The sequence below is a fragment of the Camelus bactrianus genome, chromosome 7 (genome assembly GCF_048773025.1).
Source record: "Camelus bactrianus isolate YW-2024 breed Bactrian camel chromosome 7, ASM4877302v1, whole genome shotgun sequence".
Classification (NCBI taxonomy): Eukaryota; Metazoa; Chordata; class Mammalia; order Artiodactyla; family Camelidae; genus Camelus; species Camelus bactrianus.
The window spans coordinates 23,156,785-23,228,873 of NC_133545.1; positions in this window are offsets into that span (position 1 = coordinate 23,156,785).

The window sequence follows — 72,089 nt, forward strand, 5'->3', positions numbered from 1 at the left end:
TTAAAGAAAAATATGTTCAATAAGAAAATATATTATTTGAAGAGCAATAAAAATTAGATACTTTCTAAAACCCTGATGCTTGATTATCCCCTTATTCTTAATATTTAATTTCTTTTGTTATTATACCTTAAGCTTTAAGCTATTCAGACAGCTAACAAATTCTTCTGTATAACTATGAACATTATCATTATTTAAGAAACAATTTCAGCAATGCTAAAAATCAGTATTGTATTTAATCAACAGGCAATTGTAAAAGATGATTAGGGCTCTCAATCTAGGAGAAAAATCTGTAATTAGTAAAGATACTTCCTTAGATATTGTGCCATTTGGACATCTTCATTTGGGAAGTGTTCATTCAGATTATTTATGAAAAACACAAACTACAGTGTTTTTTGTTTTTTACAGTGGTCTCAGGGCTAAAGCCAGAGGTAACCATTATGGTGACCTTTATTTGGAAGACAGCATGACCTTTATTTGGTAAGAGCCTGTGCAATTGTTATTTATTTTATATTAACTAGTTCTGAGGAGACACAATCTGTTAAGATCACACCACCAGACCTTGATTGATAAGATTTTTTATTTCAATAAATGGACACTTGAGAATTTCATGTTTTTATAGTGCATCTTGGTATCTTTATAAAGAAAGAAATGGGGGGAAAAAAGGAAACTGTCCTGATTTTCTTCATTTCCTGTCATAATTTTTCAGGAATATCTATTCATATTTTCTCTGAACTACATTTAAAGAACAGAAGAAAGATTTTAGAAAAAAAAACTAGCTTTAGTTCTGTGAAACAGAAGTGTCAGTAATGTAACATAGATACATAAAACAGCCACTAGGCTAGGGCCACAATATTCATACTACCTGTGAATCTAAAATGACTCTACCTTACATAGAAATTATATTACTGTAATTGAAGTTGCCTTCATCATTAATGATATTTATGAAACACAGATTTTTTTTTTGGTGCTTACTGCAGTCTGAGGTTCACTGCAAAATAGTCCAAATATTTTAGCAGATTATAACCTACATTTTTATCACACTATCTCATAGTGTTTTTGTGATGAAAATAGTTTTCCTAGATAAAATGAAGAAACCTGAGGAGAAGATCAGAAGTAGCTATACATGTTAAAAAGCGAATAACTTATACTGTATAAGATCAATATGCCCTGTAATTGTCTCAGCAAGTAAACAAGATGTCTTTCAGAATATAACTACAGGCAGAGACTGTTTCACCCACTTTATTCAAACTGAGTGGTACTTTTAGTTGCACACCAAATTAGCTCAAATTAAACAACTAACTGGTTAAATAGCAGTTGCCTAAATCGACTGTGACTTTGAATACTGAAATAGAAAAATTAACTCATGTGACTTATATGTATTTGATTCTGATCATTTATTTTGCTTATCTTGAAATGAATTTTAAGTTTCAGTTCCTATAAAATAATGCCAAAGTCAGTTTAGGCTGCAAATACTACCATGTGGGTGGCTTAAAAAACGGAAAATTTTCACAATCCTGGAGTCTAAGAAGTCTGAGATCGGCGGTGGGGGAGAGGGGGTGTGCTAGCATGGTCAGGTTCTGGTGAGAGCCTTCTTCCTGGTTTGTAGGGGGCTATCTCACTTGGCAGGCAGAGCTATCATATCTCTCACATCTCTTCTTATAAAGGCACTAATCCCATTCATGAGGGCTCTGCCCGCATAACCTAATTACCTCTCAAAGGTCCCACCTCCAAATACCATCACACTGGGGGTTAGGGCTTCAACATATGAATTTGAGGAAGACACATTCAGTCCACAGCAAATAACTTTTCTTTCAACTGACAGACACTAACCTAATATTGCCAAGGCAACTACATACTGGTACCTATGAAATCCAATTTAATATACTTCACATAGCATTAAGGATGCTTCAATAAATACTTAGAACTTTATCTTGATATACATTGTGTTAATTTGGTTTTTTATTTTTGTTTACTCCATTAACCATATTTAATAAAACACGTTACCAGAAGCTAAGAAATAAAAATACAAGCAACTACAGGAAATGTCATGGCAGGTTAATTTTCAGTTTTGGAAAAAACAGAAAATAAGAGATGAAAATTTTACAAAAAGTATGGAATTTCAGAAAAAAATGGTTTTGGAATGAGGGTAATATGAAATAACTGCTGATTGTCACTGTATGGTATCTGACACATTTAGAATGCAAAATTTATTTGAAAAAATTAAGTCAATTAATTTCTAAAACTCCAAAATATATTATTATAAAGTAAATAATAAAATCAATTAAGTTAAATACAGCAATCTTTGGGAATAAAAGTAATAAGTAAATAATGCTACAACAAGTTCTAACATTCTGGTAAGAACTTTTCCCTTTTTTCCCATATAGTTTTTAATGGCTATTGTAAGGCCATGATATAATTTTTTAGAGATCTGTTAGACTGTAGTATTTTCTCACAACATAACTCTCCCTCCCCTGCCATAATTCACTGTAGGCAGGACCATTTCCCGGCCCACTGATGTTATGTGTGACCAAGTCTCTGCTTGTACACAGAGATAGCAGCATGTCGGTTCTGAGCCAAGGCCTTAAGAGGCGTTGTGTGTTCCTGTCCTGCTCTCTTGAGCTTCTGATTCCAAGCAGGAAAAAGGCAAGCTCTAGGAGCCATTTTTCCTTCAGCCCAGGACCCAGAATGAAGACAAACAGAGTATGCTTAACCTAAAACCTGAGGTTAGGCCAAGTTCAGCTGAGCTCAGCACCAAAACACCTGCTGAAGCTGAAGCTGATGTGCAGATCCATGCATAAAAAATACATATGTCTTAAGCTACCAATATTTTAGAGTTATTTACTGTGCAGCATTATCAAAGCACAGTTATGGAGTCTGGGAGACTAGGGCATGCTTCAAGCAATGCAAGTACCCAAGTCAAACTTACTGATACCCCGGATGCGAGCTGGCTGTGATGAGATGAAGCAGGAGAAATCAGCTTAGACATCAGGCTCAGCACTTTGTAATTTATCCTAAAATCAAAGTGATCCACTGAAATATTTTACTCACCTAGGTAAAATAATCACATTTAAAATTTAGAAAGATTCCTTGCTTAAATTTGTAGCAAATGTTGACAGAATTCTCAGAGGAAACCACCCCAATCCAATACACTAAATATTTTTCCATGAAATATGTTACAGCTTTTATTATTATTATTATTATTCTGTGGTTGTAATGGCAGGAAAATCAATTACACAAATATTAAGGAAGCTTTATTCCAGAATAAGAGGAGAGCTCTGCCACCGGCATTTTCCCTGGAGGTGTCCGATAAGATAAAGCCTGGGTTTTAACAGGTGTCTGGCTTAGAACACAGGAGACAGAGCTTGAATACTGCCAATACTTTAAGGCCATATTAGAGAGACACTCCACTTCAGCTCCTTGCAAAATCTGGGGCCCCAAAAGACAACACTTTGCAGAGAAAAATCACCTAAAAAGAGAGGAAATATATGCCTTTCTCAAAGTCCACTTACAGCAAAACAGACAAAGTGAAATAAGTACCCCTGAAGAACACCTAACCATATGCCCACAAGAACCTCAATTTGGTCTGCAAATTCATACTACTGTGTAGTTCAAAGCATACTAATTAATATTTTATTTTCATGCTGTCCCAGATCAGTAGTTCTCTGAGGTGTCTGATAGAAACAAACAAAATGAAAAATATGAACTTCAAATGACAACCTCAAGAAACTCCTACTAAGAAAAAAGAATCAAACAATATGAGACATAGTATTTTTAAACAATCATTAAACATGTTAATAAATGAGCCAGAATACTGAAATAAAAGAAATTATAATTATTAGTTACAGTATATTAGTTTATTTACAATGCTTAAAACATAAAGGATGTATTGAAATCATAAGGAGTAATAATCCATAAAAATCGGGCATGATTTTTTTAAAGGCAATATATAAGATTTTAATATATAATAACTAAAATTAAAAACAAAGTGGGAAAAGAAGTAACAGATTTGACATTGCTGAATAGTGAACTAGTGAATAAAAGGATATATCTGAAAAAATTACTAGGAAAATATCATTATGGTACAGTGAAAATACATACAATATTTATCACATATAACAATCTGTTCTCTCTGCCTGACTGATTCAGCTGGCTCACTGGACTTCTCTTGTCCTCAGACTGGGACTTACACCATCAGTATCTCCTGGGTCTCAGGCCGTTAGAATTAGACTAGAATTTACACCATTGGTTCTCCTGGTTCTCAGGCCTTCAAACTCAGCTTGGAATGTACACCACTGTCTTTCCTAATCTGCATGCAGACAGCAGATTGTGGGGCTTCTCAAATTCCATAATAGCATGAGACAGTTCCTTATAATAAATCTCTGTGTATGCATACATATCTACATATATGTGTATATCTACATATGTGTTTACACACGTATGTGTGTGTATATATCTACATGTATATGTGTATACTTATATGGACATATATATATGTTTTTGTAATGTATACATATGTGTATACATATATAGATAGATATATGTGTGTGCATATAATGTATGTACATACATAGACTATCGGTTCTGTTTACCTAAAAAGCCCTGACTCATAATGTAGATTTGACAGATGATAGATATACACAGATATAAATTAGGTCAAACTGGGCCAAACTGTAAATCATGCTATTCATTACATTTTTATTTCAGTAACAAATTTGTCTTCTTATTGGATCAACATGTGAGAGGCTGGAGTTGTTAATGTCCCACAATGACTATTGCTCGTTTTTGATCTATCAATTCTTTTCTCTTTTTCAGGGAGGGAGGAGGAATCTTTAATTGAATCATAATATCTAAAATGAAATGAGACCAAATCATACATATGTAATCCAATGAACCCTCCTAAAGTGAACATACCTGTGAACCAAGCACTCTGATCAATAAGCAGCATTGCCAGCTCTCCAGAATCTCTTCCCACACCCATTTCAAACCATTTAACTCCTACCTCTTCAAGGTGCCCACTACCTGACTTCTGTCACAAAAGACTGGCTTTGGTCTGTTTTTGAACTTTCTATAAATGAAATAATAAAGTATATATCATTTATGCTTGGCATCTTTTGTTCAACACCATGTGCATGTGGTTCATACAGTTTGCTATATGTAGTTTTAGTTTGTTCACTTTCATTGCTGTGTAGTATTCCACTTTGTGGAATTTCTACCACAATTCATGTGACATTTCTATTGTACATGGTCATTTGGGTAATTTCCAGTTTTAGGCCATTTTTAATAGTGCTGTTACAAGCATACTTGTTTATTATCTTTTGACTAACATATGCACATTTCTGTTACCTATATTCCTAGAATTGGAATGGCTGTGTCATAGTATGGGCAAATGTTCAGCTATAATCAATACCAAAAAGCCCATACTATTCATGGCAGATACTTCTGGGCAACCTTTTCCTTCAAGGGTACACTAGCCACTCTAACTGACAAAAAAAAAAAGATACTTTTTTTTGAAATATTGACATTTGTTTATTTCACAGAAAAGCTTAAGAAGCTTTAGTGTAGCATTTTTATCTCATTACAAATATCAGTTAAATAGAAGAAGAGAAAATAAGTTAGTGGAAAAGGGATGCATTAATTAAGACGTCAAGGAAGTATCTCTATAACATCAGATCTTAGTGTTATCACATAAGCCAAATGAGTAAGTTTATGAATAAGACAGTAGAAGCAAAAGTTTCACACACAGTAAGAAAAACAATACAAATAAGAGAATGTATAAGAAAATGTTATGTGAACACAAGGCAGAGAAACAAGCCTTTTATCTCCTCCCTTGGACTCCCAATTTCATGTACACTTTCTTTTTTTTTCAGGGAGAATAACATTCTGTACTTTTGAAGACACAGATTAACATAAGAATTAACCAAAATGCTTACTTAAGAAAGTGCTGACAAGATCAAAGAAGAACTTAAGGAATAAGTAAAGATATATCAATACTTTTATGTAGAACATGGAGTTAACTTGGATAGCGGCAGCCATTTGCCTTGAAAGTAAATTATTTATCCCTTTAGAAATCCATGCGACCTGAAGTATTTATGTAAGGGACAGAGCAACAGTTAATAATACACAGTATTATTACACAGTATAATAATACACAATAATAATAATGTATCAATCTAAGCCACTGAACATGTTTCTAATTAGGGTACAATAATTTCAGGTCACTCTATTCAAATGCAATCAGGCAGGCAGGGAGTTCAAAATATTTCAGAATCTAAAATGATGATCTTGGTAAAAATCTCAGGTAATAGTAATGGCAGTATCACTAGAGGGTTAATCCTCTCAATCTACAATCAGATCTCTTGAGCTTTAAATGCTCTACCACAAATATTTACACTTTCACAAACAAGGCAAAGCAAGATAAAGTTAGGCTGAAAATCTATTAAATGTTCTGGTATGGGATGTGAAACTGGAATGAACATTTATAATATCACTAGGCACATGTACTATTTTCTTCTGAAACAATGTTTTGATCTATAATGTCTCTTCTTGACTAGTTTCAAATTATGTTTAAAAAAAGAAAATAAGCAAAAACATTAATAGGATAAGGCATCAAAATATTAAAATTCTATGTGGGATAATTCAACCATGACAAAGCTGGTAAATAAGTCTAATCTTCCCTTGTTGACAAAATAAAATTTGCCACCAAGAAATCACAACAGCACTAAAGGAATACAGGGAAACAGGCGCACTATATAGCTGAAGAACTGGGAGCAGTGAGAGAGTTTTCATTTAGTTAAGTTTCCCAGGACAGGCGTAGACAGTCCAAGGACTGCTACTGCAAAGGGTGTGGCTGAAGGGACAGGGGACAAAGAGAATTTTACTGTGAGGACTAGGCGCTGAAGAGGCAGCTTTTTCTTCCATGTCATATCTCAGTCTAAAATAACCAAGTCCAGGGGAGAAGCACTAAATTTCACTGATTTCTGGCAACCATACTTTGATAATTGGCTGGCTGTTTGTGACAGCTGAGGGTTGGGGGAGTTGCTCAATCCATAGAAGTCATTCAGGGGCATCACAAGAGTAATGCAGAAGAGTGCACATAGTGAAAGTAAGAATCAGGCTTGCTTACTAACTGGATACAGTGAGGTAAGAGACGTCATAAGTCTAGGTACAGCCGTAAAAATTGGACCTTAGTATATGAATATGGCACAGCTTAGCTGCATGGCTGAGGTTCCCAAGCATTAGAGTTTTAATGACTGTTCCTGAGACACTTCTCCGAGACAACACACTGAGATTATGCCATGCAAAAGTGTTGGTAAAATATCAAAAGGCCTGGTAATATCCAGGTCTTTGAGATATAATGTTGCCTTAGCACATACTGATTTATTTTCAATGTTAACATTATCAAAAGCCAATTCCTTGTTCATGTGCTCAGCCTTTAGATTCAGTCACAGTGAACTCTGGTGGTAGTTACTAGCTGTATAACTATGAGTGAGTACTCAATTTTACTCTCAGTTTTTGAGTAAATATGTGTCATATATATATTATATTGATTATTCCACACAAATCTATAAAATGAGATAAAAATATAATGTATAGAGTTTTTGAGATGATTAAATGAGATGCTTTGTGTAAAGCCTATGCCACAAATAATGATGTATGTTACTCATTTAATACTCATCAAGCATCTATTTTAAAAACCAAATGCTTACAATCACAATGTTCTTTCCTACTGAAAATTATTTTGCTCTCTCAATAGCACATCTTGCTGCAGATCTTTCCCAGATAAGCATATTGTACAAATATTTTTAAAATAATTACGATGTGCTAACTAGTTGGCCATAAGTATTTGCTTTATTATTTTCACACTTCTTAAATTCCTAAAACCTGATACATTAAATTAACAATGTAACGCACTGGCTAAACACACACAGTTTTCTGATAATATTAATGCCATTAAAAAGTGGTATATTTTATATTCACAGTGGTTTACTTGATAACTTGATAATACAGTGGCAAGACATACATTGATGAGGTCAGGTTCCCCTCATATCTAGAACATAAGCCCCACGCTTCTCTGTAGCACCCAACTCGGCTGATTCGTGTGATTAATGTTGGTTGATTCCTGCCTCCTTGTCTAAAATATACACTTCATGACTGAAAGGTCTGTGTCTTTCTTTTGTGCCCTACCATCCCAACTGCTTAACAGGGCTTCTTCACACTGAGAAGACATAATAATAGTCATCTGTTAAATTTTTAACTGGTTTGAAATTATCCCTGCCCCTGAGAGGTGAATGTGCGTATTTCTGATATTCTGTGATAAGGTCTATAGAAAGGGACTGGATTCTATCAGGAAAGATTTGGGGTTTGGAAACCACTTTTGTATGTGGTGATCTTGGTCACATGCCAGGACCGCCCAATACAAATTTAACTAGGGCCATAGGCATGTGTGCATTGTAAACTTCCTATCACCATATTATAGAAGTAAAAGGAACTAGGGAACTTAATTTTAATGATGTATCTTACTTAAATCAATATATCCAAAATATAATTTTACCATATAAGTAATATAAAATGTTAATAAGACATTTTATATCTTTAATGCTAAATCATTGAAATGGGGTATGCACTTTACAATTACAGCATATCTCAATTCAAACCAGTTACATTTAAAGTGCTTAAAAGTGACTTGTGGCTAGTGGCTACCAAATTGGACAGCACAGCTCTAGAATAAAAGAGAAGATACTAAAGTAATTTTGTTTACTTTAGAGGAAAGATCACTAAAATGTTTATTAAGTAGATAAATTTATAAAATGTTTTCAAAAGTTGACATATATTATTGGAAGTCTATCTTAACTCTTATTTTACTAAGATTGATGACTTGAGATGGAGTTATATCCACGGCAGCTTTGATTATATTTTCCCACTCTCTAGAGGAAAACTACTACTTTTCATGCCTTTCTCTTCTTTTTGTTTTTGCTTTTTCAAATTATTTGCCTTTTTTTTCCCTCCTCTAAAACAACCAAATGAAAGGAGAATAAGGGAGCACTGAATTTGGGGATTCAACTGTTGCATTTCTGATTTTCACATCTAATGCCAGTGGAAAAATCATTCTTCACTGAAAGAAATACTTGTTCATGTATAACTTCTATGAAAAGTTTATTGACACTCTAGATACGATTTTGCAGATTGCATCCAGAAACATTCTTTACAACTCTCTTATTCAAGAATTTTCACAGAAATTGCCCAAACCTGTACCTTCAAATAGAAGGAATGAGTTTGTGGTGCTGCCTACTCTGATGCTTTCTGATTCAACTTAAAATTTTTATGTTCAACATGCTGGATTGTTTGCAGTACTCTAATCATGATTCTTCCCAAGAAATATTGGTGTGCAACAATTCCCACTCTTATTTATCTATGTCCTATAACAACATTTCAGGATTTTTACGTCTATGCTGTATGGTCATAAATCAACAGGGGCTGTTGCCTCGGGGTGCTGAGCGATGGGTTTCCCACACCCAGTTTGTTCCAGGGGCATCACACAGAGTTTTAGAGAATTTTGGCTGATGTGGTCTTTCGCTGTCTCTACCCCTCTTCTTTCTCTTGCCATTAAATTAGGTTTAACAAGCTGCACAAAGTACAGCTAATGGATTATGCATCTCTTTCCAAAACAGCCCAGTTTTCAAAAATTTTATGAAAAAACAAAACCCCAGGCACGGTTAAATGCCCTGTACTTTAAAGGGCTGGTAACCATCATTTCAGTTGGCTTACTTAACGTAAACTGTAGCAACTGTCTGTTGTTGTAGCCCTATAAATAGTAAACAGAATATTTTAAGTGGTATATAGTTTGAAAAATCAAAGCTTTGAAAAGAAAACATAAATTCTGGGAGGGACATAAAATCTACATGTTACTGATTGTAGGCTAACGCTATGTGATTTTCATTCGGGATTTGGCCCCCCAAAATTCCCATTTTATTGCTGACTTTTGGAAAATCACAATTTTCGTGTAAATGAAACATATTTTATTTAGGCAACAGAAAAGTGAGATTCAAAGAAATTGGCTTCCAAGATAGTAATAGAAATGCTTTCTTTGGTCCATGCACAACAAATTCAAAATTACCTCTCACAAAATTTTCCAATTGGCAATTACGTTTTGCTAAGAAATATACCAAGAAACACATGATAAAAATTCAAAATAGACTCTATTAAATATTTAAATAGGCCCACCTATTCATAAGCACTTTTACTCCTCACTTCCAGTCTGTCTGTATTTTTCTTGCACACAAATACTGAAATTCTAATGAATTACTTCTGAATCAACAGCAAATACAATATTAAAAATTAGAGAGTCCTAATTATTTTTAAAAATTAGGGAATGGAGTTTTCAACTTGGTAGTTTAAAAATTATACCTGATCCATATTAATGCTGAGCAGAAAGCAAGCACATTTTCAATATTTTCATAAAATTTTCCATTTCAATAGTCTGTTCTAGCAACATTTTCCTAATTCTCATAATCTCCTTGATTATTTTATAGTAATGATTTAATGATACAAGATTATTCTAGGAGTCTAAAGGAAAATAATATTCATTTTTTATGTAAAAAATCGGAGGAAATATCCCCAAGCAACAGAATTACAGCCACAGAAGGTAGCTACACTTGGCCAGCTGTTCTCTGACACAGTGCAAGTAAGGATACAAAATAAGCAAATGCGTGTTTGGGGCAAGATTCTTGTGCTGCATCACTGACTTGGGAGTGGAGTAGAGACATATGGGACTGAGAGAAAAAGGGAATGGAATTTTACCTTAATGAATACAATGAATATGTTTATATAAGCCAAAGAGTTTTCAATGTCACAGTATGACTAATGCTGAAGGAAGGCTTGTTCGTGTCTATAAATGACATTGGTGGAATTCCTCAAGGCCATTTTATTATATAAGATACTACTCCTAAGGAAAAACTGGACTTTTTCTAATAGGAAAGTAGAATATACTAAAAACTGTTACTCTTACCCAGGAATTATTGTATTTTAGTTTTACCATAAACTTATGATGCAAACTTACCATTTACTAGCAAGCTGGTTGTAGGTTTTTGTTTTATTTTGTTTTTTGAGGTACAATGTGCATGACATGTAAGCAGTCACAACTTTATTTCCATTCTGTTTGGCATTCATTTTGGCAATTCACATATAGTGGCTTTAATGAGAGTTTCATGGTTATGACCCTGCCGGATAAATAAGGCAAACTGAAAGGTAGCACAGCCTTGGGTTATTTAAGGAATGGGCAGAATATCATCAACTGTCCACAAGTAAAAATCATATTATTTGGCATTCAGAAGAAGACAGTGGTGACTTCTGCTTTAAAATATAAATGACTTCTAAGGGTTTTATGTGAATGGGAGGAATTGGTTTCATCATTGCATTATGGCAGAGTTTGCAAAAATACTTCACTCAAAGTCTCACAAATCTTAGAACTAGTTATGCTTTTGTATACAAATTTCTGTTGTAAATCTATAGAAATAAACTATTTCCCTCAAATAGGGTTTTATTGACATTATAGGTATTTGTGAAGTTGAGAACTGAAAAATAAATAAATGGTTGGTTATAGGTCATGAACTAGTACATATATTTTATCCACAGAGTCTAATCTCCAGTTGATTATCCAAGATAATTTACCTACATAGGTTACAAGTAGTAAAATGACATATTTTGTCACATAGTGATTTTAACTTGGTTTAAACTGCAAAGGAGAATGGAGATGGAAATGCACCTGCCATCAATTGCCTCAAAATTCATTTTTAGATGAATGAAAGCCCACTCTCCTTCCTAAAGAGGTTGATTCCAAGGCAGTGGCAACTTGACCAGTCAAAAAAAAAAAAAAGATCTTTTAATGAGCTCTTGGTCAAATCTGGTCAAAATAAGCAGAATCTTGCTATCGCCAAACTCATCACCCTAAGAAAACAGTGTGGATGTTTAAAGCCTTATTATTCAAAGTGTGGTCCATGGACCAGCAGCAGAGGCTCCACCTGGGAGCTCATTAGAAGTGCAGAATCCTAGATTCTACCAGGTCTACCAGGTAACTAAAGAAGCACTAGTCAAAAGGAAAATGGTGGCAGAGTAACAATGAACTGTTCCAATTCCCACTGATGGTGGTGTGACTGCCGAAAGAAACTCCATCAATCACAGGTCAAAGATAGGGGGAAAAGATGTATTTTGAACATGGTAAGAGCACAAAATCAAACTGAAAAACTAGAGAAACAAATGAGACTAAAACAGAAAAGGGGTCAGAACACACATGTTTGGAGAGGTGGCATGGGCGATGGTGTTTCATACCAGTTACAGATTTACTGAGACCCAGAACTAAGCCATGTACGATAAAGCACCTGAGTGAGGCTTCAGAATGAAAGGGTGCTTGGGCTATCATAAGTGGAGTCCAAAGAAAACATTAGTAAAATCAAATGCATATGTTAATATATATAAATCAACATTTCCCACAAAAAAATAAATTATTTTACTTTGAAATAAAATTATTTTATATTTATTTGAAAAGTTATTTTATATTTAACTAATACCAGAAAGAAACCATACGTAATAACAAGGAATATGGGAGTATTATTTCATTGAGTAGTTTAAGTGTGCCAAGGTCATTGTTTATTTGCATGGAAGATAGATATCCTTAAGAACTTTAACTATTTTATGACTGATACATACTGTTAGAATGTTAGGTTAACCATTACAAGGAAAAGCAGTCTGCCAAAAGAAAAATGCATTGTGGGGGGATGGGCCAAACAGATGAAAAGCATTAAGAGGTACAAACTACTAGGTATAAAACAAGTCACAAGAATATAATGTGTGGCACAGGAAATGCAATCAATATCCTATAATAACTTTGTATGGAGAATAGTCTATAAAAATACCAAAAAACTAATACAACATTGTAATTCAAACATATTTCAATAAAATCAGTAAATTAATTAATTAAAAAAAAACTACATTGTGACAGGAATGGAAGGTAAGAAATGAGAAAGTATAAAGACACTTCATGACAAACAGAAAAACACAACAGGCATGTTGCAAACCAATTTAAATATATCGATTTTCCCTATATGGATTAAATTCCCCTAAAATGAACAAAATCAAATAGGATGAAAAAGTACAAGGACATACTAAAATTAAATGACTCAAAAAGCCAAGAAAAAAAGAGGGTAAATATATAACAGATAAATAAATACTAACCAAAAGAAAATTTATAAAAGAAATATTGCTATTAGAAAAAATGGATATTCAGCTGAAAAATACTAATGGGAGTATTGTACTAATGGGTATAAGCAGTCTTGGGGGTAATATTATGACACACTATATAATGAAAAAGAAAAATTTTTCAAAATGAAAGATAAAAACTAAGATGTTGCATTAACTTAGTAGTAAAGTTTGAAATCTACAAAGAAAAGTTAAGAACACAATACCAAGGACAAACAAACTCACCCAGAATCTGATAAGGACATTGTAATACACCAACTCTCTAATCATTAGATTTTTTAAAAATTAAAAGTTATAAAAATGTAGAGGATTTCAGCAAACCAGTTAACAAACTTTATCTAATGCATATTCAGAGAGCTCCCCTAAACATCACCGCTAGTAACCAGTTTTGTCAGTCTCACACGAAACTTTGACAAAAACTGGACATGTTTAAGGCCAAAAATTTAGAAAGTACAAAAAGAAATATGATACCGATAAAGTTTTCTGATAATAACAAATCTGAAACAATAAAATCAATAGATGGTTTTTAATAATATATTTAAAAACTAAGGGAGGCTTACATTTCCAGGAAGATAGAGGAGACATAACTTTAAACTATTCTATTTTTAACACTTAATTTATTATTAAAAACTAAAAGTTCTTGAGATTATACACAAAGCAAAAAAAAAAATCTGAATTATGAAAAGAACACAATAGATTTTAGGGCAGATACGCAGGCACTAGATTTTCTTAGTTTCTGTTTATCAGTTAATGTCAATTAGTCTTTCATTTTTGAATGACAGTTTTAGCGTAACAGACTACTTGATTAATAGTCTTTTAAAAATATTTCAAATATGCCCTCTCTGTCCTCCCCTGCCTAAATAAAAAAAAAAAAGGTACCTCTGAGGGGATGCAAATTCTGAATCAACTGATCCTGCAGCATATACCAGTTATAAAACTTTGGGGGAAACCTTAAGTGAGAGCTAAAGAGAGTGAACAAAAGCAGGAAGATTTTAAGAAAGGGAAAGCAACAAAAAAGCATTCATATAAAAATTACAAATTACATAAATGTAAAAGATAATGGGGATGATCACTTACCTCTTATCAGATATCAGGGAGGTCAAAAGAAAAGCATCTTTGCAGTGCTGAAATAAAAACAAAATGATTGTGTGTCAATTCAGCACTCTATATTCAGTGATAATATTTTTCAAGAATGAATATAAAGACATTTTCAGATAATGGAACAAGAATGATCTGAAAGGATTAAAGGGGAAAAAAAAAAAAAAACCTCTCAGCTCACAATCAACCAGAAATATGTCTGTTCACAACAACCAGATTAGAAAACCTCATATTTCAGGGGAAATTGGCTACAGTACTCAGAAGAGTTGTGTCTCAGATGAGAGGGCAAACAAGTCATAGACAAAATAATGCACTGGCCCCTTCTAAAAGCTTAAAAGCAGGACGTAAAAGCATCAAGTTGTTTCCAAGTAAATTAACAGCACCCCAGAACAAACTCAAGAATATTTATAGCATGCAGAAATATCCAGCACCCATAAGGAAAATCCACATTGTCTGGCATCTTGTTAAAAACTATCGGGCAGATAAAGAAGCAGACAATATGACTTATGATTACAACAAGAAAAATAATAAAAACTGGCCCAGGTATGATACAATTTATGTAATTAACAGGAAAAGTCAGCTACTTTTATTCAAACAGTTACTATATCTATATTCTGTTTGTAAAAAAAGAAGTTTATGCTTTCTAAACTAGCAGAGAACAACTGAAAAATAACACTTTTATGTTTCATTCACAATAGAAAAAAAGAAATAAAATACTCAAGAATAAACTCACAAAAGTCATGCTATATCTCTACAATGAAAACCACAAAGTACTGCTGACAAATTACAGAACATTGACACAATATATCTTGTTATATCTGGGGGGAAATCAATAATCTTATGGATTCAAGACATTAACTATCAAAATCACTACAGATATTTCTGGAGAAAATAATAACATGATTCTAAAATTTTAATGGAAATGCAAATAAGACAAAAGAGCCAAGAAAGATTTGAAAAAGGATTCAGCTGTCTGATTATACTATCCAATTTCAAAGCATAATATAAATCTACAGTCACCAAAACACTATGGTATTGGTGAAAGAACAGACACACAGATTAGTGGAACAGAAGAGAATCCAGAAATAGACCCACCCATATATTTTCAACTAATTTTTAACAAAGATGTCAAGGCAATTCAATGGCAAAGGAATTTTTTTTTTTTTTTTTTTTTTTTTTTACAAAAAATTACACTGGAACCATTTGGGTATACATTTGGGAGAGAAATAAACATACACAAATAGTAACCTGAAATGGATCCGAGCCTAAATTTAAAAGCTAGAATTACAAAACTTCCTGAAGAAAACATAAGGAAACATCTCTGTTGCCTTGGGTGGGCAAAGATTTCTTAGATGACACAAAAAATACAAGTCATATTGTAAAAATAGATAAATCGGAGTCTATTAAAATAGAAACAGTTTACCTTCAAAAGATGTCATTAAGGAAACAAAAATTCAAGTCGCCAAATGGGAGTAAATAGTTTCAATGCATATATGTGGCACATAATATCTGTAGCCAGAATGTATGAAGAAGTCTCATGAATCAATCATAAGAAGATAAAGAACCCATTTTTTTTAAGTACAAATATTCGGACAGACATGTTAGCCAATAAACCCATGAAAAAGTGTTCAACATCGTTTGTCATCAGGGGATTGCAAATCAAAATCACAATTCCACCCCACTACACATTCACTAGAATGGTTAAAATTATAAGGACTGTCTATACAAAGTTTTGTAGTGGATGTGATATGGCTATAACTATAATACATTGCTGGTAAGAATTTAAAGTGGTACAACTACTTTGGAGAAATATTTGGAAGTCTCCTAAAATATTAAGCATATACTTATAATTCCTAGCTATTTCTTTTCTATGTATTTACTCAATTAAATGGATACACTTGCCCACATAAAGATATATTCTCGTACTTGTGCTCAATACCGTTCCAGTTGTAGCACTGGAAATCTGAGTGCTCAGGAACCCCGTAATCCTGGGCAAACTGGGATTTTTTGTCATTTGTCATACAGGTTTAAAAGTTAATTAATTTAATTAATTTAAAGTTTGATGAGTAACAATATATGTATTTTTTCAAAGTGCCTCTCTAAAACACACTTTTTAAAAAAGCAAAAATAACTTCAGTATGGAAGTCTGGCAGACACCACATTAACACTTCCCAAGTTCCTTGATATCAAGAAGTGATTATAGATATATTATTTTTTACATCTTCTATGGTCCTCTGGTGAAGCTGATTTCTGATTCCTTTATTGCCCCAAAGGTCCAACTCTAACATCTGAGAGTTTCATTCCTTCGGGCTTTCCTTCCCAACTTCCCAGGCTGCCTGCTTCTCATTTGCTCCACAGTTCTGAGGTAGTATTTCTGTTAAGAATATAGACCTACAACGATCAAAATCAGGAAATTTTAAAGCTCTCGTAGACTCCCTTATTGTTTTCCCCTCAAGAAATCCATGGTATTTCGCTTCAATCAGCATGTAAATTCTTCTACTAAATCCCTGTCATGATTGAAAATCATTTGTTAATCTCAGAAGGAACTGGAGGAAAATACCTGTAATGTTTTTGGAGGGTTGTTTTTGTTTCTTATTAGAAGAATGATATACAACTATCATTGAAAATTCTGGGGTAAAATTACAAAGGTAGAAATAAAAACATTCAGAATGTGTTTTTAAAAAATACAAATTGCACAGCAACAAACATTTATATATCTTTAGATTTTTATATAATTCAGTGTATTATGCCTTACTACATACATGCATATGATTGCATATACAGACACACACATATCTATATGTACATATGTATCTTATAATGTCTTCGTATTTCTCTTTTTAAATCTACATGTGCATACTTATATATACAAAAACTACATACATGTGAGGATACAAACACCAATATTGTACATTTACACTCAAAAATAAATGTACGATTTTACGTGCTCAAAGAACTATTAAAATGGCCTTACTCAATTCACTCTATTTTCTGTCTTTTCCCTCCCCTTCTTCTCCTCCTTTTCTCCTGCTTTCACCCTCTCTGATTTTAACCCAAAAAAGAGAAATAATATAATCACATTACTTAAAGTATGCTTTCTCTTAAAATTGTAATGTAAAATTATCATTATGTTATCAGCCATTTGTAATTTTTTCAAAATTTTGTGAAAGGCCTACTTTTATATTAATTAATAGCTTTATCTGGTCTTATTTTAATTTTCATTAATGATGCTTTGAACAGAATTGTGTCCCCTCCTCGCAAATTTACACGTTGAAGTTCTCATTCCCAGTACCTCTGAATGTGACTATATTTGGAGACAGGGTCTTTTAAAAAGGTGATTAAGTTAAAATGAGGTCATTATTGCAGGTCTTAATCCAATATGACTGGCGTTCTTTTAAGAAGAAAAAATTGAGACACAGCCATGATCAGCGATAAAATCAGGTGAAGACACAGGGAGAAGACGACCACCTACAAACAAAAGAGAGAGGCCTCGGGAAAAAGCAACGCTGAGAACATCCTGACTTTGGATTTCTAGCTTTCAGAATTGTAGGAAAATAAACTTCCGTTGTTTAAGCCACCCAGTCCGCGGTACTTTTTTCTGACAGCCCTAGAACGCTAATATGGGTATTAATCACTTATTTCTTTAATATACGTTGAAAATGTATTTTCCAGTGTGTCATCTGGTTTTTGTTAAGTAAATTCTTATGAAGTATGACACAGTACTTCATAAGTACCAGAAAAATACAAAATCATAATTGTACAGCTTCATGAATTTTCTCAGAAGCTCCATGAATTTCTCCATAACCACTTCCAGATCAGGAATTAGAATATGATCAGCACCCAGAATCCACGCTCATTCTTCCTCTGAGCCCTCCCTCCCTCCAGCTGTACAGAACATTCGGTCTCGATTGACCAGTTCTACATGGAGCACGAGGCATGTGGAAGGTCAGCCTAGTGGATGCTTGCAACCCATTTCCAAACACCAGCAGCAAGACAGCCACATGTGGGAAGTCCCTTCACATCCAGGCCCACACCAGGTAATGCCTGTCTTTACCTTGGCCATATGTTTTTTCTTCATTTCAGCCATTCTATTTTCTTTTATTTTCATTTTTCTTTTCAGTATGACATTGAGTATCTTCTCAAATGTTTTTTGATTAATTGTACTTCCTTTTGTATGATACCCTTGTTTATGAGCTTTAACCATGTTTTTATTGTCTCAAGTTTTTCTTATTGATTATAATGGTTCTTAATATATTGAAAATATGCATCATTTGTTATCTACATATATTGCACACTCTGTCCATGTTTCACTTGCCATTAAAGCTTTTAATGTTGTCTTTTAATGAGCACACTACTTCAGGTAGCCCTTTTACAGTATTTTTTTTTTTTATCGTTAATGCTCTTTACATCTTCTTTAAGACGTTTATGGCCTATCATAAAGTCAAGAAGTTGCTCTCCTGTATTACCTTCTAGAGAAGTTTGTTTGGCTTTTAAATCTTTAAAGTATCTAGAATTTAGAATTTCTAATTTTGTGATTTAAGATTTCTCTTTTTTTATATGGATATTCAGTTCATCACGATTTAAATTTTTTTCTTCATTGCACTTTATATTTGTAATTCTTTCAAGACTACAGATCATAAATCAAGACTACACATATGTAATTCTTTCTCTGGGCTTTCTATTCTCTTTCATTAATCTATCTGTCTATCCTGCATAAAAGCCACTTAGGTGGCAAATTCTCTCAGTTGTTGACTATTTGAAAATATCTTTACTTTGTCCTCATTTTTTAAACATGTGTTTACTGGGTTTAAATTTCAGGGTTAGCAGTTATTTTCTTTCAGACCTTCAAAGAGGCCATCACATTTTCTTTTGATTCTCTTTGCTTATTTAGAGAAGTCAGCAGTGAGCTTTATTGTCCCCTTAAACAGAAGATAATGTTTTCATTAGGTCGACTACTATGACTATTATTCATTTAACTCTAAGTGTATTTTCACAACTCAGAAACTTTTAGGAGGGAAAAGGCTAGCATTAAATGTGACACCAGAAAAAATAAACATACATAATGTGGAATTACTTATGCTAACTGTGGTAATATATATATAATTTTCACCCTAACTACAAAGCACTTAGGTAGGCTTTGTTTTCTTTACATTATTGTACATAGTTTTTCCTGAATCTAGCTGAATGTCCCATTCTGTCTGTCACTTTTAGAGCTCTGATTATACCTACGTTAAAATTGTTCAACTATCACCTGTGTCTGTTGTTCTAGTCGCTGTATTTGCTGTTTGGCTCTCTATGCTCAAGATTAGGTATTTTCTATTGACTTACCTCCAGCTTATTATTCACATTCTTAGCTCTTACCCATGTTAAACTCATCTTTTGAGCTCTGAATTACAGTTACTTTATTGTTCAGCTCTAGAACTGCCATTGTATTTTTTTCTTATAGATTCCAGTTCTCTGGAATTCTAGTTCTCTGGAGCCATGTATTTTATTGAGTACAATTAAAGTTGTTTTAAAGTTTGTATTTTAATAAACTGTATGTGAATAACCTGTACTCTTTCCATTTTTTTCTGTTGATTCTGTTTTCTTGTATGCATAGTGATTTTGTATTAAATACCAAATAATTTGTCTGCAAAATTAAATAATCTCTAGGTAAACTTACCTACATCTGGACATAATTTATTTTAGTTTATGACCGTCAGTAAATTTTGAAGCAGATTACCTTAAATTCAATCATAAATTGAATCAACACTGTGTGTTCAGGCCTTTTTCTGATTTGCTTTTAATCCTTGGCTATATCCCTTCAGTTGTACTACGTGAGGGTCTGGAATGCTGACAAGAGCTGTACATCCTCAGAAGGTCTTGAAAGCAGATATTTTTGTCTCTAGAAACATGAGACGGCCAAAAGGTGTGCTCAGCCGCAGCTTCCCTCGTTCTTTTTGTCCTTTCAGCTTGGCAGCATTTACACATGTGCACATGACAGAGAGCAGCAGTGCAGTGTATGAAGCTTACTTCTCCATGCTTCATTTATCTTAGGGATTCTGATTCTTTCAGTCATATCTCCAGCAAATCAGAAAAGGCCTGAACACACAGTGTGACTTCAGAGAACTAGAATTCCAGAGAACTGGAAAATATCCAATGCCTGTGTGACTTAGGGAAACCCAAGTTCACGTATCATATACAGTTCTATTCAGATAACTCATTTCAATCCCTAAGATATCTTCTATTACTTTGATCAGTGTATCTATAAATATTCTTTTCAATGTTATAAAAGTTTTATATTATTTCCCTAATATTGCCATATTGAGCTTATTTAAAGTAGTTCAAAGATACATTTAATAAGTTCACAGAAATTCTCAGAATATGGAGATCTGTTACTCACTGTCCTAATATGTTTGTAAGAGTTAACATTTATGTGAATGAAAACACTAAAAACACATTTTTATCCTATGAAAATGAATTTTGAAATTCCATTTTTATTGAAACAGCCCACTTAGTTTATTTACTACTAATTGTGCTAATATAAGACATACTCATTTCCTAAGACTGCCATAACAAATTACCACAAAATGAGTGGCTTAAAACAACAGACATTTTCTGTCTCACAGTCCTGGAGGCTAGCAGTTCAAAATCAAAATCCCAGTGGGGCCATATTCTCTCTGAAACCTGTAGGAAAGAACCCTCCCTGTCCTCGGCCAGCTTCCGGTTTTTGCTGGCAATCCTTGGCAATCATCTGCAGATGAATCATTCTAGTCTCTGCCTCTACTGTCACAGACCCGTGTTTTCTTTCTGTGTCTCTGTGTCTGTGTCTTTTCTCTTCTTATAAATACAGGAGTTACACTGAATAAAGGGCCCACCCTTAAGATGATCTCATCTCAACAAATTACATTTGCAACAAATCCTACTTCCAAGTAAGGTCACATTCTGAAGCCCCAAGGATTAGGATTTCAATGTGTCTTTTTACAGAGGACACAATTCAACTCATAACACAAGGGAAAACGGTAACATATTTTAGAGTACGTAATCTCAAATATGACAGGACATATAATCAATTATGTAAAGCCAAAGTCACTGAACTGAGGAATCTCTTGTGGTCTCTCAAATAGTCAATCTAATTTTTAACCCATTTAATTGATAATTAATTTTTTAATATTCAATGCAACTAAGAATAGCAAAGTTAAGCAAATTTATGTTTCAGTGATTAGACAGAATTAAAACCTGAAGTTGAAAGCAGGCAGAGCAAAGGGGGCCTTTCCAGATACCCTAAATATTTGCCTTTCTGTCTTCTTTTAGAGAGAAAATTGTTATGACAATATTGTCCATGAAGTATATTAATGAAAGATATTGAAAAGAAGTATTATCTGATTAAAGATAATTCAGCAATCAGTATTTGTCTATTATTAGTCTCAAATTGATTTTATTCTCTTTGTTACCTTTTTCCCATATTCTTTTGTCCAGACGAATCTCAAATTTTGGTTGGATAAGCACGATGAAAAGACCACGTGAAATTGCTAAGCTCATGCAGATTCTGATCCAATATGTCTAGAATGTGCTACAGATATTTATATCTGATACTCTTCCCACTCCTATGATTCTAATCCAAGTATGTCACATATCACGCTTTTAGAAACACTAGTTTTCAGTTACTAGAAGTAAAACAATATTTTTAAGGTCCCATATTCTTTTACAGTTTGAACTTTTTTTTTTTGCAATTTGTGGGCTTTTTCCATTGATTTCTACTTAATGATACTAGAATTCTGATCTATCCAAGAGATTTTGTTTTTACTAAAACTCCTTGAACCAAAAGAATCAAGTATAAATAGATTATCAAATGGCTGAGACTCCTTCAGCTACGTGCAGAATACAACTTCATTCTTTCTCATTACTACCTTTAAGACTACATGGAAAAATATTCCTTTTCTATATCGGGATATCAAAGGCAAATAGTATCATATTCCAGGCAGAACCGTGCATTAGAACAACGCCTTTATCACATATTAATAATCTCAGTGATCTAAATCCATACTTCAAGCTCATTTCCAATCTTTAAAGTTTCTCTCTTCCCTTACTCAGCTCTGACCAATCAGAGAATTCTACAAAGAGAAACTGGATGCAGTCTGCTCTTTCCCCGTTTTCATCTTGTTTTGTACTTTACTCCTGTGCTCATCGTGCTGCTACGAATGCCTCGTACGTGGACTGATGAAGGGAGATGAGGTAAGGGGACAGAGAGGTCTCCATTATATAGTTCACCATTCAATGCCTTCTGCTGCTGGGGTCTCTTCAGCCCACTGGGTGGTTCCGCTTGGGACAGGTAACTGAACGTGGCTCTGCCTTCATTACCTCTGCTCACCACTTTGCCCTAAGTCCAGGGTGTTGCTTCTGTTATCTCTTACCTCCCTGCTATCACCCACAGCTGGAGCCAGACCTCTCACCTTTTTGGCTTTTCCAGATAAAATTAGAAAAAAAAAAAAAAAAAAAAAGACCAGATATGCCTTCTAAATCCAGGAAGCATAGACCAATCTACTTCAAGAACTTTTTCACCCGTTCCACTTTTGTAGCAATGCAAGTGAGTGTGGTTAAACTATTTTGCAGATCAGCAATGATTGTTTCAGGGGTTAGGATGTTATTCTACACTCCTGGGAATACCCTCACACTTCAAGGAGGTTGCTCCCTTGAAGCACCTCACTGGTCTTTCCCACAGGGGTATAATAATGATTCATAAATCAGCCTGACAGTTCTCTTCAAAGGAACTCTCACTCACTCTGTCTGATTAACTCCTGTCTCTTCGAAGACATAGGCTAAATACTCATATGGGAGTGTCACTGATTTGCTCTGAGACCTCTGATGCAGACACTTAAGCATCTCCTGTGTCCTCCTTAATATCCAAGCACACAGGCTTCCTCTACACGACACAGGCTGTTAAGGAAGTGAGCATTAGCACTGCCTGCTGCACAGACCGCCCCAAGTACCTTGGTTCTGGTCACCTGAGCTGCTTCTCTTGCCTATGGGGACAAGGGCCAGCACCTGTGGTGCATAGGTTTTCCTCAATCTTATCATTTAAAATGAATAAAATTAGTAGTTTATGTGGATGAGAGCTGAAGAGGGTAATTCTAAATCTGGGGGAAAGATTCAATGAATATGAAAGAGAAAAGGAGACAAACTGTGAAACTGAAAGACTACAAAAACCAGGAGCACATGAGCCAAGGAGAAGCAGAGCGGGCAAGACCGAGGAGATTGGAACAATTCCAGAGAAACGTGGTGGCTTTCATTTATTCCCAGGGCACCTCTAGCACAAAGCTGAAGAAGACTGGCTAAGTCATCTACAAGTTAGCTCTGCACATTTTTCAAGATTGTCAGGTTTATTTGTTTTTGTTTTTGTTTTTTATTTTGAGGTTTATGTATGCTTAATTATTTATTTGCCAAGGTGTCTTGAAATAAAACTACATTTATTATCTTAATTGTAACTGAATCTTTTAAAATGTTATCACCTCGAAATATCAATGTATACACAACTGAAATAGCATTTATGTGACTATTCCTTTAATGCACCATCTGTTTTGAGGACATGATATTAACTGAAGAATTTCCATTTCTGACACAACTTTTTAAAGTGGTGTACAATTTCATTTCAGTTTTTTGAGAAAAAAAGATGAAATTCATAAAACATTGTTAAGCTTTTCTTTGGTTTGGCAAATTTTTTTAAAAGTCATTACAGTTTTTCTCCACTTACCAAAATTATTTTAATCTCATGACTTTCAGGCTATTTAAAAATTTGATAGTGTATTCATTTGCTCCAACTGTGTTTAATTAACACATTCTCTTCTACGTCAAGCAATCTCTCTGCTGGGAACCAACTCTTTCATTAGTAACTCTAACAGTCTTTCCTTATGAACAATCTCTCTCAGTATGTCTCTACCTATGTATCTCTATGTTTTTCTCTCTATTTAACTTATTCATATGTATTTCCTTGAATTCCACTCCCCTCTCAAATTGCTTTTTATATCATATTCAACATAATCTTACATTTTGACTATAGTTGAAGCATAAAAAGTTCAAATGACTCTCTGGATACTTCCAGAGAGATTTTTAATATTTCTTAAGACTTTAAGCATAAACAGCAGATGAATCTCACAGCTGATTCATGAGGCATCATTACTGATGGAGGAAAGAAGAACTCTGGACTCTGAGGCTCTGAGATGCTTTGAATAGAAAAACTATTTTTACCTATCAGGCAGGAAATTATATAGGACTGTTAACTTTCATCAGGGGTTCATAAACCTCTCAGTAATCACCTACACAGCTTTCAAAAAAGCAAATTATTCCCCCAAAACACCAGAATTCCAGGTTTAGAAAGTCTAGGTTGGAGTGTGTTTCACAGTCTACTTGAATAGATATGAAAACAGAGGTTACTTATTTGTTGGCTTATTTATTTATTTCTGATTTTGTAAAGGAGAATAATATACCGGTTCTTGGTAGGGCTGGTTCAGAAAACCAAAATGTGCTTTGTAAAATATTTCATAGATTTCTTCTTTGAAAAAGGAAAGCTTGGTAACATACTGAAGATTATCACCTTTCCCCAATTTCTTCCAAAGACAACTATTCAACTAAAGGCCACATTTGAAGGAGATACAGTAAACCAAGTTTACCTTCTGAGAGGAAAAAAAAAAAGAGTACCACTGTATGATGGGGCCTTGCATGGTGGTTGGTGACTCAAGAATTGAGCTGAAAGGGGTCTGCCCTGTGCATGACATGAGATATTCCTGGTGCTCTCTGAGAGGGCCAGTAAATTTGTCTGAGCTCAGGGAATTTCTTCAGTATGTCTAGGAGGATTTTGACTCTTCTTGCATGTTTTCCCATGCCATCTGTCTTCTAATGCAGGTTACCCTTAAACCAGCCTCTTGCTGTCAATGGTTCTCAACAAACAAAAGGGAATGCTCTGTCTACACTCAAACTGAACCAGCTCCGAGCACTCAAAATTCTCTCTCTCACTATTCAAGTGAGGAGGTTCCACCTTTTAGGTTCCAACACACTGTGAAAAAGATCTTTCCTTTTGTCACCTTGCCTGACAGTCACCGTTGGCTTGGCGCTGAGAAAAAACACCATGCTAATAATAATCATGTATCTCCTCATGTATATTTTGGGGGAAAAAACAGAAAATGAATTTATACTGGGCCTTTTGATGGAATTAATTTAAAGGAGTGATAGATCATAATAAAACATAACAGCTCCAATTTAAACATATGTTGATGAATGATGAATGAAAAAGAGAAAACTTAAAAAGTCAGTTTTAAGTGAGAATTTAAGAACTGATCAGTTTTTAAAAGGGCTACTGTAAAAGTCAGTTATAAATTTTAAATATATATATGTTATATACTTCAGGAAATTCTGTAAAATTATAACTAAAACAAACTTTAAAAAGGAAAAAGTATTAAAGTTATACATGTATTTATAAAAACAAGAAATTATAACTGCATCAGATCTGTCATTGCAACACTTACTCTGTGGCCTACCGAAATGCTATTAACGGATGTGGGCAAAAGAATAGCATTTCAATATGCTTTTGGCTGAACACACGTATATACACAAGAGCTAGCTCAGTTACATTTTTGAATTGATGATTACATCAATAGCCATGATCAGGTATATGAGAAAAATTTTAGTACTCACACTTAAAACTAGACTTTAAAATTGCATTATGTATACAAAAAAATCCATATTAGCAAACAATTGCCTTCTTACTACTTTTGTCAAACTGATTTCTGAAAGAACCATGTCACATCTTTTGTTTGCCATGTAATTTGATGAACGAAAATACGAGATTCATGGTTTAGACATGTCAAACTGAACACAGAAATATTATATCAAACATAGATTTTCTACTGCACATAATTTTAAATGGAAGGCTTTATGTCAAATCAATGTTAACCTATTTATCTAGACCTCAGGATTGTTTTTACCATTCATTTCAATCATTAGAATTTTGCTATTCTTAGTTGATCCCTCAAGCATTAATACATTTAAAACATGTATCTTACACTTGGGTTTCAGTATAGAACTGTTTATTACAAATAGCTGAGTGTCAATCAATTAGTCTTCTCTATATGTTATCTCAAAAAAAACTTCACACTTTCTCCAATAGATTTAGTAGTTTATATAATATTTCGCCTTATCACATTAGGTTGTTTTATCATGTTACACTATGTATGTCTATTAAATCTCTCACTGTACATTCCTATTAAACAGGAAGGTAAAGTTTAGAGGTCCTTAACAAGAACAGGTAATATATTATATACTACAATCTATCACATTTTAGGTGAAATGACTGAAATTATGGTAGCCCATATTTGGATTAAATCTAATCACATTTCAAAGGCTTTGTTTCCCACACCTTTGACAGTGACATGGTTTCATTTTGTTATTGGTTTATCTGATAGCACTGAATGAGATGAGTTTCGTTTTTATATTTCACATTCTTATTTAATGCATTCCTACAACACAACTGGGAACAGTTGCAGTCATAAACTCAAATGATTCTGTGGTTTCTAAAATGAACAAACACTAATAGAACTGATAGAGCACACTTTTTAAATCAAAAGTTAAAATGTTAGGAAAGATCTGTGGTTCGTTTGTAGCTTTAGGCCAGTTTGATCATTCCCATCAGCCCCAATAAAATTAGTTCAGTTGCGTGTACTTCAATTACTATGTTTAACACAGGTAGCTTCTCAGGAGGCTGTGAAAAACATTTGTTGCAAATGTATTTTATGGTGTGTGAAACAGTTTGTATTTTTTACAGCACATACAGGAAGTAAATACTTTTCCGTTTGGGAAATGAACCAAAAAGTTCAGTCAAAAGTGCGTGAAGATAAATACAGGGAGTAGAATACAGTTTAAATTTTCATATTATTTTTAATATTTTGAGTTTATTTTGCTGTGATGTGTGTCTGTGTGCATTCGGATGTAGCTCAGATTTTCTGAGACTGAAGTGGCTGATTTTTACATCCATTCAGATCTTCAATCAAATATAAAATAGAAATATATAAAAATATAAAGTTAAATAAATATGAATATAAATTAAGTAATAACCATTTGTAGTAACATAATTCATAATATGAAGTAACATAATAATTTTACTTCATAGCAAATTTTAAAACCCAGCAGTTATTACCAACTGTTTGCAATATAACAATGGACACAGCAAAGAACTACACAACAAGCCTGTAATTACCACCAACTGCGAATATTATATAAATATCAACATGTAAAACAAGTTCCTCCAGGTGCACACACAGTGAATGACCAGACATTTGGTACATTTCTCCAAACTCCCTCCCTTGATGTACAAAAGCACTCAGGTTTGAAATAAAATATTAATTGTCTGTGGCATGACACTTCATTACCCAGATTACAGTGCTTAGTTTACATATTTAACTTTTAAAAGCTCTATTGTTTATTTCTGGCCCATAAAACTATAAATTGATTTATAGACTAGTATTTGAAATAGAGCAAAGTCATACTAGAATGTAGAATATATTTCATATATATCTGTAAGATTATTGACTTTATTCGAAATTGGTGTGATTAAATTATAAAACTGTAAAACTCTTATTTCATGTATAGTAGGCATTCCCTCCTTGTGTAAAGGGTATATAGACTGCATCTCACACACAAACAAAGAAACCGAAAGCAGAAAATAGGGAATTTGGGTTAATGAAATTTAGAGCAAGTTTCAGCATAGTTTGTTTTAATATTTAGGAACATAAAATACAATGGCAGAGTAGAAGCAACACTAGCAGGGAGAATAATGTTGTCTACTGTATATGAAAATATTCCTTTGAGCAACAAATACCATTTAGTTGTGCTCTGTTCTTATTAGAGCAAACCCCTAAAGGAAGGAAGTTTCAGCTGAATTTTCTCATTCAGCATGAAATGACATTTTGCTTTCAGTTTCTATAACCCAACCTGGTTTTTTAATATCTGCCCATTTTATTATCTAACCAATGTGAGAACCTCAAAAAAAAAATCTAAAAATCCAATACATTTCTGCCAGCTGTGATCTGTGCTAATGTGAAAAGAATACTTTGAAGTATCGGTTGGCATCTCCCCCTAAGCTGTACACATGCAAGGTTGCTGTCACAAATATGCAGAGATACGCTTTCACAAATTATGTTATTAAAGATGTGGCTCGTGGGCATCCGCTAGTAAGTCTGACTTTGTTCTCTGATGCTTTTTTATGCATTTTTAAAGTAAAAGTCTTAGACATATGTACAATGTGGGAAAAATATTAAACCATAATCAGTGGATCTATTAGATGAAAATTGTTAATACCAATCAAATCATATATTTCAGACCTCTGTTGTTAAAATACATCTGATTATTTTGCTAGCTCAGATCGTGCTTCTTCTGTACAGAGAAGAAAGAGTAGACTGGGGGTGGGGATAAAGAAAGATGCAAAAGACGGAATTATGGGAAGATAGTTAACTTAGTCCTTGAAATAGTATTTTGCATCTGTCTCTCTGGGTTAAAAGAACAACTCACAAAGCCTACGGTCTCCCTTATGACCATGATTTCAACTGAGATCTCCAGTGGAGAGTACAAGTGAATAGATTCATCCTCTGGGCTTTAGGCAAGAGCTAGGGAAACGGTATCAGAAAAGAAAGCCATATATTCCACGCAGGAAAGTTAGTGAGCTTCTCTCTGCATCTCAACTACTGGGTATACCTTACCAGCTAGTTTTAACTCAGGCAGATACTGCCAAAGCACCTACTAGTACTGGTTTTCCATTATCCAAGTGATCCCATAAGCCTGCCTTGCACAACTAATGTAAGAGCACAAAATAAACTGTAATCAAAGAAAAATAATATAAATCAGCTCACTGAAGGAGGATCAGTATCCTGAGGAAGATCCAGATGAAAATGTACAATTTGGTGTCCTATGGAATTATAATGAGCAGGAAAAACAAAAACACTTTTCAGGAAAGCTATAATAAAAACTCCCAGAGGCATATAATTACAGTGCAAAAAGCCTTCCAGAATTTAAAAAAGAAAAACACGACTTTTACATGAACTGACTGAATAAACAAACTAAAAAAAAGAATGCCATCACTAAAATCTAAATTAATGTCCTGAAAGATCAAATGGAAATATTAATATTACCTGACAATAACAAGAATATAAGTTCCAAGAAGGCAGGTACATATCTATGTCCCTTTCTATATTTTAAGCACCTAAAACAGTACCCATGGAAAGGTCTGTTAATGAAGACAGACAACACATAATGAGTTAGAGATTTAGAATAAAAAAGATGACAGAAAACATGAATAACAAGTTTAAAGAGTCTAAATATGGAGGTGGGAGATCTAGGAGAAAATCATTAGGTTATGATATAATAAATACAGAAATTATAGAACAGACACCCTTTCATTTTGATTTGTAGGCAACACGTTCCTTATTTCCAAGATGCTCATCTGAAAAAAAGAGCAGTTTATGTCCACAAATTAAAATCTCAAATTCCAATTTAATTTTTTCTTCTTGCGTTTATTCTATTATCCCCCAAACAAGATACAGAGAATTCTTTAAGAATGTCAAATATTAACCTGTGTGGTTCTTGAAGTATTCTAAACAAAGTTACATCATTTAACATCTTGGAAAATAACACATAGGACAATAAAGGGGAAGACTAAAAAAATTAGAAAAGCAACAAACAAAAAAACTACAGAGGGAACATAAGATCTTCAAAGATCTTAGTTGGCATTACTGTCCTGTCCAAAACTTGAACCAAGTTAAACGACTACAGGGCATTTTAGCCACATGTAAAATCCCTGACAACCGTGGCAAATCTGAAAGTTGGAAATACAGGTAAACTCAGTTATACAAAATAACCCTCTCTCACAAGTTTCCTCGTCAGTCCGGACTTGGAAGGCAAGCTGAATGATCTCCTATTGTCCCCAGACTGAGAGTATAATTTGAAACGGTGGCTTTGCTCAAGGCCTGTAAACAGTCTGGCCACTTCCCTAGACACCACTGCATGCCAGGGCACCTGCCGCGAGCAGAGACAGAGGAGGAAACCACCAGGCCAGTGTGTGCTGGCAGACAGGGAGATAGTTCCTAACACCTCTCCCCAGGCTCCCTAAATCTGAAAATGTGGCTGTACATAATTCTAAAGGTGAAGTACAAATATTCTTAGGTCAGGTTACAATATGTATTTTCCTGCTAATGGATTTCAGAGCTTTTCTTACAAGCAGTTTTTCAAAGTTACAAAATGTAACTGAAGTGACAATAAAGGTTTGTTACTGGCCAGGGATAACCACTTTGCAGTGAGACACAGGTCACCACTGCCCGCACAGAAAAATACATGAGCTAAATATTCATCAATATCTCCCCTCATCCATTTGGTAAGATGAGCTATTGATTGTACTACAGGCCATCTTCTCATAGGTTTTGTTCATTTTAAAAGTTGTATAATTGGATGACAGCTTTAATCCAAGGGAAGGTAAAAAGGAGACAGATTTCCTGAATCTTTGTTCCAGCTTTTAAGATCATAACCTCTAATTTGAACCTTGTATTGCTCAGGACATTAATATTGTTTACTTAAAGTTATTTATTAACTGCCATAGTCTATTTTTTCTATTTTAATTTAACGTGGAGTGTATTTTGTTTACAGTTGAATTAGTATATGTGTGCGTGTGTATGCATGTGTATGTATATAATGCAGTTGAACATGAATGTCCTCCCCCATCTATTCACTTACCTACCTACCCATCTATCTCTGTTGTGCAGTCCCTAGTGGCTGGCTGCTGCTGTTGCATAGTATAACATAATTTATTTAAGTCAGTATGAAAGGCTACTGATCTAATAAAAATGTTGTAGTCAAAAATACTGTTGCATTTATTTTTATGAATTTATCTAATTTTTTCCCTCCAAATAAATGTCAAGTATATAATTCAGGATCAAGGACTTAATTTTTTTTTAAGTTTTTGATTCTTAATGACAAAAGTTTGCAGTATATTGCCCTCAATCACAAAAATATTTCCTATATTAGCCATTTTAAATTTTGTCAAGTAGAAAGATTGTTAAAAAAGTACATCAGATTATTGTTTTTCTTCGCATTTCTTTGATTAATAGAATGTGTTTTTACATTTCCCATATCATGTTTGGCACCTATGTCTTTTATATTTTCTGTGTGAGTTTATATCCTAAGCTGGCTTTTCTGTAACATTTTGGGGATTTCTTTCTGATTTGTGAAGAGCTTTTTATAAATTAAAGGTACTGACCCTTTATCATTTTACATTATACCTCCTCCACATTTGCTAGTTGTCTTTACTTGAATGGGTTTCCTTTTAATCACCCAGAAGTTGTACATTTTGTGTAGTATGCGTTTTAGTGCCTCAGGAAGGAACTGCATAAATATTAGATATTTCAAATGTAAAGGCACTGACTTTGTTTTAGGAATGCAGAACCACTATGCCATCAATATTCCACAGCAACTGTCATCAGACCCCCAGTTTGGAAGAGTACATTTCTGACAAAGTAGAGAAAACACGCCTTGATAGTTCTAACTACATTTCTAAGTTGTGAAGAAGACAAACTCCTGGTATGCCTTTCACTTGCATTAAGAATTTCTCCAGGGCCCTTACAGAGTTTCACAATTATTATCTAATTAATCATTACCACTTTTTTTTCCAGAGAGATAGAAGGCACACATATTAACCTTTGTTGCAGACAAAGAAACTGCAGCACAGTGCAATTTCAGTGAACGACCCCTGTCATTCCACAGACCAGGAGAAGAGACAGAAATCTGCTTCTGCTCTTCAGACTCTTCTAACTTGCGCCCAGCCCCTTTTTTTGGCCTTAGCTACTGGCAGCTGGCATTTTAGTTATCACTCAACTCCTTAAAATTCTGAGGGTCAACAGCATGAAGTATACTGGGTTTGCAATATTCCTGAGCAGCCTGGGAGAGCACAGTGCAAATGACCTCGGGATGCAGGAGGTAAAGTAAAATAATTACAAAATGCTGGGATGTAAGCCATCTCTCAGTATGAACAGGAGTAGAAATTCTTAACATCGTCAAGAACCCAAGTGTGAAAATTGTAAGGCGGCTGTCAGAACAAATGCTGGGTGCAGGTCCAGAGTGAGGACACTGAGATGCATCAACTACAATCTTTCCTTGAAGTTACCCCCATTAATGAAATTGCACCTGCTGAGTACTTAATTGTATAGAAGATTGTGCTAGAAAGAATTCTGCTCGCAAGTTGGAGGTTCAACACATATCCAACATATAAAATAATGAACGTCAGCAAGAAAAAGAAAGAATGTCTCCTTAAGTTCTTTTTGAATCTCTGTGAAGACTGCCAGCTGGCATGTACCAGCTGTGGGTTTTAACAATTAAACCCTCCCAAAACACAGTTTCCCCAGAACTATAAGACAATGAGTTAACATAAAACGTGGGATATTTATCTAAATAATCTTCCCTTCATTTTAGCAGTATACCCCAACGAATTATGACTCAGAATTTCCTATTATGATGATAGCCATCTTATTTTCAAAGCGTGAGAGCTGATTTGATATTTTTCTTTACTGCCTAGATGTACACGGTGGGCCAGTTTCACAGGCTCAGCCTGCATTACCCCTGGAGATGCCTGGTCACTTGGAGAGACTCACAAATAAGTCACTGCACTCGCTGAGTCTCTTTATAATGAATATGCAAGAAGTTAAAAATTAGAATTCTCATTAGCCTCATAGACTCAGTATAAAAAGAGGCCAGATATTCAAGACTTGACTTGAAAATCAGGTCGTAACTCCAATAAAGTTTAGTGGGAAGATCCAGACTGGGAGCGTTAACATGATGAACTTTTGGATTACTCTGTATGTACCCCTCATTTTCTGTTAAAAAACAAACAAAAAAACTACTGGGGGCTAAGTGTAAGAACCTCATTCTCTTGCCTAGATGGCTCATCTTTTTTCCCCATTCTTTTCTTTTTTTTTTAATTTGAATCATCATCTTAAATATCTGTGTTCCTACATTTCATTTGTGCATAATTCATCCCGCCATCTAGTCAATTCTCCCTTCTCCTTTCCATTAGCTTAGCCACCCATTGCCCATCCTACTTAGTAAGGGGATGAATGTTATAAGACAGACTTGTTCATATTCTGGAATTAACAATGTGCTGGTTGAATGACCTTGAGAAAAGCAGGTAACCGTTCTGTGCTTCAGTTTTCTCCGTTATAAAACTGCATTAACGCGTAACTCAAGGGAATTTTAAGAGATAATAAAAAATAAATATACAATCCTAATTGCTTACTATATATCAGGAACTGTTCTAAGCACTGTCCATATACTGACTTATTTAACACTAACCTTTCATATAATCCACTAAAATATAGTGTTATCCCTATTTAAGATGAAGATACTGTACAGTGTTGCTTAATTATTCAGTGATGGAGTTTGGACTTAAATGTAAACAACTCCTATCTCCATAGCCCATAACCTTATCTTCTGTCCCGCTCTGGCATAAGGAAGGTCAATAACTGTTAACTTCCTTCCCAATTTCATCAATTGTAAATGTAAAGAAAACTAAAAATGAAAGAGAAAGAGTTAAGTGATTTAGCGATGGTCTGTCTAAGGACACAGTTTAGAAAATGTTTGTTCTATTGATTTTTATCTTCCAGGTGATCCTTCTGGTGTCCTGACTGTTCTTAATCAGGAATGAAAAGAAGCAGAACATGGTCACAGATACCATAAGATTTGTGTACTTTCCCATCAACCTATCAAGATGGCAGTTTGTAGTCCAAATAAAGTTGATTTAAAGAAAATTATTATGACTTGAGATTCTCACACTCTGCATTTAACAAAGGGAATCTGATAATGGTCAGTAACAAATGTCCTATGGCTCCAGATTTGGAGTTAATTTTTTTCTTACTTCTTTTGGAGTATTTGGGGGTTTTCTCATTTCTTCATGCTTGTTTACTTCACTCTTACATACAGGTCGAGACAAGGGACAGAAAGTATTTCATAGGAACTTGTGGAGGATCCCAAAATATTTTCACTACCATATCATATAACATCATATCGTATCATATCACGTATCATATAAAAAGTTGAGGAAGAGCTGTGTAAAAAGAAGCTAGATATTATGTTACCTCAGACCTGACATGATTTTACAGCTTCTTGGCTTGTTTCACTGATCCACGTCTTCTCCAAGCCTCATTTCATCCCACTCACATCAATCTCCCTAAAATATCCTTTTGCAGATATCCTGATCCAAGAACCTACAGCGGCTCCCTGTTTCTAGTAAATCAAACCCAAGTGCCTATATTCATAGTCAAGACTTTCTATCAAAAGGCTCTATACACTGAAAGTTTGTATTCCACCAAAATTCGTATGTTGAAAACTAACCTTCAATGTGATGGTATTTGAAGGTGGAGCCTTTGGGAGCTGATTAGATCATAAGAACGGGCCTTCACATGAATGGATAGTGTCCTTTAAAAAAGAGAACCCAGAGAGTTCCCTTCCCCCTTCCGCCACGTGAAGAATCAAGATAGCCATCTACAAACTAGAATGTGAGTTCTCACCAGACACCAGATCTGCTGGAGCCTTGATCTTGGAATTCCCAGTCTCCATAACTGTGAGAAATAAATTTTTGTTGTTTATAAACCACACAGTCTACATTAGTCCCTTACCAGAACAGACTAAGACGTTGAGCCATGTCTACCAGGTCAGGCTAAACATCTTAGTCCTTTTATTCTTCCCACTAACTCTTCCCTCCTCCATGTCTTTTCTCTGGCTTCATCTCCCACATAAAATGTCCCTCCACTTCCTCTCTGCCTTCATATTTTAGAATTTGAAACTCTGGGGTTTTTTGTTTGTTTCTTTGTTTTAGCTTTAACTTAATTATCTCAAAATAAAAGAAAACTAGAATCACTGTTGAGGGTTGTTCTGAGACAAATAACTTCTCTGAAGTGCAGAGGCCAGGACTTAGTCATGTGGTTGGTGCTTAATAAATGTATATTCCATTCCCTTTCTCTCTCTCTCTCTCTCTTTTCTTTTTTTGTAAACTTAATTGAGTATTTCTACCTTTAGGTGATTATTTCTTACTTCAGTTGTTCTTGTTCTTTTCCTGGAACAAGAAAGTGGAAACATACATCATGGACCACCATCCAGTTATCTACTCACATGGAACTTAACTTCTATGTTTAAACTTCTTGCCACTTCCATTTACAATATACCAATTCAGATATTTTAATTAAGATCTTGTGACTATCATTTCTTTACTGTTTTCTATGCCTCTAGTTATCACCTCCCCTCGCAGCCTGACACACACATTTTGCTTTTAATTCAATCTCTATGTTATTCCGGTAATTATTTGGCACCTTGTGTAAACCAACATTAAAAGACACATTAGACTGTGTTGCATTTGTTGGATTAAATTTCTGTCTGCCTTCAAGACTATAAATACCTTGGGGGAAAAATCATTTCCTTTCATATTTATATTACCAATATCCATCACAGTACTTGGCATATTTGCTGAATAAAAGAATGCTGCTTTGAAACGCCTGTGGATCTGCTTCATAGAGAAACAGTAAGATATAGCATAACATTAACATATAGGTATGATGAAAGATCTGGCTTCTAGTCCGTGTACACATCCTTAACGTGAGACCTATGGAAAACTGCTCAAACATTCTGATCATCACTTTATTATATATAAAATTGAATTTAAAATATCTAGATATATATTTATCAAATTTATTTTTTAAAATGAAACAAGGAAATGAATGTTTATTCCAGTTGTTACTGCTGAATAACAAAATATCACAGAATCTACTGGCATAAACAACCATTTTCTTAGGCAACCAATTCTGTGGGTTAGGAATTAATTATGGAAAAGCTCAGATGGAAGCTCTTGCTTGGTGTCTCTCTGTGGTTGTAGTCAGCTGGCAGCTGAGGCTGTGATAATCTGAATGTTCTACCTTGTTTTCTGGAACAATCTTTTGCAGTCCTGAAACTCCAAGTAAAAGATTCTACTGTCCTGAGGCTCAGAACAGCTGAACTTCGTATGTGGTGGCTCAGGGCTCCAAGCACAAGCAATCTAAGCAGAAGACTAATGCTGTGTTAACCTGTACAGTCTAGCTTTGGAAGCCATAAAACATAACTTCTGATTTTTTTTTTCTAATTACAAATGAATCACCCAAGTTTCCCAGATGCAAGGGTAGGAGACATGGGCTCATCTATTAATAAGAGGGATGCTAAAGAATCTGTGATTTTTCTTTTTAAATCACCATATAACCATAAATCATACAGGGTTATTAAACAGATACACACAATTATCTCATTATCCTATGAAAAGGTCATTTAATCTCATTATATCATCCCTATTGCCAAAACACAACTAAATGCATATCTCTCTTGCCTTTCATGACAACAGAATCTGCAGGATTTTCTACTACTCACTGCTTCCCTTTCAGGCTGCCTGTCTGTCTTCCGCCCACCCCACCCAGTCCCCTACCCGCCCCCTCCCCCGGCTCTGGCTCTGACTTTTCCACCTTTACTTTAAAGGCTGAACTATCTAGGGCTTGGCCCAGAGTTCCCTTGTCTTCTCTATAACAGAGTGATCACCTTCAGTCCCCAAACCTGAAATACTACGTAAATGCTAATTAATCTCAAATAAATTAGACTCTACAGACATGGAACCTCTCCTGAAATCTAGATTCATATATCCATCTGCCTATTTGAAATTTCAGTTTGTATACAAATCATGTTAAACTTAACACATCTAAAGAGAACATCAAATCCCATAACCCAAACATGTGTCCTATCAGTATATTCCATCACTACTCATCCAAATTATCAAACGTTGTCAAATATTGTCAAACTTTCTCTTCCAGATGGATGCATACGGACTGTAGGTTCAGAGTCTGTACAGTGCATTGGATTACTGTCCCATATAGCATTAGGGAAGTACAATCTACTAATACTCAATACCTTTCTCTCCCTTTGAGCATATAGTGAAAAGTATGCTTCTCTCTCTTTTTCTCTCTCTTCCTCTCTCTCTCTCTCTCTCACACATACACACACACACACCACAATCTTTTCTCAGTCTTATTAAAGATACTTATAATTTGATTCATTGAAAGAAGTAAATCTAAAAGAGAATAAGAAGGAAAAAATATAGCACAGATATGGTGTTTGTTTAAAGAAAGTCAGTGTTAACCATTTTAATATAAATTTAAAAGCATCAACACTTAAAAATTGGAAGGGGACTAACTCCAAAACCTTGGCTGCTAACCCAAAAGTCGGTCCCTTCTTGGGGAGTGGAAGAGTTTCCTTTTTTTTTTTTTTTTTTTCAGTTGTTCTCTGACCATTTGGCCATCTGTTCATTTACCAAGTGGGTGAATCCTGAAGTGTTAGCTATCCTGGAAATCCTATTCTCCAAATCTGTTATTAGTTTGGTTACATATAAGATGTAGTTTGGTAAAAAAGGGGAAGATTACTGAAGAGCTTCTAAGAAAGAGTTTCTTAGCCTTTCAATCAAAAACATGGGGAGAATGTCCCTGTTCTAACTCTGAAGAGAACTACGTGAGGAGGTGGTGCCTGGAAGTATGAATACCGAATCAGAAGGAGACCCAGACTAAAAATAAATAAGTAAATAAAAAACATTTCAAGAGGTAGTTAAGACAGATGGAAGAACTTGGGTCCTTGGTAAAATCATTGAGTCATCAAATCAACTAGCCATGGAATCATCCTGTCTATGCTTCTAGCCATGAGAAAAAATAAACTACTTATTGATTTAACCATTCCTATTGGGTTTTGTGTTAGCTGTAGCTGAAAGTATCCTAACTTAGTTAAGGACCTTAGAGATTAACTACCCCAGGCTACGTAAGAAAGCTAAAAATACTAAATAACTTGTTACAAACCACCCAGGTCTTCTCTCACTTTCCCTCTCCTTCTCTCCACTCTCTTCCCTTCCCCTTTCTCCTCTCCTCTCATCTTCTTTCCCTCCCCTCCTCCATCTTCTCTGTCTCTGTCTTCCCCTCCCTTTCTCTCATAGAACACCCTCTGCACACCATTTACCATGTGTGCGCCCACATACAAACACACACACACACACTCACTCATTCAGCCTTCATCCTGACCAAACGAAAACCAAAGTTGGGTACTACTGACTCAACTAAGTGGATGGTTGGCTCAACATATTGACTGTCCAGCTCACCTGCCCGTTAGATTTTCAAGGATTGTTTTTTTTCTTTTGAGTTTCAGACATTTTAGATAATGAGCCTGTACAAAGTATTTGGAGTTTAATGCAAAAAAATTTATTCTGGATATATTAACTTCAGTCAGGATTTAATACATGCAGTAAAATTGAATCTGTACATAAAATATATTGTGAAAAATGGGAGCCATGAATAGGTACTATTTTAATAGCTATTCATTTCTAATAAAAAAAGAATCCTATGGGCTTAATAAATACACAAAATATTATTGAATCATAAAGGGGCTAATTAGTTTTGTGAATTTAAAGTGTTGTGTTTGCACAAGAAAACTAATTACTGATTACTTGCAGCTCTGAATTAAGTATTTTTTTCACATGCTATTCTGATATTTGTAAACCTAAATTTACCAGGAGTTGGAGGCATTTCCCTGGCATCCAGATTTCAAACATTCAGTCAGTAAATAATTTTACTATTTACCATATGTATTTCCCCCTCAAGTATAATCACCAACAAATATAATCTCAAATCTTTAAGAAACACCTTATGCTTATTCTTTGCCAGAATTACACAACATAGAGTCTAATCTAACTTTGATATATGACACATTAGCTGTAGTGTTTTAATTAACACCAGCAGAATTCTGGCAATTGCATCTCAGAGCATTCAGCTAGCTGAGTTTTAACTCCACACATATGTCGCAATCAATTATAAACACAGCACAAATATTTGAATAAAAAAGAAATAAATCATTTACTTGCATATTATTTCTAATGGAAATAGGGGGAAAACGTATGAAATTAACCAAATAAACACGACTGAGTCACCAAAAAATAAAGCCACATAAAATACTATTTGTAAAAATGGGCATTTATTTTATGCAATATATATCAGTCTCAAAAAGCTAGCATTGCGGAAGGAGTCACAAAATGGCTTCCTTGATGCTAAGATAGCTTACAGAGTTCACTGTGATGGATTAATTTGTTTTCTCAGAGTTCTTTCTGACTAACCTGTTTTCTCCCCTAGCTACTGCTATTGTTTAACTTGCCTGAATGATTATTTGCTTAGCAACCCCACCCCTATGATTTACGCCCTACCCTAAATAACGTGTATCCAAAACCCAGAAGCTATTTTCCAGAAAGTCAGATCCTCCAAAAGCCCCAGTGACACCAGAGGGATCAGACCTCACAACGCCAAAGCCTCAGTCAATGACCTACTCAGTGGACCACCAGAAGTTCCTCTGACACAAGATAAACTCTTGTAAGAGACTCTATACTTCATTATTACTGATATGCTCTGTCCCGTTTGCCTATCTAATCACCAAGCCCCAACCCCTAGATGGATTCACAGCTCCAAGGCATCAGCCTGCTGTGATTCCCCTTTGCCAGGCAAAGCAATACAGCAGCTCTCTTCTTTGCTCCCAAAACTCGGCCTCCAAGTTTGAATTCATTTTTTGGGGTGCAGAGGCTGACTTTTCAGCAACATTTCCCTGCCTGTAGCTTTATTCTCCCTGGGGAACTATCTGATGAAAGCATGTCCCATGACTTCAGTGTCTTGTTCTTTTGTTTGTTTGTTTTTTTGGTTTTGTAGTTTGTTTGTTTTATGGCCACTTGTGAAAAAAAAAGGGGGAACAAGAATGAGTTGCACTGTTGATGTCTCATCCTTTCTCTAAACCTCCTTGGGGTCTCTCCAGATTAATACTTGATATAGGGTTTGAGCAATTTTCACTTGAATAATATAATATTTCAGGTAAATGGGGAAAAGACAGGAAGAAAGAGGGAAGGAGGGAAGCAGAGAGAGAGGAATTCTCTGGCATTAATGTCGCTACCTTGGAATATAACTTCACCTTCAGTGAATATGTCAAAAAGGCAAATACGTCTATGGCCCTTTTATAATCTTCTTTTCCACCTTATGTGACAACCTGTCCTCCTTATGTACACCTTTGCTTTTAATTATGAAACACTATAATTTCTTATTTTCTCTGGACCTTTAATTTCATACCCAGAAAAAAATATTTGATGATTCTACAATCACGTATTCATTCATTATATTCAAACATATGTAATTAATAAAGATTAATACATAGAAAGTATTATACAATTTCATGGGAAAGGAGCGGATTCTGAAATTTTAAGTAATGGTCACCTGGAGAAATGAGGATACTTCTATCATAGCAGTAGGACAGATATGACAGAGTTCTGGTTCTCGGTTTCAATCTTGTCTTCCTTTTCACTTCAACAGTATTCTTCACCCATCTCCACTTCTACTTTTATACTTTACTTTGAATTTCAAGGATGCTTAGAGAATTTATTTTTAGAATTTTTTTTTCTTTTTACTCAAAATAAGCCCTTGTTTTGAAATAGTGGACCTAGGTCATTCTGACAAATAGCATTCCAGAATATTCAGTTCTCTGAACACAACATTCTACACTTAGTAAGTGGTTCTACAACTTCTACTTCTTTTATTCTCACTCCTCATCCCTGTTCCAGTGTCCCACACAGATCTTTTCTATTTAAGACCTCAGCCATCTCTGTTCCAGGTTATCAGTTTATGTTTTTAAAGTAGAAACATTCGTTTCAGCAGAGAGAGCACGTGGTCCTAGGTACCTTGCTATGCAGCTGAACAGTTTTGAGCAATAATGGCTGGCCATGCCTGCCCTGCTGGTTGGAACCCACAATGCCACAGTAGCATTGACAGAAGTGGTGTTGAAAGGAAAAATAACAGAAACCATGACAACCAAATATTCTAACACTTGAAAGGTGCCAACCTTTGTCATTCAGGGAATATATTCTAATTCTGAAAGCTGCCTTGGTGACTCCCAATGACTACTGCACAAATATTCCATCCAATACGCACATGAACACACACACGTTGAAGATTTTTATACAATTAACAAATAAAAAGTCCAAGCAACTGAGCAGAGATTGACCTCTGAAAAAAGTCTTGTAGATTACTATCAGTTCCATTAAAATAACACTAAAAGTACCGAAAAGACTGTTATTGAGCTGTGAATGAAACCAAAAATCTTGGGAAAAATAAAGGAAATTGTGTCTTTATTCAGTTTGTCCCTCCACTGGAGCACAGCCTTCACTTTGAGATGCCATCTTAAAAAAACAGACATAGGCAAATTGAAGATTTTAGAGGACAGTGATAAACTGAATAAAAAGCTACACAAAAAATGGAATGGAAAGCCTAATAATTAGTCAAGATAATCTTTAAGGTATTATATCCTAATATTCCCCTTGATTTAAATAATAACCACAATATATTAGAAAGAGATAATTATGTGGGTTTCTCTTCCATATACATTCCCATTTTAGCAAAATCAGCATCAAACACTGACTGAACTTTTTAAAGTTTATGATTGAAATTTCTCAATAAACTATAAAAATCAATTAAAAAACTGAACCACTCCATACACATTTTAAATTTTTTGCATCACTGAGTATGTCTCAGTGTTTACAATATGAAGAATGAAAAGAATAACATACTTATTAACATAGTTTCCAGTTGTAAAATATGTCAACCTAATCAATCCCTATGTTTAGTGAATCCTTGATTTCTTAAAATAGGTCCCTCTTTCCTGATAGGAATAACTCTGCTTTTAAAATTAACATTTTGGCAAAAATTCAGATATGTAGGTACAAATATTTTCCTCACAGTGATCGTGTTATAATTAGTACTGAAAAAATGAATTAAAATGTTTTGTTAGCCTCCAAAATAAGCATTTCTAGAAACTAAGAAAGGTTTTGATACCTGGGAAAACTCGTAAGTGAAAAAATTGATTTATTTGACTATACCTAAATGAAACATCGTTGTAATACATAAGACAACAACCTTTAAGATGCAAACTATGAGAAACTATTTGCGAAAAATATAATAGAATTATTTGTTTCTAGGATAAATGATGATGCTTATAAATCCATCAGAAAAATAATAAACAACCCAATGACTAGACAGTTCACAGAAGAAGAAATCTGAATCCTCTAATGGAATTTTTTTAATGAACTTCTTTCCCCACCCATAGCTTTGGTCAAGGTTCCCAGGCAATAGGTGCCAAGGTAACATTCTAAAGCAGGTTTTGACAACAGTGTAAAGGAAACTTGTATTTGTAACCTTTAGTCTATCACACACAACAAGGTCATAAATACCTCGATGCTGAAAAAAGTGGGGGAGTGGAAATGAAGAGCACTGGCTTCCTGAAAGTGGCGCCACAGGGTTCAAGTCTACAGAGCACGTTCTTAGCTGGGGAGCACCACGGCCGGCTGGTATCAGACCTGTGCCTCAGAAAGTACAAGACCATGGCTGCTCGCTGCTCTGACAGCAGCTGCAGAAAAGGGAACTGCTTCTGAGAAAGCCTGAACTTACAAATTTTGCCTGAGTGAAAACATGAGTATGAGAGGTTGGAACCAAGATGGCATTGAGAGGGGCATTAAACCCCAACAAAGAGACTGTGCTAAATGCGTCAGCCCATTCAAAAGCTGAGAGTCAAGTCATAAGCTGCTAAGCAGAGGACACATTATCAGTAATAGCTAAAGATGAGATGTCCTCAGTGGCAGCAACAGATCTTTCAGGAAACCAGAAGGCACCTCGTGAGAGAGTCAGCTGTAAACACCAAGTCCATGAAGTTTCGTTCAAATAAATCATCTGTTTCTTATTATCCTCCCTCTTCTATGAAGCCTAACTACTGATGTGAAAGGGTTTTGAAACTAGAAGAGATGAAGATACATTATATGACCTAAAGATGTGAGACGCCCTAGATTTTCATCCAGGAATTGGGAAAAGGAACCAACACTTGGGTGTTTTATGGGTATTTGAGAGGAAAGGACAAAATTGCTTTACCAGTGCATTATACTGGATTCCAATTTTTCATAAGTATCACAAACATATGAAATAAATATTGACTTTACTAGTAATCAAAGATACACATATTAAACTAAAAATAAAATGTCATTTCCCAAATACCAAATTTAAAGAAAAACTACAGTCTTGCAATATCAAGTGTTGACAAGAGCTTGGAGAAATAAGAACTTTCATACAGTACAGCTGGTAGCGTAGGTTGCTATAGCAACTGTATATGAGCAGATAGTAAACTTCATATCCATACCCAAATAACAGACTAAGGAATGTTTCAATACATATACATGCTGGAAGATCTTCTACACGGGAAAAAGGAGACACTTTATAAAAATTCTTATCATAGTCCTCTCTAAGAACAAACAAAATGCCAATCTAATGAAATGGTAAATTATGAAAAAGAGGATGAGAAACTGTATCATGGTTAAAAGTAACGTATTAGATACACGCATATCTATTTAAACAGAATATAGAAATACAAAGTTTGTTAAAACATTTGCCAAGACATACGAAGTATTGAACTAATTATAAAATTTTAAAACAGAAACAATATTTATTATGCTCATTAATACATATATGTGAATACAGGTAAAAGTATGAACATAATGGATAAAATATAAAATAAACTCACCATAGTGTCTCTTGTGCTGATCAGAAGTGTTTTTGAGTCTTATTTATTTTGGCTGACTGGATTAGGAGTAAATTTAAAATTATTTTTTTAAGTCTAAAACCCCAAATGTTTTATTCACTTATCAATCATATCTACTATCATATTTTTACCATTGTATCACAAGAGATGCAATAAATTATTCAGCTACTAGGATTTTGTATTTTTAGAACAATAAATATCTGCCTCTTTAAGCAATAAATAAAATAATAATAATTTAAAAATTCATTTTATTTTATTTTTTATTTTTAGTGAAGAGGTATAACCTTTATCATGTCAACATACACACTACACAGTGTATTTTAAGATATGATGTGTGTGTGTTTTTACAGGTGTATACTGGAAGTACGTACTTCATCTTCAGCCAACACTTTTTTGGCGCTGTTATCCATTTTGTATTAATTCTATTAACTAGTATTACAGATGGAAAATAAATAAATGCTATAAAACTATCCTTTGTATTTTTTGTTTAGGACTACAAAGTTTTCCTTCTTTTTCAGTCAAGTAATCAAAAGCTATCCTTTATTCTTAATATTAAAATGAATGTTTCCAATTTACTGTTGTTTCAGACAGTTTACAGAGAGACAAGTTTCTTATTCTAATTCCACTGGTATAGAAAATGGATACAGAGTCATTCAGAGCCAGAGAAAGTGTCCAGTTAGCCCAAAGAGAAAGCATCAGTAGTGCATTGATTAAATGGATTTCAGTGCTCACTTTGCTATTCATTCAATGTAGGAAGAGCAAGTGACTAATAGAATGTGTTTTTTTCCCCTGTATCTTTTTATTGCCTTACAAAATTATTTGTGAGCTGCAAGTAAAGTAACACAGGAAACAAAATCTAAGTCATTAAATTAAAATGTATCATACATAAACTCCATTTCTCTCCTCTTTGATTTCTGCTTAACTTCTTTTCAGCATAATGCACCTGGCCCAACCTCACTTATTTCAAAGTATCCCAAATTACCACCACTATCATTATAATCTTTTGTACTTACTATATAATTATGACCTCCATGGTCAAATACCAGGTTAGCACTTAGATTTCAGACTGTAAGCACAAATTAATTCTACAGTTGAATGTACAATCAATTAGCAAATATATAGTTAGAATGTGCTTGACAGAACCACCCTTATTCATAGCTGGACTACATGAATATTTCAGCTTGTCTCCCAAGCAAAATTATTACCAGATTTGCTGGTAACTAAAATTTAGCTATACAAGACGTCAACCATGGTTGACTCCTCCTCAGTATAACTTTGCAGGTTCCTCAGTTTATTTTAATAAAGATGTACAGAGAACCAACTAAGTAAGAAACAGTTAATTTCATGATACATTTCAGTCAGAGTAGATGTAATATGAAACACCAAATTCAGCTTAAAGAAGTAATCATTTATACAGCATTAAGCTAAGCAAAGCCACTCTGTATATGGGAACATATCTCCCTATCAAATTCTAGTTTATCCTTTTTTCAATTACATCCTGTTATGAGCAATAGAATTCTTTATAATGAGAGGGTAAATAAGGAATATTTTGATGTTTCTTTCTTTTTTTTGTATCATCTGTTGCTCTTTTATTCTGGTAGCCAACTTGGTATTCATGCATTAATTTTGAACATTCGCAGATGTATTTAAGCATTCTCCAATTTTTGACACCAGTGATACTGTTCACATTCAAAGGTATTCCTCCCAACATTCAGCATGCATGCATCATGCAGAAGTCAAATAACAAAATTATACAAATGCAATTTTGTAGAGACAAACAGAATTGTCCACTGAATTACCACAGAAGCTCTCTGTTTACCCTGCAATGAACAAGTCAGAATCAAGAATTTCTCACCACAGTTGGAAGGGCTGCTTTGTCCTTAACTTTCTAGGGTTACCCATATAGTTGTAGCTAACATTCCAAGAATCAGAATGCAACTCTACTAAGCAACATTACTACTCAGACTTCCCCTCCTCTTTGCAAGACCACTTTCATGGAAAACCCTCATATACAAAGAAAAGAGTGAGATCCCTCTCCTGCTTCCCTAACCACGACATCTCAGCTACAGTCTGAGCCAAGTAGCACACATTTCTGTAAAATGCTCAAAGTATCAGTGACCACAAGCTTCCTGCAGCTGCAGAACTTCTCCTTCATAGTTCTAGCCTGTGCTCTCTAACTCTTGCATGTTGTTTCCTAAATCAATTATAATTTTTAAAGAATCCCCAAATCATGTTCTGCCATTAGTTTGTCACCCTGTGAAGCAAACTGAGTAAAGGTAAATCTTCCCAGTTTTAACTTCCTAAACATAGCTATACCCCCAAAGTGGCCGGTAAAATAATTTTAAGGCAAAAGGACTATTGAAATGTTTCACAGGAAATACAAGAAAAACTTGAAGCTAAACCTGCGAGTAGATACAGAAGACAAAGGTAAAATGCATGAAAGTCAAATCATGTTTTAAATTCCCAGAGGAACTCTCCTCATTTTATTGTGCTGTACTCAGCCTCGTACTTACATTTGCTCTTACCAATAATATTTAGAACTCCCTTTTTAATCCTCCCCCAAAGGGATGTGCACAGATTTTGGAATCTGAAAAACTTAGATTTATACCCGAGCTCTGTCACTTGGTAATATTTTGACCTTTAAAAATCACTTCAGGTTTCTGAGTCATTAAATACTCATCCTCAAAATAAGGATGACTAGGACAACCTCACAAGGCTATAAGCTATTTTAAGGGTTAAATTAGATAGTATATGTAGTATTTCTGTACACAGCTACTTCGTAAGGACTGGAATACTTCTTACGCACGTTGGAATTAATTAGTGCTAGTTAAACTTTTTGCCATTCCATCTCCTATAGTATCTAAAAGTTTGCAATCAAATAGGATTCCTGTGCCTCATTTCTTTTTTCTATACCCATGTGATTTACCATCTCTGCCAAGGGCACTTTGTGACAATCTGAATTACTGACCACACAGAAAAAGACCGAATAGTACTTCGGGCCAAATTCTGCCATCTGATATGCATTGAAGCTTAGCTCTGAAAAGCAGAATAAGTTAAACTTTCCATGAACTGACAGCAGCATTTGTACATGATTTATGATCTGCCAATATCCTATCATCCATAAAAGTGTTTCTTTACAATTATATATCCTAGCAATTTCTGATAGTAGTTATCAGATGGGAACTTTCTCTTAGATTTTCTTCATAAGCCTATTAAATGACTTTCTATATTTACAGTTAAAGAGTGGAGTGACTGAAATAATAATTTTTTTAAATCTTGCATACTTGATTTTGACACTGTTTTTTTATTTATAGCCAAATATATACCTTAATTTATCAACCCTCATTACCTTCTTTATCTGAAATAATAAATCAGTTATCTCAATTTCTAACTACAATCATTTAATTCCAGCTTTCTCATTCAGCTTGTACCCATAAATGGGTTGTTTGGTCTCACAAAACACCTCTATGTTTTCTCTCTTTTCTTCTTTGGCCTATATTCCATGATCCATCATTCTTTAGTCCATAACTTGGTAAAAATCTAAGCCTTGGCTGAATTCTACAGTCACCTTTCATCAAGCTTCCATTTAAGCAGATCAAAGATACTCTACAACCTGGCAGCCAACCTCTTTGGGCCTCAGTGGTACCTGTGAGGGCCCACTGGCATTTCACTCTCCCATTCCCTTAAAAATTATTTTAAATTAGTATTATGGAGAATTCCAAACATACACAAAGTAAACCAAATACCATAATAAACTCCAATATACCTACCATCTTCCCTTAACAAACTTTAACCATTTACCATTTATTTCATTTAAACTCTGCACACTCCATAGTTACTCAATTTTTATTTCAAGTGAAATGTTCATATATTGGAAGGCACATACCTTAACAGCTCAAATTTGATAAATGGATATCCATGTAATCACACTCTTATCAAGTTACAGAACATTTCTTCCACAGCAAAGTTTTCTCATGTCCTTTTCTCACTCAGTTCCCTCCACATAGAGGTAACTAGTGTTCTGATTTTTTTTTCCCATCATAGACTAGTTTTATATAGATTAGATCAGTTTCATTAGTTTTCTAATGAAAGACTAGCTTCTTTCAATCAGCATCATGTCTGTGAGATTCATCCTTGTTGCATGTGTATTTATTCCTTTTTATTATGGGTTTATTCATTTAATAAATAATACTACACAGTTTGTTTAGCCATTCCTCTGCTGATGACATATGAGTTGTTTCCAATTTGCAGCCATTATGAATAAAGCTGCTAAGTGAACATTCTTGTACAGTCTTTCGGTGGACATCTGCACTCTCATTTCTGAGGTGAACATGTACAAGTGAAAAGGCTCTGTCAAAGAGTAGGCATATGCTTAATTGGCTCTCTACTCTGATTATATGTAAAGACAAGTGATTCTACTATCGATAGAGCATTGAGAGTCAATGGCAATAGAAACACACAAAATATCTCCACTGGATATTCCTAATCAAACACTTGAAGGACCACGTATATAATATTTTTAGGTTATTTTTGCCAAACTAATGGGTATGATGAGGTTGACTGGTTGCTCCTAATGTCTCTAGACAAAGTGGGAAGCAAAAGGGATGAGCTCAGAAATTCAAATTCCCAGCAAAAGCACTGCATAAATGACCTGAGAGCCTCTACAGCTGCCTGAAAAGAGACCCTGATCTCCAGTAGCTGCAGAACCAAAGTGGCTGAAATCCAAACTCAGACTCTCATCCTGCAAGCGACTGAATTGCAAAACAAACTGAATTTCCTGCCTCACAGGCTGTTTATTGTTAAAGTGAGGATACCTCCAGCTGAAGTGATCTCTAGGCAACTTCTTCTAAGACTAACCATGAATTGCCTGGGGAAATTGTAATGGCCTTCCCTGAGGCAGCTGTCTTGCAAGACAATGCAGATTCTCCTCAGGACACACCACTATCAATCCTCTTTGTTTCTAGACCTATAACTAAATTCAAGTCCCAGTAGTGCTCTAAAGATCAGGTATATCACACTCCAAAAGAACTACTTGAGTTTTCTAATTGGGAAGAAATCTGGGGAATATGTGTGGGAGTAGGCATTAAGGATATGAGATAATGACGGAAGGAACATAAAGCTGGATAAGACCAAATTTTTTGACATGGGACCACTAAGCAGGAATTCTGCATTTAAAGGTTCCATAAGACAGAGCTTTCATGACGAGTATGAGAAATAAATTTGTGAAGGTAGACACAGCATCCCTGAAGAACTCTGAGATCACTCTTCTATGCAGACTAAACTTACAGTGGGGACTGAGGTAACTGAATGGTAAACCTGAATCCGGTGAAAGTAATTGGATCCCAGGGTGGCAGAAGCCAAGTGACAGCAGACAACTGCCAAAGGCAAGATGAGTATGGCTGCTGTAACGGACAGAAGAGCCAAAGCAGTGCTCAGAACAGCCTAACACAAACAAAAGGTGGAGCTGGCTAGTTATTAAAGTGTCCCTAGAAGTGAAACAGATAAGAGGCTTACTAAATTCTTCCTTGATCTATGGAAGTAGTGTGGATCTGAAACAAAGAGACTGCCAGATACTCCTCCAGCAAAGAGTTTATGCAGGATCAGATGACAACCGCAATTAAGGGTCTGTAACCACAGCAAGCCAAGTGCAAGTCCCACACACTAAGGCAAGGAGAATGCTTTTAAGAGGAGAAAAGTTGGGAAGGCTATAGCAAACATAAAGTCCTTGGCTTTTCATTGGCTGAGCCCCTTGCCAGGAAAGAAGAGGAGTCTTTCTTCTTCCTGCTGGGCTCTGCGATTGTCACAGAGCATGAGAGGTCCCCCATTTGGTCTCCCAATTCTACTTAACTGAGGTTTCTGTTTATGAATTTTTTACAATAGAAAAATTCTAAAATAACAAACAAACAAACAAACAAAAAACGGGAAAAAAAAAAAAAGAAAAATTCTAGGTCAAATGAACAAAAGTCTAACCTGAATCATAAAAACTGAGAGTCACAGCACCTCAATCAATTCCCAGACCTGACCAGATTATAAACCCAGAAGCCCTTGTATGAAAGGGAGGCCAGATCTCCTTGAGGAAGGAGCCTGGTACACTGCCAGTAATTTATACTGTTGATCTTTCTCCTTTCCTTCCCTGAAGTAACCTATAGCCTTTTACCAGGGTAACTGTGCACGAGGGAAAAGGAAATAATCAGACATTTGGGGGACGGCTGGACACTTGCTCTGAACTGACACTAATACCAGGGGATCTAAAAAGCCACTGGGATATACTGATCAGAGCAGGGGCTTATGTTGGTCAGGTAATCAGTGGAGTTTTAGGTCAGCAGGTCCATCTCACCTGCGGTCCAGCTTCCCTGAATCTATCCTGTGGTTATTTCCCCCAGCTCCCAAATGCGTAATTGGAATAAACATACTCAGCAGCTAAGAGAATCCCCACATTGGTTTCCTGACCTGAGAGTGAGGGCTGCTCTGATAGAAAGGTAAAGTGGAAGCCACTAAAATTGCCTTTACCTAGGAAAATAGTGAATCAAAGCAATACTGCATTCCTAGAGGGACTACAGAAAACAGTGCCACCATCAAGGAGTTGAAAGAGGCAAGAATGGTGATTCCCACCACATCTCCGTTCAGATGGCCTATCTGGCCTGTGCAGAAAGCATATGGATCTTGGAGAATGATAGTAGATTACTGTAAACTTGACTTTGCAGTGATTCACATTACAGCTGCTGTACCAGATGTGGCTTCATTGCTTGAGCAAATCAAAATACCCCTTGGTATCTGGTATTTAGCTATTGAGCTGGCAAGTGCCTTTTTCTCCATACCTGACAATAAAGCCTACCAGAAGCGGTTTTCTTTCAGCTGGCAAGGTCAGCAATATAACTTCACTGTCCTATCTCCCCACCCCAATGTCATAATTTAGTTCACAGAGACATTAATCTTCTTTCCCTTCCACCAAGTAATCACCCTGATCCATTACATTGATGTCATTATTCTGAGTGGACCTAGGAAGCAAGAAGTATTAACTGCTCAAGACCCACCAGTAAGACATCTGTATGTCAGAAAGTGAGAAATAAATCCAATAAGAATTCTAGGCTTTTATCTCAGTGAAACTTCTACGGGCCCAGTGGTGCAGGGCATATCAAGAAATCCCTTCTAAGGTGAAAAATGAGTTGTTGCACCTAGCCCCTGTAACAACCAAACGAGAGGCACAAAGCTTGGTGGCCCTCTTTGGACTTTAGAGGCAATATATTTTCCTCATTGGGGTGTGTTACTCCAGCTCAATACCAAGTAACCTGAAGAGCTGCTAGTTCTGAGTCGGGCACAGAACAAGAGAAAGCTCTGCAACAGGTCCAGGCTACTGGGCAAGATGCTCTGCCCCTTGGGCCACAGGATCCAGCAGATCCAGTGACGCTTGAAGCGGCACTCTTCCACAGGGATGCTGTTTGGAGCCTTTGGCAGGCAAGACATCCCATCATAGTTATTATAAATCTGCACTGAAATTTCCTGCTTATCTCTTTCTGTTTCTGATGTGATGCTTCAGGGAAAGGTAACATGTCTGGTTCACCATCCTCTCCACTGATAAGATAAAACCTTTTACATACTTGATATATTTTTGTTGGACTCTAGTTAGAAAGAAAGAGACAGTAAAGGTTCTCCTTTTTGTTTTGTTAAAGTTATGTCATCAAGTCTTTCAATTTTAATAGGTACTTGCTTAAAAGTGTTAGGAGACTGTCAATAAACATACAATTTTTAAATAAAACAACTGTTATATTTCAGAACAAGGCATTCTATCCTTCAAACTTTTGAATGTAAAGAGCTTTTACTCTCACTGCATAGACATCCACCTTAACATCTGTGCCGTTTTGTTTTGAATGTTTGACAGAGAAATTATTCAACAGGTACCCCAGCTGTCAAAGCATGCCATTTGTGATGCTTCAACAAGCAGCCCAGACTCTTCAAACTACACTGCACCTGAGCAGGGGAAACCTCCACTGGGAACTACTGCCTTAAACGTTTCAAAGCATACACAGGACACTTACACTTTTCAACATCAGGTCTCCTGTATTCCTGCAAAATTGGTCTCTGCTGATCGACTCCTTCTTATTTTTCACCTAGGGTGACAGTGATATGATTGATACTGTTTACTCACTTCTCAACGGGCCCTTAAATACTGTCTTATCTTTGACATTTCACTTCTCTCTCGTGCCTTACTTGGCAGTTATTTATCCCACGTATTAATTATTTATTTATTTAATGGTGATTTTTTTCTGAGAAGTTCCATGTGCTGATTTTTTATTTATTTTTTTGGTATTGAAAAAATACTGAGGAGTAGAGATGGAGAGAATGATGAAAAAAATGATACAAGAACAGTTTTTAATCTATCTCTGAGAAGTACACTCCAAATCATTGCTATGTAAGAAAAGTTATTCATACAAGTCATGCCCTTGATTATTTTATGAAAAATACTGTTCAAGGAATATTGTGCCATTTAATACATGAGACAAGGGAATAGCACTCACTTTTGACTACTTTAAACCCGTTATCCTTCCTCTATTACGTGTCTCCATTGCTGATTGCTTAGTTTTTCCCATATCCTAAACCATAAAATTTAAAACAATCCTCCAAGTCACCTCCTCATATTCACACATTCATCAAACCCCATTAAATCTACCATGTTTACCGATTCAGACAAATCTTATTAAGTACTTGACACATGCCAGGAGCTTTGATATATGGTGAGATGGAAGGAGAAGCTAAACCTGCATGATCCCTGACATCATGGATCTCATGGACTCGTCTGAGAAACAGACAGACATTAATCAAATAATTTCACAAACAACTGCAATTATACCACAGGTACAAGAAGGGTAGGTCCTTAGTGCTCCTGGTGCATATATTAAAACTTCACTTGAGAAGTACTGAATTGCGTTCAAAATGGGAAAAAAGCATAATAAGCCTTGAGCAGATGAAGGGAGATTTCAGCTGAGGGAATAGCATGTGCAAAGAAAGGCTCAGTAGTCAGAAGGGTATGTCAGGTCTGAGACCCTAACAGAAGGCAGAGTACTGGCTGTGCGAAAAGTGAGACTGGGAACTTTCAGAATGAGTCTGAGTACGTTTAGGAGGGACTTTTCTATGTCAAATCTTATAGTATATATCAAGGAATTTGGTTCTTAGTAATACAAACTAGTTACAGCCAATGCCTTATTTTAAGCAGAAAATGGAAAGTGAGGAATTGGTGCAATCAGATGTGAGTTTTGAAAGGAGATCACTCAACTGTGAGAAGAAAAAATTAAAAAGAGCAGTGACTGGATATGGGGGGATTATTTCAGACTGCTACTAAGAAAAGATGTCTCTCTAACACAAAAACACAAAGATAGTGTTAAAGATCACTTATTGTCTGAATTCTGTAGTTGGGGGAAAATGGGAAAGGATCAAGTTTAACATGGCGAAGAATCATAAAACGTCTGCACATACTGATTTTAAGAGGCCTTAGTGAAGGCCAATGGGTGCTGCTCGACTAGGCAGTTAGATATATAGATCTGTGCTTAGAAATTCTAGGCTGAAGATATAAATCTGACTTAACTGCATATACGAGACAATTTAAACCCACAATGCAGATGAACTTGCTTAAGTGTCAGAGAAGACCTAAGACTGGGATGTCATGACCTTTGGCACATAATGTCTGAGGAGATAAAGATGAAATCAGAAAGCAAAGCAAGAAGCAAATAGAGAGATAAAAATAAAATCAGAGAGTATCATAAAAGGCAAAGAAAGAGAGGATTTCAAAAGAGACTTGTTGGCCAAGAGAAATGAAAACATCTACCTAAACAAAAACTTGTATATAAACATTCTATAAGCAGCATCACAGCCAAAGACTGGAAACCTCCCAAATGCCCATCAGCTAGTAAATGGCTAAACATTATGGAAAACTACTCAGTTACAAAAACAACAAACTAATGAAATACGCAACAATATATATAAAAATCAAAAGCATAGCGCTAAATGGAAGAAGGCAATGACAAAACATGAAATTCAAGGAAAAGAGAAAGTAGTCATGAATAAACATTAATGCTTCTCTAGAGCTAGTGGTGAGAAGGGGATGGGGGAAGTCTGACTGTAAAGGGCCAGAAGGGAACTTTTTGGAGTTACGGAAATATCTTATACCTTGATCATGGTGGAGATTAAATGAGGCAAATTGTGCCTCAATAAAGTTGGGCAGTCAAGGGAGTTGTAAGCCACTATTATATTAATAATAATATAATAAATCAAATGCTATTGAGAGGCCAGGTGTGATTGAAATGGAAAAATATTACGTTAAACACTATGGACACCAGGTTTTTATCAGAATGATTGTGCTAGAAGTTAAATCAGGGTGATTATTTTTAAAGACTGAGGTAATTTGTAATAACTAAGAAGCAAAATCAGCAACATTTCTAAAACTTAAGACAATTTATTAGTTACTTCAGTATCTATCAACTATTTAACTCTTCATCCTTCATCAGCTCCCAACAAATACATATAATGCTTTGTTATGATTAATATAAAAACTTTTTGCTTTGTTTTTGTTCCGCTTTCCTTTTGTTTTGTTTCCATCACAGAAACTGTCAACCATTTCCACACCGAGGATGGACATGGGAATGGCTACAATCCACTACTTTAAGATTGGAAGCGGGAGATTAGTGCTTTGGCAATTGCATCCATGAGCCACTACTGTCATTTGACTTTTAATTTTTTTCCTACTTCTTCATATTGGTTGGAATTTTCAAGTAGCCTAAGGGCAATTTAGCACTGTCTGACTAAAAATTACGTAAGTTCATTTCTAACAAATACTTAAGATGAATTACCTCACACTAAGTGTTTGCTAATATTATCACCTGAAGAGCAAGAATAATCTGAACAATATTACAGCTGTAATTTTATGTAGATGTCCTCAGGTACCTTGAAACTTCTAACAGATAGTTAAGATCAAAAATAGTTCAGTGTACAAATACACTTCAAATCCATAAATGACTTTAATTCTTAAATATGTGCACATTTAAGAGTCCACATCAAAATATTTCAGATGATTTTGGAGCATCTGATATATTTTGCTCAAAAATACATCATTTCTCTCTAAATATAAAACATAAATATAAAAGATAAATTTATATAAAATATAAATTATAATATTCATTTTGGCAGTCAATTTTAGAAAGATGTTCTCTTCATCCCAAACCTATATCAATAAAGAAACCAGGGTATATAAAAAGCATGAAATATATACCATATTGCATGATGGATACATAATAATATATATTTTCCTATCCATTCCATAATCAAATTCTAGGTTTCTGATTTGGTGATTTAAGAATTTAAGTGGTAGTGTTAGCTCACAGTCTACCCACAAAACCAGAAAATCAAGTTTGAAGGCAATGCTCAACACCATGCAAAAAACTAACCCAGTGTAAAAATCAGAGCCTTGAGCCGTTCAAAACAGACACTGTGACTTGTATCCTAAGTGGGGCACTGCATTCTGTGAGAGATGCTGCCACTTTCTGGCAGAGCTACTATAAGCCATCAGCAAAACAAGTGCGTGTGATCCAGTCTTCCTCAGGTCATTAGACCTAGCTTCACGCAGAGCAGGTCTGTCTAACTAGTGGGGCACACTTTTAATGCTCAGGCTGTTATACAGCATACACGTCAATAAAAAAATAAATAAATTTGTTTTAAAGGTGAAAATAATAATATAATAAAATACATTATCTCAATTAAATTGAGCACAGCTTGGATGAGACAGATACCTATATATTTATCTGTGTTCTGTCTTCTCTACCATGTGGTTTCTGAAAACTATTTACCTCAATGAGCCTCAGTTTCTTCATCCATAAAGAAGTACTCATAATGGTAATAAAATAGTGAACATGTGTCTCTTAGTATAAAAAACAGAATTAAATAAAAACTAATTTAAAGTATAAGGTTCATAGAAGATGAGATATTACCCATGATCTGTGTCACAAACATCTTTATATGTATTCTCTAACTTAGTATGCCACTTAATCCCTTGTACAATCTTGTGAGGTAATTCTGCGGCCTCTATGACACTGTTGTATTATATCTCATTTCATCCACTTACTCAGTGTGTTTCAACAACATACAGACATGACACATAACTCTACAACATTTACATGAGGGATCACCATGTATGAACTCTATCATTTAAAATCCAATACATACAAGCTACAGTGAATCCTCAGTCATGACCAGCCATTTGATAAATTGCTCATCTATTTAAACTATTCTGCCCACTGATAAAACCACACAAAATGCTTTTGTATCTGTACTGAAACATTTAACGGTCTAATGCTTTATCTCTGCTACACATACAGCATTTTATTATACTGTGTATCTTACTCAAGTTATTTCATATATGTGAACATCCAAGTTTGTTATAAATCTCTTGTGGGCAAAGATGCTAAAAAGAAGTGCAGAGCAGAATGCCATATATATAAGCATAGAGAAATAACTGGAATAAGGGAGAGGAGGCCTGAGACCCAGCTGTAGATCTATTATTTAGTTATTGCATGGCCCTCAATTAGTCCTGAAGCCTGTAGACTTGCTTGATCTGCACACCAATGTCACTGTATTGAATATCTGATCAGCACTGAGGTTTCTGGGTGCCTTTAATCTTTCTGTGTCACAGTTAATTTATCTGTAATATGAGGAGAATGATATATTGAAGATCATAAATAATAAAATATAAATATTGAATGTAAGATGTCTAACATGGTGATTGGCATGTAAAAGATGCTCAAATGTGTTCCTTTTATGTCTCTGCCTGTCCCTCTTTAATTTCCTACAATGTCTAGACACATTAAAAATAACTATCTTCTATTAATTTAGTCAACACTCTCACTTTCTTACTGAAATGGTATTAAGGAATATTATTAAACTCTCAAAAGATTATGCATATATGTTAATGTATGTGTGTATATATATATTTTAATAATTGCCCTTACTGATGATAAACAAACACAATTTCTTAGCCATATTTTACAAACACTGTTTGATATGCTCCACAATTCCAGAAGAAGGCAGTATCCATTTGTTTTTTTAAAAAAATCTTACCCTTTGACAAAAGACTGACAAAACTTACATAATCGATTAATTTTCTGACCAGCCTTCATGATATCAAACATGATATATAATAAAGCCAAGCAGAAGTATGGACTGTTGTCGTGAAGAAGGGTATATGACCTGAGGACCACAAAAATAATACTCAGTGGAAGAATTATGCTACTTAATTGCACTGCAATGATATGAATTATAAAGACAGTTTGTAGTCTTGGATATGGTGGGCGGATAAAAATCGTCTTTCTTCTCCATTGCTTAAGGTTGAATAAGATTGCAGATGTAGCTAGAGAAATGATGAAAGGAAAAATTAATGAACATAAATTAAAAATTCTTCTTATGTCTGTAGTGATAAAATCTCCGCACTCTCTAATGTGTTTCCCTTCCCAGCCCACCTAGAAGCATCTGCGTCCTGTAGTTTTGTCTGATGTGTCCCACCCACGCTGTCATACCCTCGCACATCCAACACCAGGGTTTGAGGAATGGCATTATCTAACCCTTCTCCCATTGGCTGAGATAACAGAATTGAGTATGAGTTGGAGAGAGAGAGATGTCTGCAGCCGGTGGCACTATTTTATAATAGAACACAATAACCATTTACAGAGTAGGTGTCCTTAGGAACTTCACACTGAAATCAATATGCCAGCTGTGAAATACAGCTCTGCTGCAGGCAAATTTTTTTTCAAGAAAAAAAAAAATCTTAATAGATTTAACAAAAATAGAAAGCATATGAGTGAATTTATCCCCAGAGATTGAGTGGTTCCTAGGAACAGAATGTAGCAAGCAAATCACTAGCTGCCCACGATGCCATGCTTTAGGCAGGAGAGGAAGCATGCAGGGAGGCATTGCAAGATGGACCATCTCCTCTAGGGCATCTGGACTCAACAGTAAGAGACCCACGTGCTTGGATTTACCTCTGACTAAATTCTATCCACACCCACCTCTACCTGCCTACACACACACACACACACACACACACACACACACCCTCCACAGTGTTAAGTGGCACTTCAGATTTTAAAGTATTTACCTAACATAGTCAGGCACTTTTACTGGCTTGCTTTGGATAAAGAAAACAGTTTGTGTTTATGTCCTCTGGGATGCTGACTGTGTGGATACAATTTCTCTGTGTAGATTCCATTAGGGAGGATGCTGCTTTACAGATTCACTTGGATGTACCAGAGAAATGGGAGGCATCGCACATCATTGAGAGAAGTAAACTAACGGCCCTCTCTCAGAATTTCTGACTCACGGTGTTGATAAATGTAAGCCACTAGGACTGGGAAAAGTTATAAAAAGTTCTTAAAGAATTAACAACCAGGTGTCAGCATTTCAAAGTAGTGAAACATGGTGCCTCTCAAACTGAGTATTTTTTCTGAATAGATTCTGGGATAATGATAATGATTATAACTAATAATTTTGGTCTCAAACTCTGTGACATACACTTTCCTAAGTTGTTACGTTTTTTTTAAATTAATTTAACCCTGTGAGATAAATGCTATCATTAGTCCCTTTCTACAGTAGGAAATGGAGGTACGATGCTTTCTAAAATGAAAGAGTAAAATGATTCTTCCTGTTCCACTGAGAAGACTTGAGGCTAAAAACACTGTATGAATGATGTAGAGACAGTGTGAATACAATAAGAGAAATATTAAAGTAGAGTAGGAATTGAAGTAAAATATTTAAAAATTCCTCCTAACCATAAACCTGAATATAAAAATAAAATGATGATTCCACAGTGGAAGATAAATACAAAGGATCATTATTGCCTTACACCCTCCTCTCAGAAAAACAAAGAAATCAGATGAAACTATTTATGGATGAAGAGTTCTTTCAATATTTATTCCAAAATCCTGAGTTTAGAATTGTGGATATTAGAGTCTTCCACAGAGTATCACTTTATACATTCATGAATGAACTACTCAACTGGATGATTTTACTCCTGACCCACTGTAACAGCTCTTTTGTTTTAAGGCATATGCAGCTTCCATCCCACAACTATAACAATCAGTCGGAGGAAACAGCTTTCTAACTCTTTACCCATTTGTAACACATTGTAGGTTAATTTTCTTTGGCTTTCCTAATACATAACAAAACAAGAACAAAAACAAGATCACAGAATAACTACTAGAAAAACACACAATTGATAAGAGTTTTATTTGATGCATGCACTCTCCAGTTTGCAAGAGGAAAATTCAGTATTCCCTAAGATTTCACATCTAGCAGTTTTATACATTCTTTTCTGCATCTACCTAGTGCTTAAATATTCCCATTGGTTAAGGACATTTTTACTCCAACATAAAAGAAAGAGATGGTAGTGTGATTCAATGGAGGAAGAAGAGAGCAGGGTGGGGGAAGAATGGTGTCACTCTGTGTCTGGCACACAACACAGCTTGTCCTTGGCTAGCCAAGGAGGCTCTGTCCTCTGAAGAAGAATTACCAGCACAGCTGGTAGGAGGTGAATTCAGAACACCTGAGAAGGTCCTGTGACCTGACGTCTCATTCTGAAACCACCCAGAGCATACAGAAATGGGTGAACCTTTGCTCAGTGAAGTGGGTGCCCTGGCTGCCTTCCTGAGACACAGTATGCACTCAATACTTACTTGATGCTGCCCAAGATCCTGTCCTGGACTGCAGTCTCCTACCCCATGGAAACACTGCTGAGTAGGGGATCATCAGAAAATCAGCAGAAATTAATTTCTCCACATTTCTCAGGGCTTTTTCCTAAAGTTGCCTTAGGGCTTTGGTTTTGATCCTTGATAATACAGGTAGATGACAGATAAGAGACATAGATAGACAGACCGATCGATCGATCAATCGATCCTTGATAAAAAATAATATATAAATACTTTAAGACTGAATGAGATTACAGATGTGCATGTGTACATATATACATATGCACATATACATATATAGAGAAAAATATGTTGATACATATCTACAATTACATATATATATATACACACACACACATATATACTTACATATATATATACAGATTTAAGGATGACCATCTGGCCTACTAGAATATGAGAGGCTTCATGGGAAACGGAGGGTGTCCTAGAGGACATTCAGCACCCATGTCAGAATTGTGAGAGAACTTTCAGCCCAGCCATTTTTCAACTGAACACATCACATGAGTACATCCAGGTGAAAACAGCAGAAATCTGCCCAGCTACGAAATCATGAGAAATTTATAGTGTTGTTGCTGGGAATCACTAAATTGTGAGATAGTTTTTATGCAGCAATAGATAACTGAATCACAACTGAGAAATTAAGTTAGAAATAACTGAGAATCTTTTACTGGAAAAGATCTAAGTAAGGCTGAATATACAGCATCTTTGTCTGAAACATTTTTTAGCAATAATTGTCCCAAGTATTTTACATCTGTTATTAAAACACTAGACTATGGAAATCTTATGACTACAAAATAAAAAACATTATCATAGAAATATAAATTTGTTTAAAAAATGCTTCGTATCTGAAGATTTGTGCTTTTATGATGTCTCTTGTTAGAAGTCATTCCATAGGTGATAGTACAACCAAAACTACAATCCTTATTAGCTTTGACAGCTAAATACCAATGCGTTCCTTTGGGATCTATTATACTTCCATTTAAAACCTACAAGGTGCTTATACTTAGATCTTAGTTGAACAGTGTTTTTTGGGGGGGGGGTTAGTGACTTTCTCTGAGTTTTGCTTGAAGTGATTCCTTACGAATTTTGTGTTTGTTTTGGTCTTTATAAATCTGAGAAAGATGAAAAAGAGAAACAGAGAAACAGAGACAGAGATAGAGTGAGATGAATCACTCAAGGCTGGTTTCAAAACATCTGATCTTCTAACCTCCTGGAATAAAATTAGGAAAAAGAGTCATTCTTAGAAGAGAAATAAAGCTGAGGAAAGCCGAATACTCTACAGTTATCAGAACCAAGTAAGTTCTGTGCTCCTTTTCAGCTGTTCTGGCCTCGTAATCCTCAATAACACTATAGGTCTGGTGAGAGGCAAAGGGTCAAAAAAAGAGAGAACACATTCAGTCCAATTTAAAATATTCACATTATTGATGGCACTAAATACAGAAGATGTTCAAAATGCCTTTTACTATGTAATAAGGCTTTTGGCTGTTTTCTAAATCTGATAAATTTCATTAAGTTGATCTTAGTTAAAAATTTCCACATGGTTTTTGTTTGTTTGTATGTTTTCAAACTGATTGGAAAACTTCAACACTGATGGTTACAAAATCTTACAGACCATACTTCTTTACTATATATGGAGTAACATTCGCTTATTTTGATGTGCAGTTGTAAGAATTCTCACAAGTGCATAAAGTCTTGTTATCTAGCGAAGATTAAAAAAAATTCCCTATGCTATTCCTCCATAGTCACCCCCCTCCTCTCGGCCCAGCAAACGGTGTTCTGTTCTCCATCCCTATAGTTTTGCCTCTACAGAGGAGACCATGAATTTTAATTACCCAGCTTTTATCATGTAGAGATGATCAGTCTTTACCGAGATAAAACAATATTTTTCACAAGTGCTGAACTGCCTTTGGAGGGAAAATTTTCCTTTGTAGCTCCACTAAGCTGTGATTTTTTTTAGGTTGAGGTTGAAAAAACTTTATCGGGAATTATTCTTTAAGGTAAAAGAATCCTCTAACTGTGGGATAAAAGATTTTGGGGGGCTGAAAGGAACCTGTAAAAGCTAAAGGAAATAAAGGCCAGAGAGTCGCTCATGCTTTAACACAGGTCATCTTTCAGCTTAGTATGAATTGTATCCTTCCTCATTTTAAGAACAAAAAGGAAAGACTAGAGGATACAGAATAGTAAGAGAATGCCATTCTAAGTGAATAAGCCAGAAAGAGAAAGAAAAATACCATATGAGATCGCTCATACGTGGAATCTAAAAAACAAAAACAAACAAACAAACAAAAACAAAGCGTAAATAAAGGACAGAAATAGACTCACAGACAGAGAATACAGGCTTGTGGTTACCAGGGGGGTGGAGGGTGGGAAGGGATAGACTGGGATTTCAAAATTGTAGAATAGGCTACACTGTATAGCACAGGGAAATATACACAAAATGTTATGATAACTCACAGAGAAAAAAATGTGACAATGAGTGTGTATATGTCCATGAATAACTGAAAAATTGTGAACACTGGAATTTGACACAACATTGTAAAATGATTATAAATCAATAAAAAATGTTAAAAAAAAAAAGAATAGTAAGAGAAAGCACAATAAAAATACACATGGACATTTACTATGTGTCCATTCACTGATGCAACAAGAATTTTGTGAAGCATTTACTATGATGGCAAGGATTTTTCTACTTGCTTGGAAGAAAGCAGTAAATTTAGAAAAACAAGATCTCTTCCCTCATGCAGTGAAGTTATATTCTGGTGGAAAAACAGAGATAATAAATAAGTAGGCAAATAATTTAAGAATAACTATAATTATTTTATATAGTTATGATCCTTTAAAAGCTTACATTACCAGTATTTGAGGACAATTAGTTTATCTGGAGATGAACCTAGGAACATCAGTAGGTGATTGGGGAAATGAATTAGGGAAGGCAGCCAATAAACAATGTTATGAAGGAGCTCAATGCCTCTTGGGAACTCTGGGAGAACATGTAGAATGGCCTTCAGATTTATTCTAATCTAAAGATAAAATTGCTAGTGTTTCTACCCATGTTTGCTTATTTCTCTTCACCTGTTTTACTCTTTGCTCTTCAGACTGAAGAATTTCTACTGTCTATCTTCCTATGCATTCACTATTTTTTCTGCCATCTTGAATCTATCACTGAACCCATTTAGCAGATTTTTCATTTCAACTCTAAATTGTACTTTTCAAGTCCAGGATTTCCATTTTTCAATTTCTATTTGTTCTTTAAGTTTCCCTTTTCATTGAACCATTATAAACATATTTTTCTTTAATTTTTCAAACATAGTATCATTCAGTACTTTAAGCACATTTCTAACAATTGCTTTGATGCCCTTGTTGGCTCAATCCATTGTTTAGTTAACTTGAGATCAGTTTCTGCTATGTTTTTCCCCTTAGTATTAGCCATTTATTTTACATTATTTACCTATTTTAAATTTTAGTACTCAGCTAATGATTTGGGAAGATACTGTGCTCAAAAACCTCAAGTCATTTACGTGTGTGTGTGTGTCTGTGTTTGTCTATCTGTCTGTCTTGTCTGTCTGTTGAGGGGGTTCACGTAAACCCAACCAGTTTTCCACCTGCCTTGGTTTTAACTGTATATCAGGCTTTCTCAGTTCTCCCTGCACATGTGGAGATTCCTATCAGGCAGATTTGGATGGCTCATGCATAGACCTCTCATTTCTAAGCTTTCCACATTAAATTTTTGGCAGGTCTGCCACTTGCCCCAACTACGACTATAACTTCTGGCTCAAAGATGTGTAAGTTCCTATTCTTATTTCCTATGAGTTAGTAAAATTTTACTGATAATGTTACCAGTGTGAGTTTTCAGTTTTATTGGTCCAAATAGAGTCCATCCCCTTTGGCAATGAGACTGATTTCCATGGCCAGGTCCACCTTGGTAACACCATCATTACTGCTGCCTGAGCTGGGCACGGTTGATTAGAGGAGTACCAGGAAAGAATGCCCCAGACTTAGATACTCCTACCAAAATTGCTGGCAGTTTTTATAAATGCATGCCTCTCAACCTGCCATTTCCGTAGAATACAGTATGGCTGTTTTCAAAATATATTTTGTCCAATTTTATATTTTGTAACTTTCAAGAGAGGTTTTGCCAACTTCTTAATGTTACCATAGATCAAAGTCTACCCCTGCCCCTCCTTAATTTCTTTACACCAGTACTGAAAAGACATGGTGCACAGACTAAAACAAATTTTTATCATGTTTCTACTAAAGCAAGTAACATAAATTTTCCATTTTCAAAATTCTTTTTGGGCTTTACAAACTATATTTACAAAAAACTGGTCAATATAAAGTGGTGAAAACCCAGCTCTGGGAAGAAAATGTTGATGCCTTTACAACTGCATCCACAGTATCTCAACGAAAAAAATTTTTTCTCAAGTTATGCAGAGAGGACACCTGTTGCAGCCACAGATAACTTTTATTTATTCCAACTTACTCATTGGTAGCACAGAGTAAGAATAACTAAAGCAAAACAACAAACTGATGACAAACATTTATCCCCAGCTTTGTTTATTTCTGATAAAGTTACCCATAACTTAGTATTCCTTAATTATATGTTCCAGTTTGAAGTTTCCTTTTTGCCCTGAGAATGCATACCTGTCAAATCCATTTCACATCTTTCCGAATTAATTATTTGCTATGTTAGATTTCTCTGAAAGCTTTTAGTTTGTAAGTTGTTCTCTGAAAATAAAATATGATTTTCATTATTCTAATCCCTCATTTAAAGTCATCCTTGTTTACTGAGTCACAACTTTTACTCCTTGGGCCTTCTTGAATCCATTTGCTTTCAAACTGCAATTTATTTCTTTTAAATTTATTAAGTTGCCTCCAATGGCAGAGCTTATGCAAAGCAAGTAATTACTAGCATATCTGAATTCAACAAAGATTATTTAGGAAAATTAAGAATCATCTGAGACTAAGAAAAGGGAGATGTAATTGGAAAGCAAAGCAATCTGGCAAGATGAATATCTTGAAGTATCCTGAGGCACACTAATTGAAATGGGATGTTCTCTTCATGGTACAGAGTGAACTAAGAAAACTAATAAATCTGTTATTTGTATATACACATGTATAATTACATATGTGTACATATATGTATATATGTATGTATTAACAAGACTTATCAAAGAATAATTGCAAAAATTTTGAAAAATAAAATATTGCCAAGTCCTCCTACATACTAAAACTTGGGCACTATTTGATAGAGTACGTGGTAATCTACTTTCATCCTCTAAAATCCATCTGATTTTCTGCAGGGGCCAGAGTGACATCTTAAACGGTGATATAACTAGATGTATGATGGGGACTACCATCCCTGCATCCTTTAGATAGCACTAATCTCCTCCATTCTTCTCCTTACAATATTATTTTTTTTATTTATTATCTTGGTTGGGGAAGGGGAATATATTTCAGAGGTTTCTGGCCTTCCTGACAGCCCACATGCAACAACTTAGGGTTACCCCAGGTACAAAGTGTATCAACCCCAACAATACACTCTGGGTCTAGGTAAATACCACTGTGTGGGTATACAGACCTAGCAGACACTATAAGCTTAACATAGGCGAGGAGTCCATGTATTAGCCGGACTCACATGCTCCTATTCTAATAGGTGGCCATGATGACACTTTATTTCTCTGGGTATCAACATGCACTTGGGTCTAGTGGCCCTTGAAATCTTTGGATATCTCTCTTTTTCCAGTGTGTAGTCACCCAGATACCTTTGAAGGCAGACTGAGGGGATCATAACCACTTGAGTTACTGTGGTACTGCAGGTTCCTCTTTCCTGGAGACGAAGCTTCCTTGTTATTCAGTGGGTTCCAAGTGTGAAAACTGTCTCAGGAAAGGAAATTGAGAAAGAGACGATGACACTTTATTGGAGTAACTCCCTTCAGGTTCCTGATACTGCATCACTGATATCTTCCTGTAGAACAAGCTCAGGGGTACCCTTGTTGGCTGGCTCTCTCTTTTTCCCCTTGACTACTGTGTTCCATCAATCATCTTGTAACTCCCTGTGATCCAGGGCCCTTGGCTGGCACTCTGACCCTTTCCTTTTCTATAATAATTGCGTCCACAAAGCTTCAGTCAATTAACTGACTCCCAGCCTCTATAGGTTCCAAGTTATATAATTCTCATTACTTCAAGTGAACCTAGTTATGTCTTGACCTCTGCTAACATCAGCTCTGGATTAAAAAGAAAAGCCAACAGGGAACATTTTAGTTATGCTTAAATCAGTCCCCTCACCTGTTTTTCTAACACTCTTGCTTTTCTCAAGTCCTGATGCACATATCAAATCTCTTCTCATTTATTAGTGTAGGTCTATACCTCTAGCTATCTCCCCTCCAAAACAAGACACACTGCCATCAGTCCCTCCCAGTAGAATTTCCTTCCTTCAGAACCACATTCTGAATGGATCCAAACTGCAGCAGTATTTGTCTTTTGTCTGATGCTAACATATCATGCACATCCGCTATAAGCCAGGTTCGACCTATCTTTCTTCGTCAACATGATATATAGGACACCTCATGATAACACAGTGTAGACTGAAGGATGGCTGGAGGTACAGCAGCAATAAGCACTGTGGGAGACTGAGACATGTGCCCATGCCTTTTCTCCATTTACAAGGAGGCCGTCATTATTTTCTTTATACAGTATTAGTAACCCAATGCAAGAATCCCAGCATGAGTTATCTGTTCTCTGGGACTCTTGGTGGCAAGAACTTGATAGGAAATCAGAGTCTTTCTGGAAAACAGAAACCACTTGAGGATTAAAACTGACTCTCTTTAATCTAGGGATTTAATCTATAAGAACATATGAGTATATCCCTCAATAAATGCAAAATATTTGAACTATCATTGAATTTACATTTTTATCCTTGCAGTAATATTATGTTGGCGTATTCATTAGAATAATTTAAGTGGATTTTATGATATTTCAAGATTTTACAAATTTTTATGCTTTCTCTCATAAAGCAATGGCTTAAAAAGCTTGATTTCTAAGGAATTCCATAGGAAAACATACTTACTTTTAACATTAGCTTTCTTCTTAGCAATTTCTACTCCTCATTATCAGTATATATTTAGCTTTGAATAAACCTCCAAACATAGAATTTGACTTTCTCTGATGAAATAATTTTGAAAAAACTGGTGTCAGTTGACTAATGGGAAGTAAAAAATATAAACTATCCATCTCACAGTGCTTTTTCACGTGTCTCAGTTATTGCACACTACTTTAAATTCCAATTTAGCATCCCATTTGCAAAATTGGCCATTTGGACCTTTTTATGTTCAAACCTGTTGTAAGCTATTATTAATGCATTTACAGCACACTAGCTAGCAATGGCACCTTGATAAATTGTAATCGGCATTAGCTAATTTTCTTTTGTAAGAGCTGTAACTTCTACGAACCTAAGGATATTGATCATCAGCACAATGATCCATGTCACAAGCATCTCCATTTATCACCACCTCATTTTCATTAATGGCATTAGTAAACACTTTAATTCACTTCCTCAAGTCAACAGGATGTGATAGATAAATACAAGGTTTGGAGCGAAAGTGAGATGTTTTGTACCTATTCTAACGGTGACACAAAAGCTTAAATATTGATGAAGCATCATTCACAGCACATCACTGTGGATGCTGGGTATTTAAAGAATCAGTTTCAACCTTTAAAACTGATAGCTCCTTCTTACTGGTATTTTCAAATATGTTATAAATACAGCATTTTTTTCCAAATATAAATTGATTGTAAAGCATGTGTGTCACATCTTGAAACAACCCTTTCTAATCTAGAGTGTGAATAAATCCACATCAAGAATTTTTTTTAACAGAAAGTGCTTTCTCACCATGAATAATCCAAGCATACTCAACCATTTCAGTGTATGTATCTCAGATGTCTGGAGAGAGGGAGGCTTCTTCTGCTAAGAGTATTAGAATAGACAACTTTATTTCCTTTCACCACTGGAGAGAATGGGGGAAAAGAGAGCACTGTTTTTGATGAAAAACAAACTAGGAGCCCACATCTAAGTAAACCTCAGAACTCTCATTTTAATTCCTACCACAGTGCGTAAAATTATGTGGTACACTGTTAAGCAATCATCGATGAAAATATTATGCTATGATAGCCTGATAACTAAGATATGGTTTATAACCAAAAGGCAGTGTAGTTACAAACAGAGGCTTTAAAATGACTATGTTCACATGCATTCACTTCTGTAGACATCTTTATTTCACCTGTCTTCCATCTAGAATATTTATGGAAATTTAGTTCAGGTTCACTACACCTTTAAATTGCTTAAATGCCACACTGACCTGATAGAATCCAAGATAGGAAAAGCAGAAATAAAAAGGAGAAATGTATGATACATAAGGCAATATGCTAAATGTCCGACCAGAAAATTCTCTACCGCCTCCCTATTCAGACAGCATTGGTAGAGGCGGCATTGACATTAGATAATTTTCACTTATTCGTATATTCTTAAATGTGATCCAAAAGTAACTGCTATTAAACTAAAATAATGACAATAATCATAAGTAAACAAAACTCTTCCACTATGTAAATGTGTTTTATCCTGGACAGGTTATGTAGAAAGACAGCTAATTGCACCACGGTTCCTGGAAGCAGAGTCCCTGAGTGCAACTACTACTTATAAGACGTTGAGCAAGTTGCTTATTCTCTATTGACTTCGCTTTTCTCAGATGCAAAATGGGGATAATAATATACTTACCTTATAGGTTTGTCATGCGGATTACATGAATTAGCATTAAGAAATGCTTAGAACAATAAAAAGAACACTGAGTCTTAAAAATATTATTGCTTTTTCTGCTGTGAATCTGGGAAACTACATGACTGAGGCTTGCGTGTGCTGTCCAGAAGAAAGCATATCTTTGATGGTAAGCCTATCTCTATACATGAAGCACTCGATGTGCTGTTAATTGTTCACGTGAACATGGATATAGAGAACAGGTTAGGTTGGTGGTCACCTGAGGCAGTGGGAAAGAGGGTCAAAATAAATGAGAGGGTCAAAAGGTACAAATTTCCTGTTATAAAATGAGTAACTCATGGGGATGTAATATACAGCATAATGTAATGTACAGTAGTTAATAATACTGTGCTGCGTTTTAGAAAACAGCTAGGGGAGTGGATCTTGAAAGCTTCCACAAGAAAAAAATTTTGTAAATATGTATGGTGATGGGTGTTAACTGAACTTACTGTGGTGATCATTTTGCAATGTGTACAAATATTGAATCATTACACTGTACACTGAAACTAATACATTACACCATTTAAACATCAATACATTTTCAATATGTTTATGAATCATTAGTAAGTTTTGGTGTCTTTTTTATTTTGTTATATTTACCAATTATTTATTATATTCTGATGCATATGTTCTGGTAAGAAAAATATTATTTATACTAGGTTTTTATATAGTGACTTTTCAGGGTCTTCCAGTGAATAACTTATTTTATAATGTGTCTTCTCTGATTTGTGAAACCAGACTTTATTTTAGATGACAAATTAGGTTAAGGGAAAAACTGAGTGCTCTGAACTTTTTGTGGAATCCACAGTCCCAAGTACATCCAACAATTAATGAATCACTTCAGTTTTTTTAGTTTTGTTTTGTTTTGTAGAGTGTGGATATAGTGATATAAACAGAAAAAAAGTTTATTCAGGAATATGTTCAATAGCTTAAAATTCAATAGTTTCTTGGAAAGAATAAACACAAGTAAATCACTATACGTGATGCATTATTTCTCAAAGATGTTGAGCATGTACTACTTTGGCGGTACAATGTTTCACTTTTACATATTTAGAATTTCCTGAGTTGTGTTTAATTTCCTCTAGTAGGAGTTGGCAGAAAAACTGACATTGGATTTCAGTTACTTTTTCTGGAAAATAAAATAATTTATCACATTAACAAGGCCATTTCTTCTGTCATAATATTCTAACAGAGACTCACATTGGGCTGTCTTCTAACTGGGTTAACTTCACCATCTAAAACCTAAAATACACTAAAATTTTAGTGGATATGATTCATTTGAAAATATCAGTTTCAGAAAACAGAACTGTATTGTCATCATTACACTGGACATTTATTTTTAAATTGGCAATATAAAACATTGTTAAATAATGGCTCCTTAATAAACTTAATTTTGTCTGCCCACATTTCCTGGTGTATATACAAATCGTGGCTAGCTATATGTGTGTGTGTCTACTTCTAGTGCATCATTTTGGCTTTCTCCCATTAGGATGATGGTATGACATGACGGATATAAAACACTGATTAACTAATCCACTCCAGGCCTTCAAATTGCCCATTTGAGGAGTGGAAGACTTTCTGTAAAAGCAGGGTACTAGGTCTTTATACTGTCATTCAAATCAGTGTATTATATGTAAGGAAAAATAAAACAGTTAATGATGCAAATAGATACACCATAACAAGTTCTCTAATACTGCCCATATTCTCTAAGTATCTTCAGCAAGTTCTCAAAAATTGCTCAGGTTCTCAAAAATTCTTCACATATTAGTTTTTTTCAATTTCTCTTGCTACTATTGTTGCATGGCAGAGGTTTATTACATTTATTTCCCCTCCTTCCTTTCCTTCCTCTCTTAAAAGAAACGGGGCTTTATTCAGAGTTTATTCTCCACATTGTCCTCGGAACATTTTTCCACTGGCAAAGGACACCTCTCTACGTCTGCCACATCTCCAGCCCCATACTGTATTTAGTTTTTAATCCCCACCAAGTCAGAGTTCGATTAAATAGAGCATTTTAAATGTTTTTATTTTTAATTTTGTGCTTTCTATAGTGGCTCATAAAGCATGTAACACTGTGGTAACATAAATGACACCCTCCAAAAGATGTCCACATCCTAAATCCCAGAACCCATGAATGTAAAAGGGACTTTGCAAGGTGTGGTTCCCTGCATGTAAAAGGGACTTCACAAGGTGTGTTTAATTAAGGATCTTGAGATGGGAAGATTATCCTGAATGATCTGCATGGGTCCAACCTATGCAGATCACAAATGTCCTTATAAGAAGGAGGTAAGGAGAATCAGAATCAGAGAGAGAAGACATAAGGATGGAAGCAAATGTAGGAGAGCAGAGAAGATGCAATGGTGCTGGCTTTGAAGATGGAGGAAAGGGTGCAAACCAAGGAATATAGGTGGCTTCTAGAAGCTGCAAAAGGCAAGGAAACAGATTTTTCCCTAGAGCTCCAAGAAGGAATATACTCTTGAGGATCTGTTTTAGAATTCTAACCTCCAGAACTGTGAGATAATAAATTTGCATTGTGTTATGCCACAGGTTGGTGGTAATGCATTAGAGCAGCAACAGGAAACTAATACAGACATATATGAGCACTGAACACATTTGCTGATTGATTATACCTCACCTCCCTTTTTGCTTGTCATTACTGCAACTGCATGCATATTTTCCACACATTTAGTATCTTCCTACTTCTCTGTCTCCCTAAACACTGACGTCTCAAAGAATCATTTTTCAGTGACTATGAAGCTATGAAGCTCATTCAACTCTGTAATTTCCTTTATTTACTTACAAATGGTGGATTATTGAGAAACGCCAAAGAATGCTGAAGATTACTAACAGAATAAAGACTAAAATTAAATCGTAGAAGTATATAAAATAGCGAAAGTGTGGGTGTTCCATAGATTTGACTGAAATTTGTCAGGGCAGGTGGCACAGGTGCCAACATTCCTTAAAATCGTTAGTCATAATCGTTAGTCATATTTTCTGATTTAGATGTGCTCTATAGAAGCAGCTGTTGATTAATGCATTATGAAAATCAATTACTATGATGATAAAATTCTGAATCTAAAAGAGGATCATGATGTTTATTACCATATTTAGTAATACATTCAGTAATAATTATACTAATAATAGCATTTAAAAATAAATACTAAGTAGATACTTTATGCCAGTGGTTTTCATATACTATTTCATTTAATGCTTACTACAATTGTCTGAGACAGGTACTATTAACAACTTTTATAAAAGGAACTGAATGAAGCACGGCAATTCGCCTAAAGTCAAATTCACTTAAATTTTGAATGTCCTTGCTACACAGATGAAAATTTAATTGTCACAAGTATGTTCGTAGGCCACTTACTTTATTTCTGAAAGACCATTAATATATCTAACCCTTAACCAAAACTGAAAGCTGTTAATTTAAAATTCTCATTTTTTAAAGTAATGGGTTGAGAAGTATTTAACTTGTCTATGCAGTA